The sequence below is a fragment of the Oncorhynchus gorbuscha genome, linkage group LG20, assembly GCF_021184085.1.
Source record: "Oncorhynchus gorbuscha isolate QuinsamMale2020 ecotype Even-year linkage group LG20, OgorEven_v1.0, whole genome shotgun sequence".
Taxonomy (NCBI): Eukaryota; Metazoa; Chordata; class Actinopteri; order Salmoniformes; family Salmonidae; genus Oncorhynchus; species Oncorhynchus gorbuscha.
Genome location: NC_060192.1, coordinates 19,931,757 through 19,992,385, shown reverse-complemented (window position 1 = coordinate 19,992,385; position 60,629 = coordinate 19,931,757). Strand labels below are relative to the sequence as shown.

Genomic DNA, 60,629 nt, shown 5'->3' with positions numbered 1-60,629 from the left:
ATGGTGTTAATACACAATCATTTTGGATGCCAGCCGCCGATAAACCCCACAGAAGAAGGGCGGGAGCCGTACACTGGTAGACACTGTCCTTTCCCGCAGTTCTGTTAACGACGGCAAGGGCAGATGGGAGCAAAGGACACGGCGTGCTAGCGTAGCCAGCTAGTCCGATACATAGCAGGCGGGAGGCAGGGGCGACATTGTGTTCTAGCTAGCTAAATAGCATTATAGCTAGCTAGCTAGCACACAGTGTCCCTAACTAGCAACCTAGTTAGTTAGCTAATGGCTCATGTACACTAGCACATGGTACCGTGCGGTGAAACACTGCTTCGCATTCATTTTCAATGGAAGGAAACCGGTGAGAAGCGGAGTGGTCGGTGGGTCATTAGGCAGCGCAAATGTGGTGTGGGAGACAGTGAAAAAGGTCAGCATTTCCCAACTGTATGCAAATCACCAGTAGCAGGGCGATGACCAATGATATCGAGTGGTTTCCACGACGAATTTGACGCTATGCTACCCAACCATGGAAACTTTCTTCAGAAAAGATGACTGACAGAAATGCTAGGATGGAAGCAAATGTAAGTAAATCTAATATCATAACAAATCACACAACAAATGTAAAGTTGAGAGGAATTTGTTAGTTAGTGTAGAGACAAAATGATTATGCATATTTTTTGTCATAAAGCAAGCTAGCTGACTAGCTAACATTAGCCAGCTAGCTAGCAAGCTTTATGGGCGTTGTGACATGAGTGTGAAAATGTACTTTGTGTTGTTTAATGTTTTAGGGACTCCTGAGAAAACCAGTCACCAGTCAGAGGTCACCAAACGTAACATAACTTCAGCGTGTAAATTAGCAATAAAGATATGTTGGCATCAATTAATTGTCTCTGGCCCCCTCCCAGTTAAGGGGAGTGATGAGTCTCCGTCACTCCGTCAACAGGACCGAGCCTGTTCTGCTGAGGAGTGACGGATTCCATCCTAGCTGGAGGGGTGCTCTCATCTTATCCATCAACATTGCCTAGCTCCACTGTCAGCCTGCCTGCCAGCTTAGTGGGGTCTGCCACCCATCCATTTTTCCTTTTTGTTTTTGTCTGTCTTATTGTTTACACCTGTGTCTTATGATTTCGGTGGGTATATTTACCTAAGTTCTGTTATACTGACAGACATGATTCAAACAGTTTTAGAAACTTCAGAGTGTTTTCTATCCAAATCTACTAATAATATGCATATTGTATATTCCTGGCATGAGTAGCAGGAAGTTGAAATTGGGCATGCTATTTATTCAAAAGTGAAAATGCTGCCCCCTATACCTTAACAAGTTAAACAAATCAAATGAAGCAGTTTTTCAGTAAGTAAAGCAGACGGACAGGAGGCGGAGGGCGGTGTTTTGTCAGGACTAGTCTTGGTTGCCCAAGTGTTGGGTTGGTTGCCCAAGCCTCTACTGTGGTTCAAGTCTGACAACACACCTTAGCTGTCCAATCCTACAAGTCTAATGCTCTTCACACAGCAATTCATTGTGAATCTGACATACTTCTATTCAAGGGGCCGAGATTAGGTCAATTGAGGTGAGTGGGTGGCATTAATTAAAGTCACAACCTGTCAAACAGACCCACTGATTCGTTAAATCAACTGTTTTGGTTATCTTGCAAGGTTTTCATCCTGCAGACATAGGATGATCACCCAAACGTCATCTAGCTAACTTGACACAACTGTGGGAAGCATTGGAGTCAACATGGGCCAGCATCCCTGTGGAACACTTTTGACACCTTGTAGAGTCCATGTCCTGACGAATTGAGGTTGTTCTGAGGGCGAAAGGGGGCGCAACTCAATTTTTTGTTGTTGTATGTAACCTTTATTTAACTAGGCAAGTCAATTGAGAACAAATTCTGATACAGCCTGGATACAAACCAGGGACTGTAGTGACTATGGGACTCCCAATCACAGCTGGATTTGATACAGCCTGAATACAAACCAGGGACTGTAGTGACTATGGGACTCCCAATCACAGCCAGATGTGATTCAGCCTGGATACAAACCAGGGACTGTAGTGACTATGGGACTCCCAATCACAGCTGGATTTGATACAGCCTGAATACAAACCAGGGACTGTAGTGACTATGGGACTCCCAATCACAGCTGGATTTGATACAGCCTGAATACAAACCAGGGACTGTAGTGACTATGGGACTCCCAATCACAGCCGGATGTGATTCAGCCTGAATACAAACCAGGGACTGTAGTGACTATGGGACTCCCAATCACAGCCGGATGTGATTCAGCCTGGATACAAACCAGGGTCTGTAGTGACTATGGGACTCCCAATCACAGCCGGATGTGATTCAGCCTGGATACAAACCAGGGACTGTAGTGACTATGGGACTCCCAATCACAGCCGGATGTGATTCAGCCTGGATACAAACCAGGGACTGTAGTGACTATGGGACTCTCAATCACAGCCGGATGTGATTCAGCCTGGATACAAACCAGGGACTGTAGTGACTATGGGACTCCCAATCACAGCCGGATGTGATTCAGCCTGGATACAAACCAGGGACTGTAGTGACTATGGGACTCCCAATCACAGCTGGATGTGATTCGGACTGAATACAAACCAGGGACTGTAGTGACTATGGGACTCCCAATCACAGCCGGATGTGATTCGGACTGAATACAAACCAGGGACTGTAGTGACTAGGAAGGTGTTCCTAATGTTTGGTATACACCGTGTAAACAAAGTTTAAAAGGAGATCAGTAATTGTTAAAGTTTTGGCCACACAGCTCCTTTAAAGAGAAAAAGACAACAAGATAGTCCTCCATTTTCTTTGTATTGACAGTGTATGTTGCCATACTTGACTCAAATCATGTCAGTGAAAGTTAGATAAATCTCCCCCTGTTACGGGATTAATCATTCTTCAGTTCTCCCCAGTACCACTAGCTTACAGGATATTTGGCATTTATATTGTCTAAAATGATCAATGCTCAGTTCTCACTGGCACAGACGTCATTTAAACATTTAGTTTTGATTTCCATTTGGTTGAGTTGTCAACTAATGTGAATTCAATGTGTAATCCCCCCCCAACCCCCCCCCCCCCAAAAAAATGACTGTCATTGGGTGAAAAGAATATGAAATTCCCTTACATTGATGACTTTTTGCATATCCAATCAGTTTTCCTTGTTGATTAATCTGTGCCAGTTATCCAGGCAACAGTAAGAGCCTGTCCCAGATTCTGCTGACCCAAACCAATGTTTGACATGTTCCGTTGTGGTCTATACATTTAGCCCTGAAATCTGTCAGTTTTATTCAGTACACAGTCAGTCTAGGACACTCTTCTCAATCTATCTCAGTCAACTTTTGCAGGCTGTCTAATTCTGTTCTGCAGCGAGTGTATTTACAGTCATGGTGTGCTCTAGTTAGTGTAGTCTAGAGCGATTTTCTAGGTTAGCTAGCCAGCTATTGTCGTTCTTTTAACGCAACGTAACGTAATCAACACTTCTAGCTAGCCAGCTAGCCCCCGAATAGCAGCACTGTAGAAACTATTACACTCAACGGAACGACTTGATTAGTGTAGTGTCAACAGCGCAGCCACTGCCAGCTAGCCTACAAAGTCAACAACGCAGCCACTGCCAGCTAGCCTACTTCAGCAGTACTGTATCATTTGAATCATTTTAGTCAATAAGATTCTTGCTACGTAAGCTTAACTTTCTGAACATTCGAGACGTGTAGTCCACTTGTCATTCCAATCTCCTTGCATTAGCGTAGCCTCTTCTGTAGCCTGTCAACTATGTGTCTGTCTATCCCTGTTCTCTCCTCTCTGCACAGACCATACAAACGCTCCACACCGCGTGGCCGCTGCCACCCTAATCTGGTGGTCCCAGCGCGCACGACCCACGTGGAGTTCCAGGTCTCCGGTAGCCTCTGGAACTGCCGATCTGCGGCCAACAAGGCAGAGTTCATCTCAGCCTATGCCTCCCTCCAGTCCCTCGACTTCTTGGCACTGACAGAAACATGGATCACCACAGATAACACTGCTACTCCTACTGCTCTCTCTTCATCCGCCCACGTGTTCTCGCACACCCCGAGAGCTTCTGGTCAGCGGGGTGGTGGCATCGGGATCCTTATCTCTCCCAAGTGGTCATTCTCTCTTTCTCCCCTTACCCATCTGTCTATCGCCTCCTTTGAATTTCATGCTGTCACAGTTACCAGCCCTTTCAAGCTTAACATCCTTATCATTTATCGCCCTCCAGGTCCCCTCGGAGAGTTCATCAATGAGCTTGATGCATTGATAAGCTCCTTTCCTGAGGACGGCTCACCTCTCACAGTTCTGGGCGACTTTAACCTCCCCACATCTACCTTTGACTCATTCCTCTCTGCCTCCTTCTTTCCACTCCTCTCCCCTTTTGACCTCACCCTCTCACCTTCCCCCCCTACTCACAAGGCAGGCAATACGCTCGACCTCATCTTTACTAGATGCTGTTCTTCCACTAACCTCATTGCAACTCCCCTCCAAGTCTCCGACCACTACCTTGTATCCTTTTCCCTCTCGCTCTCATCCAACACTTCCCACACTGCCCCTACTCGGATGGTATCGCGCCGTCCCAACCTTCGCTCTCTCTCCCCCGCTACTCTCTCCTCTTCCATCCTATCATCTCTTCCCTCTGCTCAAACCTTCTCCAACCTATCTCCTGATTCTGCCTCCTCAACGCTCCTCTCCTCCCTTTCTGCATCCTTTGACTCTCTATGTCCCCTATCTTCCAGGACGGCTCGGTCCTCCCCTCCCGCTCCGTGGCTTGACGACTCATTGCGAGCTCACAGAACAGGGCTCCGGGCAGCCGAGCGGAAATGGAGGAAAACTCGCCTCCCTGCGGACCTGGCATCCTTTCGCTCCCTCCTCTCTACATTTTCCTCCTCTGTCTCTGCTGCTAAAACCACTTTCTACCACTCTAAATTTCAAGCATCTGCCTCTAACCCTAGGAAGCTCTTTGCCACCTTCTCCTCTCTCCTGAATCCTCCTCCCCTACCCCCTCCTCCCTCTCTGCAGATGACTTCGTCAACCATTTTGAAAAGAAGGTCGACGACATCCGATCCTCGTTTGCTAAGTCAAACGACACTGCTGGTTCTGCTCACACTGCCCTACCCTGTGCTCTGACCTCTTTCTCCCTCTCTCTCCAGATGAAATCTCGCGTCTTGTGACGGCCGGCCGCCCAACAACCTGCCCGCTCGACCCTATCCCCTCCTCTCTTCTCCAGACCATTTCCGGAGACCTTCTCCCTTACCTCACCTCGCTCATCAACTTATCCCTGACCGCTGGCTACGTCCCTTCCGTCTTCAAGAGAGCGAGAGTTGCACCCTTCTGAAAAAACCTACACTCGATCCCTCCGATGTTAACAACTACAGACCAGTATCCCTTCTTTCTTTTCTCTCCAAAACTCTTGAACGTGCCGTCCTTGGTCAGCTCTCCCGCTATCTCTCTCAGAATGACCTTCTTGATCCAAATCAGTCAGGTTTCAAGACTAGTCATTCAACTGAGACTGCTCTTCTCTGTATCACGGAGGCGCTCCGCACCGCTAAAGCTAACTCTCTCTCCTCTGCTCTCATCCTTCTAGACCTATCGGCTGCCTTCGATACTGTGAACCATCAGATCCTCCTCTCCACCCTCTCCGAGTTGGGCATCTCTGGCGCGGCCCACGCTTGGATTGCGTCCTACCTGACAGGTCGCTCCTACCAGGTGGCGTGGCGAGAATCTGTCTCCTCACCACGCGCTCTCACCACTGGTGTCCCCCAGGGCTCTGTTCTAGGCCCTCTCCTATTCTCGCTATACACCAAGTCACTTGGCTCTGTCATAACCTCACATGGTCTCTCCTATCATTGCTATGCAGACGACACACAATTAATCTTCTCCTTTCCCCCTTCTGATGACCAGGTGGCGAATCGCATCTCTGCATGTCTGGCAGACATATCAGTGTGGATGACGGATCACCACCTCAAGCTGAACTTCGGCAAGACGGAGCTGCTCTACTCAGGTCTCTTCATCTAGATCTTGGCTCTACATGTAGTGCCTTGATAGACTCTGGGGGCTGAGGGTGTTTCATGGACGAAGGTGGGTTCTCCCGGGGAAGGACTGCCCGTTCCATGATCTCGCCATCACGGTTGACAACTCCATTGTGTCCTCCTCCCAGAGCGCTAAGAACCTTGGCGTGATCCTGGACAACAAACTGTCGTTCTCAACTAACATCAAGGCGGTGGCCCGTTCCTGTAGGTTCATGCTCTACAACATCCGCAGAGTACAGATGACCCTGCCTCACACAGGAAGCGGCGCAGGTCCTAATCCAGGCACTTGTCATCTCCCGTCTGGATTACTGCAACTCGCTGTTGGCTGGGCTCCCATGCCTGTGCCATTAAACCCCTACAACTCATCCAGAACGCCGCAGCCCGTCTAGTGTTCAACCTTCCCAAGTTCTCTCACGTCACCCCGCTCCTCCGCTCTCTCCACTGGCTTCCAGTTGAAGCTCGCATCCGCTACAAGACCATGGTGCTTGCCTACGGAGCTGTGAGGGGAACGGCACCTCAGTACCTCCAGGCTCTGATCAGGCCCTACACCCAAATAAGGGCACTGCGTTCATCCACCTCTGGCCTGCTCGCCTCCCTACCACTGAGGAAGTACAGTTCCCGCTCAGCTCAGTCAAAACTGTTCGCTGCTCTGGCTCCCCAATGGTGGAACAAACTCCCTCACGACGCCAGGACAGCGGAGTCAATCACCACCTTCCGGAGACACCTGAAACCCCACCTCTTTAAGGAATACCTAGGATAGGATAAAGTAATCCTTCTCACCCCCTTAAAATATTTAGATGCACTATTGTAAAGTGGTTGTTCCACTGGATGTCATAAGGTGAATGCACCAATTTGTAAGTCGCTCTGGATAAGAGCGTCTGCTAAATGACTTAAATGTAAATGTAAATGTAACTAACATCAAGGCGGTGGCCCGTTCCTGTAGGTTCATGCTCTACAACATCCGCAGAGTACGACCTTGCCTCACACAGGAAGCGGCGCAGGTCCTAATCCAGGCACTTGTCATCTCCCGTCTGGATTACTGCAACTCGCTGTTGGCTGGGCTCCCTGCCTGTGCCATTAAACCCCTACAACTCATCCAGAACGCCGCAGCCCGTCTAGTGTTCAACCTTCCCAAGTTCTCTCACGTCACCCCGCTCCTCCGCTCTCTCCACTGGCTTCCAGTTGAAGCTCGCATCCGCTACAAGACCATGGTGCTTGCCTACGGAGCTGTGAGGGGAACGGCACCTCAGTACCTCCAGGCTCTGATCAGGCCCTACACCCAAATAAGGGCACTGCGTTCATCCACCTCTGGCCTGCTCGTCTCCCTACCACTGAGGAAGTACAGTTCCCGCTCAGCCCAGTCAAAACTGTTCGCTGCTCTGGCTCCCCAATGGTGGAACAAACTCCCTCACGACGCCAGGACAGCGGAGTCAATCACCACCTTCCGGAGACACCTGAAACCCCACCTCTTTAAGGAATACTTAGGATAGATTAAAGTAATCCTTCTCACCCCCCCTCCCCCCCTTAAAATATTTAGATGCACTATTGTAAACTGGCTGTTCCACTGGATGTCATAAGGTGAATGCACCAATTTGTAAGTCGCTCTGGATAAGAGCGTCTGCTAAATGACTTAAATGTAAATGTTAAATGTAGTTAGCCGCTCTCCTTGGGGTGGCAGGGCATTAACCAGGAGTGCCTTCTCACTGCCAAGCATTCCCAGGGCCACTGTATCTTAACCTTAGTGATGGTCCGGTGGCTTTTTGAAATTAATTATTTATTTAAATCTGAAGGTAATCTTAGCTACCTGGGGGTCACAGTCGGGGTCTGAGCCAGATGGGTTGCAACTTGGCTTTTGGTTCTGTCTACAATCCTGCACTGTCTCAATCTGATTGCTCACTACGCAGGGCAGGGCAATGGCTTAATGTGGTATTGGTGCCTAACGCTTCCTGATCTGTTTACTGGTGACATCCTGTGGATTTAAAGAGAAATGCAGCCTTTTCACATATTTTGAGCTGTCCGTCAAAGAGGAAAACGCTGACTCAATAACTTAGGTGTCTGAACTGACTTCAAGAGGATATTTCAAGTATTTTATTGTAGTAGTCATTTCATTTGAAGACTCAACTCCTCACAGGTTACTTTGACCTCCTTTCCCAAATCTGTTTTCCTCCCAGATGAGCAGGTGGCAGTGTTCGGGGGCACAGAGGTGGATGCCTACTGCCCCCACGTGGGTGCCAATCTGGCAGTAGGGGGGCATGTGGTGGGACAGAGCATAGTGTGCCCGTTCCACAGCTGGCAGTGCCGGAGGGAAGACGGGAAGTGTGTGCGGATCCCTATGCAGAGAAAGGTGAGAAGCCATGACTAAATCAATGTAATTTAACTATGTTTATAATGTATCCAGCAAACAAAATGGGATTCGATGTCTGTCAACTATGTAATCTTTCGTGACAGCCTTAACATTATTAGTTGATTTGGATTTGCGCCAAGATGATAAACAGTGTAACGTCTTAAATGACGTTTTAAAATAGATTGATGTGTCATTAAGAGAAATATAATAATATATGTTTTCCCTCAGTTGATCCTTGTTGATCCAAGGTGCCCTGCTGTCCCAGTATGGAGACCAGAGGTCAGGTTCTGGTGTGGTTCCACTGTGACGGAGAGGAACCCGGCTGGACGGTACCACAGCTCACACAGGGGGAATAGGTCTACCGGGGATGCACTGAGCACTTCATCAACGCAAACATCGAGGTTTGTTTTCTGTTGTAGATGTGTGTTTGATAAGGAAAAAGTACTTATGTTATACTTGTTTTCTTTTTTTGTTTTACCATATGACTACTTTAGGTGTTTGCAGTGGCGACCCGTCATTCAGCGGGGCGGTTGCCTGTTTTGCATGTTATTTTGGCATTAATACGGGTCACATATTAGTTTGCAAACAATGTCAAAACAAATACAAAAGTCATTGAGTTAATTAAGCTGCATACAAACACGGTCTCTTTTTGCGTTCTTGAGTAAAGGGCAGCTCCGAAATGCAGGCGTTTTAGCCAGGCTCAGAGCTTTCTGTGGTGGCCGGGCAGACAGCGGACAATACGGAGCTTAGGGGTTGGTCATGTTCTCTGGTGACTGTGACTTCATCGTGCCATTGCTAGATATGTTCATGTATTTACTTATTTTGAACTGTTGTTTTGTTTTACCAAAATCTAATTTATTGTGTCAGGTTAAGAACTATTTTAGTTTCAAATATCAGTGTTATCACTCATGGGGAGTTACATTAGAAGTGCCCATCCAAGAAAGCTCAAGGTCATTGGCCACAGACAAAAATGACTTCAAATCACGTTGTATCGACAGTAGCTTTGATTGAACTGATCATGTCAACATCAGACTTTCTAAATCTTAGCTAGCGGTCATCCTCATGAATCAAGTTCGACAATCTCCTGACAAATCCTTTTCATGCATTGTCATCAAAAAAAACAGCCGTTAACTCAGAAGTGGGAAATCTGACTTCAGTGAGCTCAAGACAACTGGGAACTCTGAGAAAAAACATGCTCAGACTGGGAAAATACATTTTTTGAACGGTCATCCAACTCTGAATTGTAAGTCGGGAACTCTGAACTCTTCTAAAGCTTCGACCTGAAGATCACTGACATCATCATGATTTTTCTGCGAGCTCCCAGTTGTCTTCAAAGCACCATAAATCCAGAGAATGGCAGACTTTGATGCCAAATTTTTATGACAGAATGTGCCCACAAAGGACCACTGCGCCACCTTCCTGTTCAAGTGAGCCCAGCACAACAAGGTAGCTGTAGCTAAGAAAGTAATACTAAGTGTATGTTGTGAAGTAAGCTGATAGTAGACCATGTCCCTCACACTAATAATTTGGTATATTTTCCCCTCTTAATTTTGCCTACTGTTCTGATGTAGTGGTGCCCCCCCCCTGTCCTCTCTGTGACGGTCCGCTGTAGGAGATCCCTGAGAATGCAGTAGATTTTGCCCACCTGGCCCACCTGCACACACCAGGCATTGTGACTGTGGTTGACCTGTGCTACACCAACAGCAAGACCTTGGAGTTTGTAAGGTATGACTGGAAGCTGAGAGTTTCCTGACTATGTGAACTTACCACTCTGGGCCCTAGTTATACTGTATATACATGTAGAACCTCTTTAAATGGTTCCTTAATGGTGTGTCCTTACAAGTATTTGATGAAGTGTGTGTGTGTGTGTGTGTGTGTGTGTGTGTGTGTGTGTGTGTGTGTGTGTGTGTGTGTGTGTGTGTGTGTGTGTGTGTGTGTGTGTGTGTGTGTGTGTGTGTGTGTGTGTGTGTGTGTGTGTGTGTGTGTGTGTGTGTGTTCAAGGTGCAATGGGAATCTGAGTCTGAGCCCACTAAGCACTGCTCCCAGATGCTGGTGGAACATGCCCTTGCTGTGTTTGGACACCACTGGCCTCTACTGGACGTGGATGTAGTGGCTCGACAGGTACAGATAATCACTCACAGTGGTTGAAAAAGTACCCAATTTTCATACTTGAGTAAAAGTAAATATACCTTAATAGAAAATGACTCAAGTAAAAGTGAAAGTCACCTAGTAAAATCCTATTGAGTAAAAGTTCAAAACTATTTGGTTTTAAATATCCTTAAGTATCAAAAGTAAAAGTAAAAATACAAATAATTTCCAATTCCTTATATCAAGCAAACCAGACGGCACAATGTCCTTTACATTTTTGTTACGGATAGCCAGGGACACACTCCAACACTCATAATTTGCAAACAAAGCATTTGTATTTAGTGAGTCCGCCAGATCAGATGCAGTAGGGATGGCCAGGGATTGTCTCTTTAAGTGTGTGAATTAGAAAATGTTCCTGTCCTGCTAAGCATTCAAAATGTAATGAGTACTTTTGGGTGTCAGGGAAAATGTATGGAGTAGAAAGTACATTATTTTCTTTAGGAATGTAGTGGAGTAAAAGTAAAAATTGCAACAAAAAATAATAATATATAAATACTAATGTAAAGTACAGAAAACTACTGAAGTAGTACATTCAAGTATTTTTACTTAAGTACTTTACACCACTGCTCACAGACAGGCAGGCAGACAGACAGGAAGACAGACTGCCCCCAGGGCAGCACTAGATAGTGTTTAGAAAATGATGTCACTGGGGTGATCCATTCAGTCATAAAACACAGCTGAAGTGTGTCAGCCAAGGCCACCCAGTGCAAAGACTGCTCTTGGTTTTAGCCTCTCCGTCAGCTTAGATATATGTCACTGTCTCCAAGGAATAAACTGGCCATTCAGACAGCTTTTCCACCTCTTGTTTTCGCTTGACTGTGCTTTGGACCTGTGTACATGGCTGCTTCCAAACAAGCTGCCTCAGCCAGTATGATGATGCTGAACAAGCCCTTTGGCAGTGTGGAGATGACCTAGAACTCTGTCTTAGTTCATCTGGGGTTGGGTGCTGTAGAGACAGAACAAGGAATAGTATCCAAACACTCATCATAGAAAGCAATTAGCATTCACCTTAGTTTAGTATCAATAACAGTGTTTCAGTCTGATTTGCCCAGCAATATAAGCCAATTAAATGTGTTGATGAAAGGTCCATTTTAGCTCCACCCAGAATTGTGTACATTTGTGACGCCCGTGGAGCCTCTACTGCACTGCGTCCCACTCCATCTTCTACCAGAGCAGCCAATGGTCCAACCGTTCTCAATGTGATAAATCAAATTACAAACAAGACGAATATCATATGCATGCCAATTCATACACCTCATTAGTATCCTTAACCTCTCAGAGTCTAAGCCCTAAGCTATACGGAATTGTTTTAATGAATTCATATCGAGGATCATTTAGCTATTTGATTTAGAATTTTAATATCCCTTGAAGTATAAAAAAATATATATACTTTTTGGGGGGGCCTTACTTCTATTAGCCCATACATTGAATAACAGATTCACTACATAGTACAACAGATAGTCCCGAAATAATATCAAAAGGAAGTTGAAGTGAAGTGTCTCTCCTATATCTGAGAGATATAAAACAGATCAGGAAACATTTGTTTGTCTTTTACCTGCATATATTGGGCATTAATCATATTCAATTGGTCATAATTTGGTGAATATATGGTGGAAAATATGAAGATTTTATTTCCAAAACGCTATATCCACCAATTCTTCATTGTTGTGTTTTTTCATCAGAAAAAAGCTTATGGGTACCTTTATGTTTGTGTAAAATATTACTGTCCTCAGGTTTTTAATTAATTGATTTGGTTGAAAAACGCCACACCCGTTGTTTAGCTGAATGGAACGTTCGTACCCTGTATATTTAACATACTGTTTAAATTCAACACATCATAAATCTAGCCTCATGATATAGTGTTTCGTTAGAGTTAGGGTCTTGTCCCAAATGGCAACCTATTCCCTATATAGTGCACTACTTTTGACCAGAGCCCAGATCTCATATTGTAATGATTCATTTTTTTCTATCAATATTTTAAATATTGATGTCACAAATCATTTGTACGGTTCTTTATTTTAAATGTTATTATTTGTCACATTTGACTGTGTAATCCATTGCAATGATACTTTATTTTCTGAGAGTGATTGTCTCTGAAATGAAACCATCTAGTGAAAGGTTTCAAACGAATACATGTCTGTCATTTAACAACCCCGTGCCATGATGAGATGGGGGAACACACCAGTCTCTTCCATAAGTTCATTAAACTGTTGGATTCAAGCTTGAAATATACTTATTCATGTTACCATACCAGAACTTAGTGATTACTTTAATATGTATAAGGAATGTATATGTTGGGGGTCAAGGACGGGTAACGAGGAACTTTGTGTATGGAAGTGAGTGAGAAAAGAGGAAGTGCATAAAGTTAATATTCTGTATGTGATTGTTGAATGTGAATGTTCCTAAGGGGGAGACAAAGAGCAACAGTCTAGTTTAAATTCTTCACAAGGCAGGTCAGCTGCTGAGGAACTAGGACCATGAGGGATGTGGAACTCAACTCGAGATAAGGTCAACAGTTGAAGAGAGAAGACACTGCTGGGAGGGGTCCACTCTGAAGACCTTCTGATTACAGTCCTATCTCACACACACACACACATATTTCCATGCCCATAAGGGTACTAGATTTAGGCAGGGCCATGACAATACCAATAAGATGACCCTACTGTGTTTCTGCCTAACAACAGAGAAGCAGTGTTTTTCTTAGACATGCAAGGAGGTACAGGAACTCTGCCTAGTCGCAAGGTATAAATATGTGCTTGTGTGACTTGGGTTCGTAGCTGAAGCACCTAGTGGGTTGAATAAACTTCTTGGGTTTGAGCTTTTTCTAGTTGTCTGTTTGAGTTTTCACCCTGTTTGTTCAGAACCTAACAAAACAAAAAATAGAATTTACCAACATTTCTGAAAATGAATAAAAACTTAAAAAGTCACTAATTGGCAATTTTTTTTATTTTCAAATTCATCACTCTTTTATTGAAGGTTTTGTTGTGTAACTAACAGTTTTTTGTTCTGACTGTTTGTGTCCCAGTTTGAGTGGGACGTGATGATCTGGAACAATAAGAAAGACATCTCTAAACCCCTGCAGGTGGAAAACTCTACCATCCAGAAACACAGGTGCTGGTTCAGTCAGTTCTACAAAGACAACAGTCCTCGCCTGTGTAACAGTATAACTTTAAACCGTCCCCTTGCCCATACCTGGCGCGAACCAGGGACCCTCTGCACACATCAACAACAGTCACCCACAAAGCATCGTTACCCATCGCTCCACAAAAGCCGCAGCCCTTGTAGAGCAAGGGGAACCACTACTTCAAGGTCTCGAAGCAAGTGACGTCACTGATTGAAACGCTATTTAGCGCGCACCAGTTTCACATCCGTTACACCTGCACTACCAGCACAACACCCTGGACTTCTTATCTCACACACTGGAGGAAGCAGAAGAAATCCAACAGAGGTAATGGCCCAAAAAGATATTCAATCTCCAAAATACATTAAAACATCAAAAAGAAGAGGACACCCTTGGACTCGGAATGGGGGGAAAATTAACACCAGAAAATGTTTAGTCTTTTGCAGAAACCATTACTTTAATCCAGCCAGTTCCTTCATGGTTAATGAATTGTGGGGCCTTATGATTCAAAGCAGCATTAATAAAAAAAAAAACATTTGTTATTGTTTTGATAACTGAGCTGTAACCAAGTGCCCAAAGGGCCTGTTATTCTACCAAAGCCCAAAACTCATTCCCTGATCAATGTTCACTACATACTTCAGTGTGAGATTGCCATCATTAAATGAGTTTGTGGTGACCTGAAAATGAGGGGCGTTGTACTAAACAAAGTAATCAGCGGTTGGATCATCTCTAACCAATCAGAGTACCAAAGCAAATGACACATTTTTTTAAACGTTGCTTTGCCCACTTGTGTTCTGTCTCTGGCCTAAGCCATCCGATTCAGGGACCAATCAGAACGGTTAGAATGTGTTTGCGTTCTAGAAATCATTGGGGAGGTACTAAAGAGGTAGTCATGTGCGTAGAATAAACTAACGTCCGTGGGCGTGGCATAGAGTTTGGTCGGAGCAAAGCATTTGTGCTCCACATTTTCTCTTAATTGGACTTCCATAGCAAGACAAAGTGCTGGTGCGAGGTTTTTTCTTTTCCCTTTCTTGTTATTTTTCAAACGAAGCAAAACAATTCCCTCAAATCTCTCATCACCGCCGTACAGGTGTAAAATGTTACCAGACTATCTTTGGGCTGTTCAGTATAGGAAATGAAGACCGGTGGCTGTGATCTTGTAGGATTGAGGACTGTTCCCTTTTCACTTCTCTTTCTTCTGATTTCTTCTGATTGCTCCTGGTGTCTTAAATCCAGTTTATCCTCATCTCAGTCGTAGAGGATCCAGCCCATATTACCGGGAAAATCAATCAGATCCAAGCTATATGAATAGATATGCCAGAATGCCTAGCCTATATTGTAACTGATAGTAAGACTACATACTGTGTGAATGAACAAGAATGTATTGAAAAAATGTCTGCTGTCTGTACATTGTTATATGATTCCAGCAGGCTTCAGTTTGATCTTTGTATCTCCAGGAACCATGGACCTGTGAGTACCATACAAAATAGGCCAGTGTGAAAACACTCACTCCCTATAACTGAAACCACGTCATTTCTTTTCGGCCTAAGCTCTCAAGGAAGTCCCAAATCAAGCAGTCGTGGCTTGTGAGACACAACACTAAGTGTTCCAAAACGAGTGCTTAAAGCATTCATGTTAGAGTCGATGTCCGCGCCCCCGTGGAAATCTAGTTAGCGTAATAAAAAAATCCCCATAAAATCTGTCAGTTTAAGCTAGAGATATCAATTTCTTTGCATTGGATGCGTCTCAATCCACCGTATACGCCGATGTCACACTTTCACATCTGAAATGTGACAGAGCTGGAGCCGTGTCAGACCACGACACATCCTGAATATCGATCTTCTCATCTGTAGTGTCCGAACAGTTTGGCCTACAAACAATTATGACTCCTATATGGAAAGATGACACTCTGTTTTGCTCTGCGATCCCTACAAGCGTCTTGGGAATCGTTTGAAGTTGGCACAGCCGATCTGCCAGCTTCTGTCTGTAGCGTCCGAACAGTTTGACTAAACACTAATGTGACCCGTCTGTGGAAAGGTGAGAATCTCATGAACACGTACATGATGGTTGTTTTGAGGAAAGATGAGAGTCTCTCTAGGACGCGCATAGGCTTCACAAGACTCTGAAGGTCCCCCGGTACCAGTTGAAAAAATGGATGTATATAGAGTACCAGTCAAACGTTTGGACATTGTAGAATAATAGGGAAGACATCAAAACTAAGAAATAACACATATGGAATCATGCAGTTACCAAAAACGTGTCAAATAAATCAAAATATGTTTTATATTTTATGTTCTTCAAAGTAGCCACCCTTTGCCTTGATGACAGCGTTGCACACTCTTGGCATTTTCACAACCAGCTTTACCTGGAATGCTTTTCCAACAGTCTTGAAGGAGTTCCCACATATGCTGAGCACCTGTTGGCTGCTTTTCTTTCACTCTGCGGTCCAACTCATCCCAAACCATCTCAATTGGGTTGAGGTCAGGTGATTGTGGAGGCCAGGTCATCTGATGCACTCCATCACTCTCTTTCTTGGTCAATTAGTCCTTACACAGCCTGGAGGAGTGTTGGGTTATTGTCCTTTTGAAAAACAAATGAAAGTCCCACTAAGAGCCAACCAGATGGGATGGCGTATCACTGCAGAATGCATTGGTAGCCATGCTGGCTAAGTGTGCCTTGAATTCTAAATAAATCACTGACAGTGTCACCAGCAAAGCACCATCCCACTTCCTCCTCCTTGCTTCACGGTGGGAACCACACATGCAGAGATCATTCGTTCACCTACTCTGCGTTTCACAAAGACACGGTGGTTGGAACGAAAAATCTCAAATTTGGATTCATCAGATCAAAGGACAGATTTCCATCGGTCTAATGTCCATTGTGTGTGTTTCTTGGCCTAAGCAAGTCTGTTCTTATTGGTGTCCTTTAGTAGTGGTTTCTTTGCAGCAATTCGACCATGAAGGCCTGGTTCCCGCAGTCTCCTCTGAATAGTTCATGTTGAGATGTGTCTGCTACTTGAACTCTGTGAATCATTTATTTGGGCTGCAATTTCTGAGGCTGGTAATTCTAATGAACTTATCCTCTGCAGCAGAGGTAACTCTGGGTCTTCCTTTCCTGTGGCGGTCCTCAGAGCCAGTTTCATCATAGCGCTTGATGGTTTTTGAGACTGCACTTGAAGAAACGTTCAAAGTTCTTGAAATGTTCCGTATTGACTGACCTTCATGTCTTAAATTAACGATGGACTATAATTTCTCTTTTCTAATTTAAGATGTTTTGCCATAATATGGACTTGGTCTTTTACCAAATAGGGCGATCTTCTGTAAACCACCCCTATCTTGTCACAACACAACTGATTGGCTCAAACGTAGTAAGAAATAAAGCAATTCCACTAATTCACTTTTAACCAGGCACACCTATAATAATATAATAATAATAATACCTGTTAATTGAAATGCATTCCAGGTGACTACCTCATGAAGCTGGTTGAGAGAATGCAAAGCGTGTGCAAGGCTGTCATCAAGGCAAAGAGTGGTTACTTTGAAGTATATAAAACATAAAATATATATTTGATTTGTTCAACACTTTTTTGGTTACTACATGATTCCATATGTGTCATTTCATAGTTCTGAACTATTATTCTATAATGCTATAACCCTTGAATGAGCATGTGTGTCCAAACATTTGACTCGTACTGTCTATGCACTCAAATGTAGCAAATATTATGTGGCAAAATTGTTTGAGCTACTTCACTTCAGACTCTAAAACATGCTCTGTAATGAGAAAAGCTGTGAGAGTGCTAACATGGTGCTGATGATGCAGTACATTATTTACGTGTTAGGCCTACTGTATGTGACGGTGTAGGTCTATGTGTGCCAATGGTATGTACTTGCATTGTATGATGCTGTGTTACTTGCTGTACTCTAACAATCCTAAATACAGCCACATTCTGACTGCACTCTGTGACAACAATGCCTTTAGGTTGTACCAAATACATGTTTTTCTGTCTCATCTGTTCTGATGGAAATGTGAGCGTAATGACCTGTGGATGAGTGAATTGATAGTGCTGAATGTGCTTTGTGACTGCATTGATGCTCTGGGTCAGGCATAGTGTGACTGCCTTAACTTATCTCAGTTGGCCCACTATGGCCAACAGTCACATATTCCCCAAAATGGGGAGGTTCGTTTAAAAAAAAAACGATCAGCAAAGGTGGAATATCACAATAGAATAACCCACCTTTCTCACATGACATATGAGATTCAAAATATGATTTTGTAATTGAGTTCTCTAGAAATGCAGTGTTTATGTAAATCAGCAGAATAAAGCTACTCTGATCTAATGTGTTTGCTCATGCATTGTAACAGTTGAAGGCGAACTCTTCCAATGCATGATTTAAAATGTTAAATTGAGTGGAATGCTTAGTGTACTGCTTGGCCATCGGCATTTCTGGATTGTAGACACTTGTGCTTATCGCTCCTTATCTGTGAAAGTGCTTATTGGGACTGAGGTCACTGAGGAAGAGGCTTTCCTTCTCTGCAATAAACAATCATTACGTGAACACTTCTGCCTACTTTCACATTGAGCCAAGCTTTGTCCACGTAGAGAGTTGAGACTGACTTTCTTAGCAAATAGATCTGCTTTGTAGATGCCACTGCAATTCTGCACAGCCTAATCTTAAATGTGATACAGGATGCTGTTTAGTTTTATCTAACGAAATATGGATGGAGTGGTGGGTGACCATGAAACGGATTGATTTTGATTTTGATGATTGATTTTGCTGTTGTTGGAGCGAGATGTCCTGCAGTGTTAAGTACGGTTGAGGAAACTGAGAAGGTAGAGGGAGCAGGGAGAGGAGCGCTCGGTGAAAAAAGCCCCTGCTTCCACAACAGCATGTCCTGGGAGAGGTCAGGCAAATTCACTGATCAGTCACGCAAACAGGGCAAGCAGATGGGGATGACCAAAGTACATCTGTTCAACGAGAGCTCCATTCTGACAACACAGAGCAGCCTTAAAGCAAAGGGACAAGTGTCGGGAGTCAAAGCAATAGTGACAACCTAGGGGACAAAGAGCACTCCATCTGCAGTGAACTGTACGACTCAGGCACACCATCGGATGGCTTTGTTGAACTGTGACCACACGTTGTGCCATCGCTGTCTGGCCAGCATCTAAAGCGTGCAGCAGATCCTAGCCGGGTGCTGCGCCCCTTTATGTCGATAGAAAACTCCCCTACGTCACTAGGAGGTCAAGAGGATTCAGGAGGATACAATACACCACCAGGCCAGTAGCTCTAATCCTGGACTCATCACAGACCATCTGCCTGAGCCTGAGAACATGCCAGCTCCACGACTCTGCTTCGCCATGGAACCGAGGCTGCAGCCTTGCATGGACTCGACATTGCTGTGTGGATGATGCCTGTGTACCCTTCTCGTCTGAGTCATACGCAACGCCACTGTAGATGATGCTACCTGACATTCCTGGTGCTTCTCTTCCTGATGGAGATGAGCTGTCTGCTGGTTGTCTTCCTGATGGAGATGAGCTGTCTGCTGGTTGTCTTCCTGCCTGTTATTGTGCTTGTGTTGTTATTCACTCTAGTGAAGTAGATGGTTGGTTATTCTTTGCATATTCATCTCCTCTCACATCTACTGTATTTCATTATTAATAATAGCGTTGTCTGTCTTTGCAATGTGCCTTTAGTTATAAAAAAATCATAATTGAACCATGTGTTTCTCTCATATTGCTCACTAACGAAGGAATCCTCCATGGACCTTGGCTTAAAGTTAGACCGGGATTTAGTGTTTATCAAATGCCACCCATCTTTCACGCAGAAAGGAAGCAAATTAACAGCACACTTCTTGAAACATGGCGACACCGCCTCTAATATATTAGCCAAATATTTTGATGTCTCTTGCAGTGTCTGGGCCCTCAGCTTCTCCTCTGACCTACTTTAGCAGTTTGGATGTCTGCTATGTGCATTCCTCCTGTTTATTCCTAACTACTGTGGTCCCGCTTGTTCTATTTTCATGATATGCACTTGGATGTTTTCAATAAGCCTTAGTAGTAAACCCTGGTTTGAGATGCATGATTGATCAGACATTTAAATGGCCTCAATTACTCGAAACGTTACCATATTTGAATGTATTTATTTTGTAAGTAAGTAAGCCACCTCTTTTCCAGGATGTTTACACTGAGTGTACAAAACATTAGGAACAGCTTCCTAATATTGAGTGGCACCCACGTTTGCCCTCAGAACAGCCTCAATTCATCGGAGCATGAATTGAGGCGTATAAAGGTGTCATCGGAGTACAAGGTGTCAAAAACGTTCCACGCTGGCCCATGACTCCAATGCTCCCCACAGTGGTGTCAAGATGGCTGGTAGTGGATCTCTACTCCAAATAGCTAATTCCCTCTCATACCACAGATACTCAATTGGATTGAGATCTGGTGCCTGGGCAGGCCACTGCAGTAAGCTAAATTCATTGTCATGTTTGTGGAACCATTCCTGGACAATCCTAGCTTTGTAGCATTGGCACTATCCTGCTAGATGCACTGCTGCCACGAAGGGATGCACCTGTTTGACAATGAGATATTGTGATAGAAAAATCAAATACTTACCTGATATGTTTGATATTAATAGTAAACTATATATATTTAACTAAGAGTAAGACTGGCCTGCTACGGCTGAGTTTCATGGTGTCCACTCTAGCTTCCTGCAGCTAGTCTGGATGTCAAGGACCGGGGTTTTACTAGCTGACAATTGATTAAGGTCTCTGTTATAAAAATTTAAAAAACAGCCACATTCCAGTCGAACATTAGTGGTGAGACATGTCTCTGGTCTGATTGAGCCTGCATTCCATGGACAAAGATATGGTATATGTTTAGCCGGGATAAAGATAGCCTGGAGGATACAGAACAAAGGCATCCGTATTCCTAATTATCCTGGCATCTGGGAAACTAAGACAAGGTGGGGTTAGAAATAAGACCAGAGGCAGATGAAACTAAGGAGATGAACCCAGAGTGGCTTATGATGCCCCTAGTCTGCATGGGAAGTGTGGAGCCAGCCATGACAGCATTTTTAGGTCTAATTTATATACAACTCTGCATTTCTGTAAGAGTTAAGCACTCGGTCCGACAGTCAAGACTGTTTGATTGACGGCTTCATTATTGCAGTAACTAATCAATATTAAATAAAGATAATTGTTTGAAGAAATGACCAAGTCTCTCTCAGTACTGAATTTCTACGACGAGATCCTGTGGCATTCAAAAATTGCTCAAATTTTGTCAAGGGGCCTAATGTTTGCCATGAAAACACACCCCACACCATCACACCACCACCAGACTGCAATGTTGACACATGGCATAATGGATGAATGTACTCATGGGATTTTCTCCATACCCTAGTCTTCCCATCAACATGAAACAGCAGGATCCAGGATTCATCAGTCGAGGCAATGCTTTTTCAATTCTACATTGTCCAGTGTTTTCGTTCCTTAGCCCACTGCAACTGCAGTTTCTTGTTATTTGATGAAAGAAGTGGAACTCTGTAAGGTCGTTGGCTGCAATACCCCATTCGTTTCAAGGTACGATGAGTCGTGAATTATTTCATGTGTCTTCGGGCACCAATGTTGTTCATGGGTCCTTCGTCCTCTTTCTTCAATGACCCGTTTTCCACCACTGGTCTGCCGTTGGCTGGATGTCCTTCGTCCTCTTTCTTCAATGACCCGTTTTCCACCACTGGTCTACCGTTGGCTGGATGTCCTTCGTCCTCTTTCTTCAATGATCCGTTTTCCACCACTGGTCTACCGTTGGCTGGATGTCCTTCGTCCTCTTTCTTCAATGATCCGTTTTCCACCACTGGTCTGCCGTTGGCTGGATGTCCTTCGTCCTCTTTCTTCAATGACCCGTTTTCCACCACTGGTCTGCCGTTGGCTGGATGTCCTTCGTCCTCTTTCTTCAATGACCCGTTTTCCACCACTGGTCTACCGTTGGCTGGATGTCCTTCGTCCTCTTTCTTCAATAACCCATTTTCCACCACTGGTCTTCCGTTGGCTGGATGTCCTTCGTCCTCTTTCTTCAATGATCCGTTTTCCACCACTGGTCTACCATTGGCTGGATGTCCTTCGTCCTCTTCCTTCAATGACCCGTTTTCCACCACTGGTCTGCCGTTGGCTGGATGTTCTTCGTCCTCTTTCTTCAATGACCCGTTTTCCACCACTGGTCTACCGTTGGCTGGATGTCCTTCGTCCTCTTTCTTCAATGACCCGTTTTGCACCACTGGTCTGCCGTTGGCTGGATGTCCTTCGTCCTCTTTCTTCAATGACCCGTTTTCCACCACTGGTCTGCCGTTGGCTGGATGTCCTTCGTCCTCTTTCTTCAATGACCCGTTTTCCACCACTGGTCTGCCGTTGGCTGGATGTCCTTCGTCCTCTTTCTTCAATGACCCGTTTTCCACCACTGGCCTGCCGTTGGCTGGATGTCCTTCGTCCTCTTTCTTCAATGACCCGTTTTCCACCACTGGTCTGCCGTTGGCTGGAGGTCCTTCGTCCTCTTTCTTCAATGACCCGTTTTCCACCACTGGTCTGCCGTTGCCTGGATGTCCTTTGGGTGGTGGACCATTGATACAAACAAGAAACTGTTGAGGGTGAAAAACCCAGCAGAGTTGTTGTTCTTGACGCATTCAAACCGGTGCACCTGGTACCTTAAAGGCACTTAAATATTTTGTCTTGCCCATTCACCCTCTGAATAGCACACCTCCTCACTCCATGGTTCAATTGTCTCAAGGCTTAAAAATCCTTCTTTAACCTGTCTTCTCCCCTTCATCTACACTGAGTGAAGCGGACTTAAAAGGTGACATCAATCAGGGATCATAGTGTTCACCTGGATTCACCTGGTTAGTCTATGTCATGGAAAGAGCAGGTGTTCTTCATTTTTTGTACACTCTGTGTACATCTTAGCGAATGTTGGATACTGCAGCTGGCAATTTGGACATGGCCAAAGAAAACGAGGGAGAGCTGCTCATCCATAATTGATGCAAGGACCGCTTTCTACACAAGAAACGCATCATCTTTAGAAGGCACGGTTAGAAAACCTGCCTGTAGGAATAACAATACTCTATTTGTGCGAACATATTGACAGCAGAAGAATGCTTCACGCACACCTCTCAATCAACGAATGTGGCTAAACAGTCACAGCACTTGATGAATACATACGCATGTGGATGAAATTAGCAATGCAATGTGACGCTGGTGAAATACTGTGTTTTACTGGTTCCACTCCTAGAAGCGTACCTGTTTTCTGCTACTTTTAATTCACATTGCAACATGTAACTAAAGGTAATGGCTGGCGTATAAATAGATTGCTGCCAGGCTATGTGTTAGTGTGTAGGAGGGGAGGGAGAGATTGAGAGAGACATACACACACACACACACACACACACACACACACACACACACACACACACACACACACACACACACACACACACACACACACACACACACACACACACACACACACACACACACACACACACACACACACACACACACACACACACACACACACGCACATAGGTCCCTTAACCCTCTTACCTTCCACTGTGTAGGTGGTGTGTATGTATGTATGTACTTGTCTCTGTGTGGGTCGATGATTGTGTGTGTATGTGTGAACTTTAGAGCGAGTGTATGTGTGAACTCTAGAGCGTGTGTGTGTGTGTTTCATTGCTGTGCATGAGAATCTTGAGTCTTTGTTCTCTGCCAGTGCACATCGTTATATAATGTCTGCATTGCAGGCTGGCCGAGCTGTATTGATGTATGAGTGGAGGGAGGAGGGACACTAATGGCTACAGGAATCCAGCAAACAAGAGTCCTTGTCGCTGTTGGCCATCCCTCAGAGTGGCTCTCATTAGGCAGTGTTTAACACATACACACATAGTGCCACAGTCTTACAGCTGTCCCACAGCCATACAGTATATAGTAATACATCTCTATGGATCTGAGCTATCTGAAAACCAGTCATGCTGTTAAAATGTTCTATTCTCGACACCCGTGTTTTAAAATATTACTCTATATCACATACAGTAAAATATAGGTTATTTAAACCAATCGAGAAGCATGAGGGAGGTGTTTAAGATGTTGGCATTGATCTAAAGCGCGAACCACTGCTTTTAATCAGGGCAAGGTGTCTGGCAACATGACTGAATACAAACAGTGCAGCTATTCCCTCCGTAAGGCTATCAAACAAGCTAAGCGTCAGTACAGAGACAAAGTGGAATCTCAATTCAATGGCTCAGACACAAGAGGCATGTGGCAGGGTCTACAGTCAATCACGGACTACAAGATGAAATCCAGCCCAGTCACGGACCAGGATGTCTTGCTCCCAGGCAGATTAAATAACTTTTTTGCCCGCTTTGAGGACAATACAGTGCCACTGACACGGCCTGCAACGGAAACATGCGGTCTCTCCTTCACTGCAGCTGAGGTGAGTAAGACATTTAAACGTGTTAACCCTCGCAAGGCTGCAGGCCCAGACGGCATCCCCAGCCGCGCCCTCCGAGCATGCGCAGACCAGCTGGCCGGTGTGTTTACGGACATATTCAATCAATCCCTATACCAGTCTGCTGTTCCCACATGCTTCAAGAGGGCCACCATTGTTCCTGTTCCCAAGAAAGCTAAGGTAACTGAGCTAAACGACTACCGCCCCGTAGCACTCACTTCCGTCATCATGAAGTGCTTTGAGAGACTAGTCAAGGACCATATCACCTCCACCCTACCTGACACCCTAGACCCACTCCAATTTGCTTACCGCCCAAATAGGTCCACAGACGATGCAATCTCAACCACACTGCACACTGCCCTAACCCACCTGGACAAGAGGAATACCTATGTGAGAATGCTGTTCATCGACTACAGCTCGGCATTCAACACCATAGTACCCTCCAAGCTCGTCATCAAGCTCGAGACCCTGGGTCTCGACCCCGCCCTGTGCAACTGGGTACTGGACTTCCTGACGGGCCGCCCCCAGGTGGTGAGGGTAGGCAACAACATCTCCTCCCCGCTGATCCTCAACACGGGGCCCCACAAGGGTGCGTTCTGAGCCCTCTCCTGTACTCCCTGTTCACCCACGACTGCGTGGCCACGCACGCCTCCAACTCAATCATCAAGTTTGCGGACGACACAACAGTGGTAGGCTTGATTACCAACAACGACGAGACGGCCTACAGGGAGGAGGTGAGGGCCCTTGGAGTGTGGTGTCAGGAAAATAACCTCACACTCAACGTCAACAAAACTAAGGAGATGATTGTGGACTTCAGGAAACAGCAGAGGGAACACCCCCTATCCACATCGATGGAACAGTAGTGGAGAGGGTAGCTAGTTTTAAGTTCCTCGGCATACACATCACAGACAAACTGAATTGGTCCACTCACACTGACAGCATCGTGAAGAAGGCGCAGCAGCGCCTATTCAACCTCAGGAGGCTGAAGAAATTCGGCTTGTCACCAAAAGCACTCACAAACTTCTACAGATGCACAATCGAGAGCATCCTGGCGGGCTGTATCACCGCCTGGTACGGCAACTGCTCCGCCCTCAACCGTAAGGCTCTCCAGAGGGTAGTGAGGACTGCACAACGCATCACCGGGGGCAAACTACCTGCCCTCCAGGACACCTACACCACCCGTTGTTACAGGAAGGCCATAAAGATCATCAAGGACATCAACCACCCGAACCACTGCCTGTTCACCCCGCTATCATCCAGAAGGCGAGGTCAGTACAGGTGCATCAAAGCTGGGACCGAGAGACTGAAAAACAGCTTCTATCTCAAGGCCATCAGACTGTTAAACAGCCACCACTAACACTGAGTGGCTGCTGCCAACACACTGTCATTGACACTGACCCAACTCCAGCCATTTTAATAATGGGAATTGATGGGAAATGATGTAAATATATCACTAGCCACTTTAAACAATGCTACCTTATATAATGTTACTTACCCTACATTATTCATCTCATATGCATATGTATATACTGTACTCTACATCATCGACTGCATCCTTATGTAACACATGTATCACTAGCCACTTTAACTATGCCACTTTGTTTACTTTGTCTACACACTCATCTCATATGTATATACTGTACTCGATACCATCTACTGTATGCTGCTCTGTACCATCACTCATTCATATATCCTTATGTACATGTTCCTTATCCCCTTACACTGTGTATAAGACAGTAGTTTTGGAATTGTTAGTTAGATTACTTGTTGGTTATCACTGCATTGTCGGAACTAGAAGCACAAGCATTTCGCTACACTCGCATTAACATCTGCTAACCATGTGTATGTGACAAATAAAATTTGATTTGATTTGAAATATAATTCAATACTAAATAAATCTATTGAATAAATCTATAATAATACAAGTTTTTTTCCATTACTGCGGAAACCACACACTTCATAAGCGGGCTATATATTTCCTATGCCTACTAAAGATGTATCGTGTCCAGCCTATCTACATGTTTCCTATGACAGGTAGGACAGTCAGCATCTATGGATGACAGAATGACTGGTTTGCCAGTTTGAATCCTGGGTCCGACGGAAAATCTGGTGGGAGGTGAGCTTGCAACTGGAGGGTTGCTGGTATCAAATCCTAGATGCCAGTGCCTGTCATTGTTCCTTTGAGCAAGGAACTTAACCCCCCCCCATAACAACAGCTCCCCCCGGGCGCCCAGTGTGTCTTTTCAGGAGGGGTTGGGTTAAAAGCGGAAGTGAAATTTCGGTGGGACCTTGTGTGCAATTGACCAATCAAGTGATCTTAATATCTTATTCTATATGCCGACTAAAACTATAAAATCTCTATACGTGTGCCTCTCGTAGAGAGACATCTCTGCCATTCCCAAGCTGTAAGAGCCAGTTGCTTTTTACCATAATTGCATGGGATTTGTGCAAGCAGTTTGGCTGCTACGTAATACCATGTTTAGGTATTCTATATCACATGCACTTTTAGGGGCATTAACAAAACAGACCAAAGGACATGGCAAATTCTCAACCATTACAGTTTTGTGACTTACTGCCATTTCAATCTATCCCCTATACACATTTAATTGTTGGGGCACTACTACCACATATCAATGAAATTGGTACAGTACTCTCTATCACGGGTGGCATAAATGTTACCTCTTACAAGACACGCCTCAAAATATGTTAATGAGCCTGAAACAACAATACCATGCAACCACTAGCGGTCAAAATGACTCTTGCATTTGAAAATCTATGACATTTACATTGTAAACACACAACAGGGCTCACAGATTACTTCCTGCTAAATAAAATATTGATCAACTATTGATTAAAGGAGATAAAACGGATGAGATGTAACCATTAATCATCTGGTTTATAAACAAACCATCACTTTTACTGCCCTTGTTGACCTTGTAGCCTAACTTGCCTAGATGAAACATGATTTTACTTGGAAATGTGTGGGATTTAATGTGGGCAGAACAGTGTAAAAAAAAGTTGATTCAATGAACAATTCTAAGGCAACCAGCTACAATCAGATTGTGAGTTTGGGTAGCAAAAATGTTGTTGTGCAAACTCACATCAAACAGTTTGTGTGTGATTTTCTTTAAATAGCAAACTCACAATCATATTGCAGCTGATTGCCTTTCAACTGTACATTGAATTATCTTTTTATTTTTATGTTTTACTTTTTCTTTTACAGTGAACTAGGATAGGCTTTAGGCCTATCTTCCAATAGAGCCCCACAGTGGAAGTGTCATAATACCCATAAAACCTAGCGGTCAAACATGGAAATGGTTCCAATCATTTTTCCACCATTCCTTTTTCCCATAGAGAATTTTAGAAACACTTAAATAAGTGTTTCATGTAGACTTACCCTTGCATGACGTTTTGATAACCATGTAAATGTCTCTCGGACAAGGTGACATTTATTAATATATTCGGCTCTATTTACTTTCAGATTCGAAAATGCTAATTAGCATCAAAGAAGACATCATGCAAGACCACAAATCCCTGCAAGCTCCTGCACGTCATCTCTAGCTGACACCTTTGCTAACAGTTATTGTATCAATTTAAAACTTGCACAACACAGTTCCCAGAATTGTCCATTTAAGTATATTCAGCCAATTTATTCACTTCCAAATTTAGCAAACATTAGGTAGTTAATCCAGAGATTCTTACCCTAACCTCGATTCGACAGTCTCATCCAGATCATGGCATTTGTAGCTCTTTATGGTAGCCACATTAACATTTTGTCATGCAGGTGAATGAGGACCCAAAAGCGACTTGGCGAAAACAGAGTTTTTAATCCAGTAAGATACTTAACAAAACAAAAGGCATAATACTACTCGTAAAGATGAGAACAGACTGGAGACATGATCAAGAACTGCAGGTTGCCTCGGGAAGGCACTTGAACCTAGCAGACTCAGACACCTGCTCACCACGCAGCATCTGAGGGAAACACGACACGACAGGGCAAAACATAGACACAGCACGGTGAATATAGACAAGGATCCGACAGGGCAGGTACGGAAAACAAGGAGAGAAATAGGGACTCTAATCAGGGAAAAGGATCGGGAACAGGTGTGGGAAGACTAAATGATTGATTAGGGGAATAGGAACAGCTGGGAGCAGGAACGGAACGATAGAGAGAAGAGAGAGCGAGAGAGTGAGAGAGGGAGGGGGAGAGAGAGGGATAGAAAGAGGGAAAGAACCTAATAAGACCAGCAGAGGGAAACGAATAGAAGGGGAAGCACAGGGACAAGACATGATAATTAATGACAAAACATGACACATTTCATTTTTTTTGGGGGGGGGGGTAAATATCAGCAAATATATTAATAAAAGTCATCTTGTTATTAAAATGTTACCCTGTGGTAGGCCTACATGAAACACAGCCCTTATTTTAAGTGTTTCTAAAATCCCCTATGGGAAAAATGAATGGTGGAAAAACGATTGGAACCAATTCCTTGTTTGACCGTTAGGTTTTATGGGTATTATGACTCATACTGTGGTACTCTATTGCAATGACATTAAGTCTAAATAAACCTAGGCTACTCTGCTTTGTCAATACTCCAGTGTGATGTGCTTCAAAGTAATAGCTGTGCCATCATTTATTTGATGTTCAATAGCCTACATGTTATTTGATGTTAGGCATGATGACTGTTCAGAAACTTAACACTGTGGAGAGAGAGGCTTGTTTCCTAGGTAACCAGGATGGTTGAACATTTTCCCCCTGCTTAGCAAGATGGATGCTCTTGTGCCTCCTGTGGTTACTTGGACACCTTGCTCCCGTTCTCCATTCAGGGACATCTCAAATGACATTACCCGCCCCCACAATCAAACAAAACATCTAACCAGCACACATATGTGTCAATACAAATAAGGTGAAACGACACATTCATGTGACACTTTTGGAAGAAGTCGAGCTTCAATATTTCATTGTACACCAGGCTGGGCAATGCTTTAAGATGCAACTCTATAAATTATTCAGCCGTTTTTTATATTTGTATATCCCCATGTCAGTGCTCGCAGTGGCCTAGACAAGCAGCATACTGTGCTTACGTTGGAGGTTTTGCATGATTGAAGAGGTTGAAATATGGATGACATGGTTACATAATTGATTGGCTGTTTGAAAGTAAAGGAGAGGGAGGGGATGTAGCCTACAAGTAATTGGTGGTCCTGGTTGGTCTGAGTCTATGAAATGATGGGGATTTACAGCAGGAGCCAGTTCAACTGAGACCGGAGACACATCCCCAGCCAAATAAACAAGCAGGCTTCCAACTGGGCACAGACATCAATTCAACATCTATTGCACTTTGGTTCAATGTAATTTCATTGAGATGACGTGGAAACAACGTTGATTCAACCAGTGTGGCCAGTGGGTTGGGTCCATCTACTCCGTGCATTATAGGAGTACTGTTTGATCTCACATATTGGAATTGTTGGGTCACTGGATTATTGAGGTGTCAATTTTCATTGCAATGGCAGCAACCATCTGCAATATGTATTTATCCCACCTAAAGTAACCTACAATATTCACACTTTAAGAAATAATTCGTTTTTCATCACATATGATGCTTTTTTAATGAGATCAATTATTGTTGTTCTCACACACCAATTGTGTCTTGCTTTTCTTTGAGGCCCTATTCATAATCTAAACTGCCTACTACCATTCCTGTCATATAGTGAACAACATTGTTGTTGAGATGTTGAAAATACTTTTTGTTGATGATTAGCTTCCTTTCATTCATTTCCTGTGACATTCTAGAAGAAGAACGCCAACGCGAAATCATAGATAGATCGCGGAGGCGCGCACCCCTGCGCGTGCACAGCTGTCAGCACCAAGGACAGCCGCTCAGCCCCGAGCATAGCGTCAGTATTACCACCTCACAGAACAGCCCGCGCCGAGCCCACAGAGGACCGGTAGAGCAATAATACTGTGCACAAAGGGAGCCGCATACGCCGCGAAACATGCTCTAACTCGTTTATATCGACATTGGAAGAAAGACAATGGGGGAAATAGGCAAAAGAAGATAATAATCTTTGAAGAAATGCTTCTGAAACAGCGGAGATAGTCCAACAACGCATAAGGTCCTGACCATGCACATTCCTCCGCATTGCACTTAAATCAAATGTGCAGATTTTCCACACTGTCCAGCGGGACGGTGGTTCAAGTCGTGGTAACCGGGTGAACAGTGCAGTCCAGAATCCGGGAAAGCCCACCTGCCAACACGAGGGAGAGACGGATCTGGGGTCCACTGTGCGTTTTGGTCGTTTACACGATGCGTTTGTTTCTGCTGGCGGTGTTCCTCTCGTACTCCTGTGCGCGGGCTGGCTGCGAGCCGAAGATAGTGAACATCGGAGCCGTCCTGAGCCAGAAGAGGTACGAGCAAGTCTTTAAGGATGCAGTGACCCAGGCGAACCAGATATACGGGAGAGATAAATTCAAGTTGACCGCCATCTCCGTAACGCACAAACCCAACGCTATCCAGATGGCTCTCTCCGTCTGCGAGGACCTCATCTCCAACCAGGTATCTCAGGAGTGCGCCAGCGTGCCAGCATTGGTGTTAAATGATAATAGACTAATAACATGAGTCATTAGCACATATATAGCCCATCTATTCAATGTCAATCATATGAATCCAAATCATTTAGAGGGCTCAGAGAATTGTCCAACATTTGTATGAAGCCTATGGCCACTATTGGGGGGGAAATTAATCATCCTCTTTAGTGTGTTGCATCTTCCCGTTTCTGCTTCAAGGGAACTGACTGATGTGAGTAATTGTGCAGATGAGGTCGACATATTGTGACGATCACTTTATTTGCAATGAACAAACCAGTAAGCATCTCATTCTAGACTATAACCTCAGTGCCTGCGAAACAATGTGCCACCTGTTTCCTGCCTGATCTCATAGATCAAACATAACAGTAAATCCGGGACACTCAAATTAGTATGATATGTAACGTTTGGTATGTGTAACAGTGTTGCTTCCATCCATCTCTTTGCCCCAACCTGGGCTCGAACCAGGGACCTGTACGTATAAAAAAATATATATATCTAAAAAATTATTGGAATAAACATTTAATTTGGCCTTACTGCTATTAGCGCATAGAAACGCATTGAATAACATATTTATACATGGCAAAACAGGTAGTGAAAAAAAAAATGATTCAAAAGGAAGTATGTTTTAAAGTGAATCCTATATGAAAAAATGATTCAAAAGGAAGTATGTTTTAAAGTGAATCCTATATGAAAAAATGATTCAAAAGGAAGTATGTTTTAAAGTGAATCCTATATGAAAAAATGTTGGTTCCAATTTGATTAATCACAGGTGTAGACCTTCCAGTGAAATGCTTACTTACGAGCCACTAACCTACAGTGCAGTTTCAAAAAATGCAGATAAGAATAAGAGATAAAAGTAACAAGTAATTAAATACCAGCAGTAAAAAATAAGATAACAATATATTGTAACGACGTTCGTCTGTTGTAAGAAGAGAGTCAGACCGAAATGCAGCGTGTAGGTTACTCATGACTTTAATGAATGAAAACGGTGCATGAAATAACTGAAAAAAACAACAAACGAAACGTGAAACTAATTACAGCCTATCTGGTGTCTACTACACAGAGAAAGGTACAAACACCCACAAAATACAAAGCGAAAGTCAGGCTGTCTAAATACGGTTCTCAATCAGAGACAACGACAAGCACCTGACTCTGATTGAGAATCGCCTCAGGCAGCCAAGCCTAACTAGACACACCCCTAATCAGCCGCAATCCCAAATAATACAAACCCCAATACGAATACAACATATAAACCCATGTCACACCCTGGCCTACCCAAACATATAACAAAAACACAAAATACAATGACCAAGGCCTGACATATATACAGGGGGGTGCCTGTACAGAGTCAATGTGCGGGGGCACCGGTTAGTTGAGGTGGTATGTACATGTAGGTAGAGTTAATTAAAATGACTATGCATAGATGGAAACAGAGAGTGGCAGTGGTGTGTGTGTGGGGGGGGGGCAATGTGCATAGTCTGGGTAGCCATTTTACTAGATGTTCAGGAGTCTTATGGCTCAGGGTAGAAGCTGTTTAGAAGCCTCTTGGACCTAGACTTGGCGCTCCGGTACCTCTTGCAGTGTGGTAGCAGCGAGAACAGTCTATGACTAGGGTGGATGGAGTCTTTGATCATTTTTAGGGCCTTCCTCTGACACCGCCTGGTATAGAGGTCCTGGACGGCAGGAAGCTTGGCCCCCGTGATGTACTGGGCACTACCCTCTGTAGTGGCTTGCTGTCGGAGGCTGAGCGTTTGCCATATGATGCTCTCGATGGTGCAGCTGTAGAACCTTTGAGGATCTGAGGACCCATTCCAAATCTTTTCAGTCTCCTGAGGGGGAATAGGTTTTGTCCTGCCCGCTTCACACCTGTCATGGTGTGCTTGGACCATGTTGGTTTGTTGGTGATGTGGACACCAAGGAACTTGAAGCTCTCAACCTGCAGCATGTTAGCTAATCCTTCCCCTTTAACCTAACTCCTAACCTTAACCTTAACCCCAAACCTAACAGTTTATATGGTTAAAGATTGGACTGTATATTAGGGAAAAAGTCAGTTTCTTGCAAATATACACTGTGTTACTCTAATATAGAATATTTCTTCAAGCCTAGGCTATGATAACAATACAATGAAACTGCAGCCAAGCCTTTAAGAGATCCATCACACCTGGTAATACAGATGGGAGCTGAAGTTAAATTCTACCTATTTATGTTGGATATCCATATGTTGTTGTTACACAAACAGTAGCCAATATAATGAGGAACTACCAAACCAGAACTTGAGGCCAAACATTAAAAATAAAATGGGCATTGAGCCTGTGGCTAAATCTCTATCCCCATATCTGTAGTCTATTATCCAGACAAAGCTATGTGTTCAAGGGTTAATATAAATCTTATACAAAAGTTATTCTTTATCATTTAGAACTGGACAATCAATATATCCTTTAAAAGCCATGGCCGGATTGTTTTTTATCTAAGGGCCAAAAACACACAGATTTGTGGGGGATGAGAGGCCAACTCACTTCAGTGTACACAGCTGCAGATCCACTGAACTGCAAACAAACTAACTAACCAAGAGAGAAATGAGTGATGCATCCTTAAATGAGTTTTTACTGCAGTTTCTATTTTCACAGCTCGTGCCATGTGACGAAATGTTGCCTAAAAGGAGGCCAACATGGCCACGTACGCAATGGGCACGTCCATCAAAGCATCACAGGGGTAGCAGCTGGGGTGCATGCCTTGGTTCATTTGCCGTTATGTCACCGAGAAGGGCGTTTAGTTTGTATTATGGAAAATTGTATGATTTAATCATTAGAAATGGGTAGTTATAACTGGTTTATGTTATTACTAGATCAATAATGAGACACACAAGTGTATGGAAGGCAATTGTTTTTGGCTCTAGACTCGAAAAATTACTGTGTTTTTCACTTCAAGTGCGATTATTTTTTAGGTCACAATATCTTTTGTGTATACGACTGGTGCAATTTAAACCTAACAATGAAAACAACATTAATAAGTTATGCATTGCGATGTTACCCCTTTGAGATTTGTTTCAACACTGAAACACATTGCTAAAACCCTCGTCCATCCCATTCACATCAAGCATTACATTGCTTCTGAAAGCAGCAATATCATGTAGTGAAGAGAACTGAGGCGTGAACCACCCCTCCCCCATCCCTCTTTCTCTCTCTCTCTCTCTCTCTCTCTCACACACACACACACACACACACACACACACACACACACACACACACACACACACACACACACACACACACACACACACACACACACACACACACACACACACACACACACACACACACACACACACACACACACACACACACACACACACACACACACACACACACACACACACACACACACACACACACACAAAGGTCTCTCCCTAATTCCTCCACTCAATTCCAATGTCCCCGGTCCTCTTCATTGTAATGATTGTTGTAATTGATAGAGATGGTTATGTGCTGACATATCTTTGCTCCCTTACGTTCCACAATATCTGAGTCCCATCCTATCATCTCAGAGGGCTGCAGGGATGAGAAAGGTGCCAATGTTCTACATGTACCTTTACTTGTCAAATGCATGGAACAGTGCCTACTAACTGCCTAGATGGAGACCTAACCATGTGAGAGACTCAATGAGATGGTCTTGGCTTTGTGGTCATGTTAGTCACTCGAGAGAGGGTCCATGACAGATGGTATGGTAGATGCCTGGAAGAGCTCTTCGGATGAAAGAGGCCCGACCATACGGGCTGCACACACTAACCTTCATGCCTGCATATCATGCCAGTTTTGTCTTCCCCCTCAGTTGGATCAGTTTTCCATTTCTAAAGAATCCTATTAATCTAAGAATCGATATACAGTTATTAGAGCTGCATAGAGGAGCATCTATCTACTTCATCCAGGATAAGTGTCATTCAGCTTTGAGCCAAATGAATAACCATCTACCATGCAGCAATTAGGCTAATGAAAAGTGAGGATGGTTTAAAAGAGGAAAGAGCTGATTTGACATTTCCATGTCGCAGTGAGGAATCAATACTCCATACACTTTATTATCCTTTCACCTCTCTTTACAGGTGTGTGTTTTTCTTTAATCCCCGTACTTGTCCCTGCAGGTGTATGCCATCCTCGTGAGTCATCCTCCCCAGTCCAACGACCACCTCACCCCCACGCCTGTGTCCTACACCGCAGGCTTCTACCGCATCCCTGTTGTGGGCCTCACCACACGCATGTCCATCTACTCCGACAAGGTGAGAAATGACCGAGAGAAAGAGAGAGAGAGAGAGAGGGAGGGAGAGGGACAGAGGGAGAGGGACAGAGGGAGAGGGACAGAGGGAGGGAGAGGGACAGAGGGAGAGGGACAGAGGGAGAGGGAGGGAGAGGGACAGAGGGAGAGGGACAGAGGGAGAGGGAGGGAGAGGGACAGAGGGAGAGGGACAGAGGGAGAGGGACAGAGGGAGGGAGAGAGGGGGGGGCAGAGGGAGAGGGAGGGAGAGAGGGGGGGAGCTGAATGATGGAGCAGACCATGGGGATCTAAACAAATAAGAGAGACAAACATTCTACTCCACTTCTTCTCTAGCTACCAAAATAGCTGTGGACGAATTACATTCTGCTCCAAATGTCCTGCAAGGACAAGACATTTCTGTTTGATTGTGAACAACTGCAAAGGCCTCATGAATATGTAAGAAAGAACATAACAACCGTGGATAACAAGCAAATCATTTCCTCGCACTCCTTCTTCTTATTTTGCTTTCTCCCCAGAGTATCCACTTGTCTTTTCTGCGGACTGTCCCCCCGTACTCCCACCAGGCTCACGTGTGGTTCGACATGATGCGAGAGTTCCGATGGAACCACATCATCCTGATCGTCAGCGACGACCACGAGGGGCGGGCCGCGCAGAAAAGACTGGAGACCCTACTGGAGGAGAGGGAAACAAAGGTGAGACGCTCGGGCTCGCCGGACCCCCAGTGTGTGTGTGTGTGTGTGTGTGTGTGTGGACTCTCTGTTTAACTCTCAAAGGTCTTCTATGTATATAACTGTTTTCCTTTCTGTCGTGTGAACACATCTCTGACCATTGTGTAAACATTGGCTAACATCAAAATGCTGGAGACATCTACAGCGTCTAATGTGTTCTGATCTGAGTACATCTTTTACTCATCTCATGTTGCTTTTCACCATAGTCAAATTCTCCTGGGTCAATCCACAACGGGAGCCAAATAGCGGACTTTAACCTGGGGCTTTGCAAAATGTCAATGACTCCCAAACAGAATGATGGTCCATAGATCCTTGATGAATATTTGTGCTGTGGTACATGTATGCTGTTTGGAAGGGATGCAGTTCACAAATCCAGTGTAATGCTCACTTGGAGACTTGTAATGTGATGGATGGTTGACATACAGCAGTATATCAGATGGTCATCGTGTCCTGTGCTAAGACACTAAGACGGTGAAATACATACCGTTGGTTTTATTGTGTCCTTGTCAAATGTTGGACTGAGACCATACAAGTGAAATGACTGGCATGTGACAAACTGTCCATAAGCATTACTTTAGCCCAGAGTCACCTCTGAGGTTGTGTTGCTGGGGAGCTAGCTCATTAAATGTGCTGATCCACCTAAAGCCTAAAACACAGTAGGGATGAACACTTGTGTCAAACTCATTCCACGGAGGGAATGGGTTTTCGCTCCACCCCTGTACTTGATTGATTAATTAAGGTCAGTAATTAGTAAGGAACTCCCCTCACCTGGTTATTTTGTTCTTAATGTAAAAAAAAACCTGCAGACACTCAACCCCCGGGGAATGAGTTTGACACCCCTGCCCTAAAAGATCATGTTCCCTAAAGGAAAAGAGAAGGACCAAATGTACACATTGTTAAAAAGACAGGATGTGGTAAAGACTTTTTGACACTGCGCTGTTTGTTCCCCTCGGGGCTCCTTCCTGTAATTGTGTGACGGAGTGAAATGAGTCCTGATTTGAAGAGTAATTTAATCAGAGGCTGATGAAACGGTGCATGTGACAGACACATGCTCACGATAATCCACACCGAAGGGAGAGGTGAAATGTCAAACATGTTGTGGTTCATCAGTCACACTCAAACATGATCAAGATTGATTAGGAGTTACTAAGTATACTTTTTTGTCAATAAATCATCTCGTTATAAAGGATTTTGACTTTATTGGATTATACAATGACTTTACCTGTGTTGAAGTGGAGTTTTCTATAGTAAATACCTACATTAGATTATATAATAGTTGGTTAACCGCTAGCTACATGTGTCTTCCTTCTTGGAATCCATCTTGTCTGACCTTGGCTCTCTCTCTCTCTCTCTCTCTCTCTCTCTCTCTCTCTCTCTCTCTCTCTCTCTCTCTCTCTCTCTCTCTCTCTCTCTCTCTCTCTCTCTCTCTCTCTCTCTCTCTCTCTCTCTCTCTCTCTCTCTCTCTCTCTCTCTCTCTCTCTCTCTCTCTCTCTCTCTCTCTCTCTCTCCCTCTCTCTCCCTCACACTCTCGCTTTTAAATAATGCCATAAGCAACAATTGGATAGATTTACAGTTACCAGATTGAATTAATCTGTCGATGTCACAGAATCCTTGGGATGGTAGACAGTGTGATGTGATGCTGTAAGGAAGTATCTGTGTTCTTTATCAGTGGTTTTAAGAAATTACTCCGCCAGCCAGTTTGGCAAATGCTGAGTTTGCCACATTTGGGGAGTTTGTGTCATTTCCTCATTTAATATAAATATTCTATTTATTCACATTTCATCTTCCGTATCGGGCAGATTATTCACACTGTAATTGCAGATTTATGTGCTGTGCTGCTGTGACAAGTCACAGGGACAGTAGTTATATGGGGTTCTATACCACAGCCGGTAGCGAGAATCTTCTACCTGTAGTGGATTCAGTCAGAATACTGACATGAGCGACACAACATACAATATTCATGCTTGACTGAAGTAGCAAAAATAGAGCACCCAAAGAACTCTTTTGGGAAAACAAAGCCAGTCATCTAGACAGTTTTTTTTTAAACCAGTGCATTGCAGTGCCACACAGAGACAGCTGCAAGATGGTGGAGGGCTAGAGAAAGAAATGGACCAAAATAGATTTGGGTTTGGGGACTCAATACATGATTTGATTATTTATATTCTAAATGAAGACTGTAGTCCCATTCACTCCAGTTCGATTAATACTTGTTTTGTAATGCCATGATTTATGATTGTGCACTGACCGTGAAACACTACGACACAATAGCATGCAACATTTGGAAGGGGAGCAGTGTTTTGCAGAGCAGCAGTGACTACAATAACTTCAGATTACATTTGAGGCATAACAGATCTGTAATCCTTTCAATGGAGTGAGCGTGAATACAATTGAGGAGAATGGGATTTACTTTGGATTTGCTTGTCAGGCAGTATAATGAACGAATGCGGCAGAGTCACTGTAGCATTTGGGATGTGGAGGACGCAGATCCTGAGCGCTCTGCCTGCCTGCGGTCTGAGCTGAAAGGTCGGGCATCAGGGGAGGCAGGTCTGTCAAGCAGAAGATGCTGTGTTTCACTGCAAAATGGCTCCCTGACTAAGGCAAAGCAGGAGACTGCCTTGCGGCTCCTTTCACAATATACAGGAACTGAGTGGAATTCAAAATGGAGAGAGCCTGAGGGCCATTAGTTTGCAGAATCAGACTGTTTACCTGTTGGGATTGCTGACACACAGACATTTTAGCCCTCTCAATCTCACTGTTGTACAGAGTATATCTCACCGTTGTACAGAGAATATGACTGTTTCTGGACCAATGCTGGACAATGGTTTGAGGGTCTTGAGTAGTATTTGAAAGATTGTGAATGAGGTCATATGACATAGCATTAAATAGGATTGCTAGTTGTCAGTGGCTGTCTTTGATTTACTTTGCAAGCCCCAGTGTTAGGGATCCCAATTTGAAGCAGAAAAGTAAAGATTTGTTGGAATGCTTTACTGCGATCCATTTTCAACAGTTGTTTAATATTCTTCTGTGTCTGCATATTTTCTCTGTGCACATTACTCATCAGAATAAAAAAAGGAACTATGAAAACCTCGACCAACTGTCCTATGACAACAAGCGAGGACCAAAGGTATATTTGCATGGTCAAAGCACGCCGCCCACCAACTTTCCAAACGTAGCAACTAGAAACCAGCCCAAGCAGTCACCAGCCGACCCAGAAATGCCCCTATCTTGGTAGCACGTGTTTCTTTTTACTTTGAGACATGATCCCTATAATTTCACTGAACAATGATTTTGTTATGGAAAGACTATAAACATTAACAAATGAACAGCGCTCCGTTTCAACCATTTTCATTTTTTCATTCAAATAAAGGAATGCATGTTCTCAGAAGAAGAAAAAAAAGAGATTGCAAGTCTATTCCTTTGTGGAGATCCGGTAGTGTGGGACAAACCCTTTCCCAGATTACTACCCCCTCCTGTTTTGTAGCACCTCCCTAGTTTTCAATAGTCTTTTTGTTGGGGGGAAAAGTTTCTCCGTCATTCCTCTTTACCTGTTTTTAGTTACTGGTTGCATTGACCTTCTTCTCCCCCCTACCTAACATGCACGTCCTTCTCTGGAGCCTTGATAACCCTCAGTTTGCATGCGAAAAATGCAAACGTTTTCCCCCTCCAATTTTTTTTTTTAGTTGAGCCGATTTCCCTGGATCACTTTCCTTTTTTTTTCCTCTCTCCCTTTTTCAACAAAATCTGCCAAATTCGAGCACAACAGGTAAAGAGTCAGCATGGTTTCTGAGGTGGGGGTAAGTAGTTGGCTTGACTTATCTTGTGCCCCAATCACAGGCAGAGAAAGTCCTCCAGTTCAGCCAGGAGACTAACCTAACTGCGCTGCTTCTAGAGGCCAAAGAGCTGGAGGCTCGCGTCATCATCCTCTCCGCCAGGTGAGACCCTCTTACAGCACCTCCCACTTGTCCCATCAGGCCCCTCCCATCAAAAAGCCCCTCCCATAAGTACATTTTCACTATTCCTATTTAGACCACAACATGATTTACAATGACTTACACTTCAAAGTGGTATAGTTTACACCTCTATTGCTAAATGCTGGCATAATGTCACACAGTAGTGATTTACTGCCATGATTTCAATTAAAGATAAGTAACCATGTCTATGTCACTGAACATTTCTTTTTTCAGTGAAGAGGACGCTGCTGCAGTTTACAAGGCTGCCCGTTTCCTCAACATGACGGGCTCGGGTTACGTGTGGCTGGTGGGAGAGCGGGAGATGTCGGGTAAAGCCCTGAGTGAGGCACCAGATGGTACGTACCATACGCTGCTACCCAACAGCCACTTGGAAAACCCTTCAGAATGCTGGCCTTTTTCTGGGGTCACCTTTCATCTCACCTCTACGATTAGGGCGAAAACCCATAATAACGAGAATGCCTCGTTATTAACCATGTATCATGTATGATTATTTGTTGAGTGTTAAGCATTTAAACGTTTAAGCATTTTTTTTTATGTTTAAAGGTTTTAAATGAGTCACAGAAATGTACACTATAATCTCTTAAACAAATGTTAACACGGTGTTACGTCCTGTGTCTCCGAACCTATTTATTTATAGTCAGAACTATTGATAGGTTAACTCGTACATGTATGTTTCCTAAAAATATTTTGGGTTATCCAAAACTTCGCTTGCTGCCTTTATAATGCCATTCTGATATATTAATAGCTTGGTTATCATGAGTTTTATAAAGGGTGTTTTGCAACCCCCACATTGAAGTGTAACTGAAATAGAATGGTAAGCTACAACTGTCCTTCCTTATGTCCCGGAGTCTGCACAAGTCTCACGTAAATATGTCACTTTGTGGTCACAAACAAGCGTAAACCCCTAGGCACTCCAACACCCCTGACGCCCATTGTCTTACGTTAGGTCGCGTCACTCCCTACGTGACGCTCGTCCCTCAGTGCAGACGATTAGTAGCGCTATCTAACGTAAGGCAATGCCCCGATCCCTGCAGATAATTCTTTGTCAGTCATGTCCATGTCTCAGCATCTGTTGCTGTCTTAAACTCACCTCTGTGACTTCTTTCAGGAGTCTGCAAGACGACTGGACCAGTTGCAATAAGAAAACTTAAGCTGAAGTTGGATTGTTAATGTCATTTGTATATTAGTTCTCTAATCTAGTTGATGTATGTTTGTTTGGTCCCACACATACACTATAGCTTTCTGCTTGTGGTATTTTCCAACCTAACCCCTATAAAGTGGGTGATAGAATTGAATCGATCCAACTTCAAGGGACTCTTCCCCCCCCCCCATGCTGAGCAAAGTTCACTAACAACCTCAAAATATTGATCTAGCTATTACTCTCTGATCATGTTGCCTCTTCTTCTCGGAAAGGAATAAAAAATAACATCCGAAATCAATTTCCATCAAGATGAAGTTCATGCTTCAAAGACTTCCAGTGCTTGTTTATTCCAGTGCTGGATGATCCAAATTAAGTTCACAAATAGAGCAACAGGATGGTGCTGGATCAAAAACTTGCGGTTGGACCTTTCCTCGTGATGGCTGAACAAGAGGTTCCTATAAGTTTTTAGTGTGTGTATTGCAAAAGGATCCGGATGGTTGGTAGTCTAGCAGGTCACTGATTTACTTTGTTCTGCTGTTGGTGTGATGTGAGCAGGTCTCATTGGCCTCCAGCTCATCAACGGCAAGAACGAGTCAGCCCACATCAATGACGCAGTGGCCGTGGTGGCCCAGTCCATCCAGGAGCTCTTTGAGAAGGAGAACATTACTGAGCCGCCCAGAGGCTGCGTGGGAAACACCAACATCTGGAAGACCGGGCCCCTCTTCAAAAGGTACATTTGTATAATTTAGGAAGACACCAACACACAAACACTTTCTCACTCTGCCTATTCCCCTACACTCTCACACTCAGATCTACTTCAATTTCTCCTCTTGCTCAGGGTTCTGATGTCATCAAAGTACCCAGAAGGCCTCACTGGACGAGTGGAATTCAATGACGATGGCGACAGGAAGTACGCTCACTACAGCATTCTCAACTACCAGAAGAGTCGACTCATTCAAGTTGGGATTTACAATGGAACACAGGTAACTTCATGGCAACAGTGATTATTTCTGTTTTTACTGTGATCTTCCTGTCTATTGCTACTACACCTCTATGGAGAAGTAAGCATGGTAGTTAGAAAGCAGGTTTTATTAGCTAGATGCTGAGCTGTTGCTAAAGCAGCTGACTCTTCAGTATTGGACTCCCCTGTGCTTGGCGCTCATCAGGTCCACACACTATGTCAGCACTCCTCTAATCATGGTGTCATGACCATGTAGGTGGTGATGAATAATCAGAGGAAGATCATCTGGCCGGGAGGAGAGACAGAGAAACCGCGGGGCTTTCAGATGTCCACGAGACTAAAGGTATCACATTTTACCCTCTTCAAACAATGATATTCCGTATATACAGTGTATATATATATATACTGAACAAAAATCTTGGTCCCATTTTTCATGAGATGAAATGAAAGATCCCAGAAACTTTCCACACAAAAAGCTTATTTTTCAAAAATGTCGTGCATGAATTTGTTTACATCCTTGTTAGTGAGCATTTCTCCTTTGCCAAGATAATCCATCCACCTGACAGGTGTGGCATATCCAGAAGCTGATTAAACAGCATGATCATTACACAGGTGCACCTTGTGCTGGGGACAATACAAAGCCACTCTAAAATGTGCAGTTTTGTCACACAACACAATGCCACAGATGTCTCAAGTTTTGAGGGAGCGTGTAATAGGCATGCTGACTGCAGGAATGTCCACCAGAGCTGTTGCCAAAGAATGTAATGTTAATTCCTCTACCATAAGCCACCTCCAACGTAATTTTAGAGAATTTGACAGTACGTCCAACCGGCCTCACAACCGAAGACCAACTATGCCAGCCCAGGACCTCGACATTCTTCACCTGCAGGATCATCTGAGACCAGCCACCTGGACAGCTGATCAAACAGGAGTATTTCTGTCTGTAGTAAAGCCCTTTTGCAGGAAAAAACTCATTCTGATTGGCTGGGCCTGGCTCCCAAGTGGGTGTGCCTATGCCCTCCCAGGCCCACCCATGGTTGCGCTCCTTTCCAGTCATGTGAAATCCATAGATTAGGGCCTAATAAATTTATTTAAATTGACTGATTTGAACTGTAACTCAGTAAAATCGTTGAAATTGTAACATGGTGCATTATATATATTTTTTGTTCAGTGTATATATATATATTATAAATTAAACAACGCTTTATATCTTACAGAATCTTCAATGGAATGGGCCTGCAAAGGATTCTACTGTTCTTTCTCTCTCATTCTCTCTCATTTTCTCTCTCCATTTCTACCACGTGTGTGTGCGTGTGTGTTTTATGTGTTCCTTGTGGAGGGGTTGTTGTCTGGAGGGCTGGTGAAGTAGAGCTCCCTCAGGGTCAGTGTGAGCTAAAGCCCACTGTGTGATAAACAGCATTCTCTCCCGTCTGTTATAGATAGTGACCATACACCAGGAGCCCTTTGTGTATGTGAAACCCACTGAGCAGGATGGAACCTGCAAGGAGGAAAAAACCTTAAATGGAGTGGCAGATATTAAAAAGGTGATCTGCACTGGACCAAATGAGACCATCCCAGGTAACACAACAGGGACGTTTATGATATCACTGTGCTTTTACTACGCCCGCTAAGTACCAACTGGAGATGCATACATATATATGCAGTAGGTATCTATATATGTATGCATGTTGCTGATTGTGCCTTTGTGTGATTGTTGGCATGTGTGTGTGTGTGTGTGTGTGTGTGTGTGTGTGTGTGTGTGTGTGTGTGTGTGTGTGTGTGTGTGTGTGTGTGTGTGTGTGTGTGTGTGTACAGTGTGTACAGTGTGTACAGTGTGTACAGTGTGTACAGTGTGTACAGTGAGTGTACATTGTGAATACTGTATGCTAGAGTGTTTGCTTAAATGTTTGCAAACAGTGTGGGCATGTTCCAGCCTGTTTTAAGCAAAGAGTGTAAGTGTGTGAAGTCTGGTTGCAGTGAACATATGTGCAGTGTGTTACTGTATTATTAAGTGAATGGGTGATTTTGGTTGAATAGTGTGTGGGCAAGTGATGTCTGGTGTTATAAGAAAAGATTTTTAAAATGTTGATTGATTGATTGTAACATGCAACCCTCTGCTGGTTTGGTTACAGGACGTCCAATTGTACCTCAATGTTGTTATGGATTCTGTATTGACCTACTTATCAAGTTGGCTGGAACCATGAACTTTACCTATGAAGTACACCTGGTGGCTGATGGGAAATTTGGAACACAGGAGCGGGTCAGTTCCTATAAAAACTCAGACTTCTTACTGGCCAAAAACGATTTGACCAACAATTGTCTATTTGCATATATTTATTTTACATTCTATTAAGTAAGTTATGAAGCAAATTACACAAATCTTATCTCTGAGATGTGCTTTTTGCAGTTGTAACGTTTTGAAAATTACACCGAATCCTCTTATGTTACTGCACTCACAAAAACTGTTTTCACTAACTAAATCACAAACTAAAATAAGTCCTTTAGCCGAGAGAGCCATGGAAACCTAGGGTCCCACCACATTGCAGACTTTAGTTCCGTGTTGGAGGGACAAGGTGGTGGTGAGACCCATGCTGATCTGTCAGGATTTACTGAACAAGCAAGATGGTCTGAATGGAGCTTCTCTGGAGAGCCACGCTCAGTTACCACATCTCTGAGCCAGAGAATACCATTCAGACCATACTGCTCATTTTCATTTGGGTTAAAGGCACCCAGGTTTTCGCCTTTGGCTACTCACCAGAGTCAAGAGAGGGCTTACTTGTTGTTTCTGATATAGGACAATTCATTCTGAAATTCATTGTCAGGTTGGTTTGGTTATTAACATTTTACATCCATCTACCACAGGTGAACAACAGCAACAAGAAAGAGTGGAATGGCATGATGGGAGAGCTCCTGGGGGGTCTGGCAGATATGATCGTTGCCCCGCTGACGATAAACAACGAACGAGCCCAGTACATCGAATTCTCCAAACCTTTTAAGTACCAAGGCCTAACCATCCTTGTTAAAAAGGTTTGTCCCCGAATTCCTCCCAAAACCTATGAGACAAATTGAAAGTACATACAGACTATACCTGATTTAGTCCTCATTGCAGATGGGATGGTTGTAGACTGTAAGTGGTCTGTGAATGACTGTCGGTGCTGTGTGTTACAGGAAATCCCTCGCAGTACACTGGACTCGTTCATGCAGCCGTTTCAGAGCACACTGTGGCTGCTGGTGGGTCTTTCGGTGCATGTGGTGGCGGTGATGCTTTACCTACTAGACCGGTTCAGGTACAAGGGGATCCATGTGTCCGTCTGTCTATATGCGTGTATATGTGTGTGTGTGGGTGGGTGCGTACTTGTGGGTGCATTCGTGCACACGTGTTTTTGTGTGTGTGTGTGACATACTCTACCTCTGCTTATGCTCCAGACCTCTCCAGATGCTTCACAGTGGATGAGGGGACAGAGGTGAAGACTGGCTCCAATCATTCCACTGCTCTGCTCATCTGGCCTTCTCTTTCTGTTTTCTTTCTGTGCTCTCGCTCGCTCTTACGTGGCCACTTACACATACTTCCTCCCTGTCTGGTGTTGCCAGGGTTTTCTCCTCTGTCTTCTCGTGTATGTCTCACTTCATATCCTGCTCTCTCTCTAGCCCGTTTGGGAGGTTTAAAGTAAACAGTGAAGAAGAAGAAGAAGACGCCCTCACCTTGTCGTCAGCCATGTGGTTCTCCTGGGGAGTGTTGCTTAACTCCGGTATTGGAGAAGGTAGGAGAATTACTATCACTAAATAACCGCTAAAGATCAGTACAGTTGTTAGTATACTAGCTAGTTGGTGTACTATTTCTGCAAATACTACCAGTTTGTGATACTGATATTAACTGTGGAAATATTAGTGTTGCATGTCGATAAATAATGTCATATTTGGGAGATGCTACACATACATCAATATATTGAGCCACATTTGATGTCCCATAGAGTGAACATAATGTCATGTTTTATGGGCATTTCTTATCTAGGCGCGCCGCGCAGCTTCTCAGCGAGAATCTTGGGCATGGTGTGGGCCGGCTTTGCCATGATCATAGTGGCATCGTATACTGCCAACCTGGCTGCCTTCCTGGTGCTGGACCGGCCTGAGGAGCGCATCACCGGCATCAACGACCCGAGGGTGGGCATCAAGAAACTGTCCTGCTTTAAATACATACAGAGAATCTTAGAGTACACCTCAACCTCCATAACTTGTGGATAGTAGGTTACATACTACCAAAAAATGTACATGTTTAGCGAGGTGCGAAAATGATTGGGGTTTAAATGCTGTAAAGTAAGTGGTTGTGTAGCGTCAAAAGTTTTCATTTTTACAGAATTCCAGAATTGGTCAACTCTGTGAATGCTGAATGTAATGTTCCCTCCAACCATTCCTATCCTTCAACAGCTGAGGAACCCATCAGACAAGTTCATCTACGCCACAGTGAAGCAGAGCTCTGTGGACATCTACTTCCGGCGGCAGGTGGAGCTTAGCACCATGTACCGCCACATGGAGAAGCACAACTACGAGAGTGCCGCTGAGGCTATCCAGGCCGTGCGCGACAAGTGAGTCCCGGCCGGGCCGGCCTGGCCTGGGCGTGTCGGCCGGAGCTGGTCAGATAGTCAGGTTAGGGAGAGAGAGAGAGAGAGAGGGTCAGTCAGTCAGACCTGGGGGTTGTGGACCTCTGGAACAGTGAGACCCAGCAGGTCTTACTGCAGCGCTCCTTCTGGTCCAGGCCCATCATCCAGCCAAGACAGATCCAGGCTCAGACTTAGAACAGGGCTGCATGAACTGTGTCAGTAGCACTGACACCAGTCTATAGTTGAGCTAACGTTGAGTTGAGGAGCACCCTTTTTCAGGTTTTATCCAAGACGAGCGTCTTTGAGGTGGGGAATCCAATGGGGGACGCGCCGTCGTCCGTCCGGCATTGGATTTCATTTTTCAAGCGGCGGTAGACATGGCTGGTAACGCTGACTCACACGCTTTGTGTGGCCAAAGGGGAGCCGTAAATGTGTGTTGTGACAATCACTGTACTGTTGCACCGTAACCCCCTCCTCCCCCCTGCCTCCCTCCGCCAACAGCAAGCTGCATGCTTTCATCTGGGACTCTGCGGTGCTGGAGTTTGAAGCCTCGCAGAAGTGCGACCTGGTGACCACGGGAGAGCTGTTTTTCCGTTCGGGCTTTGGCATAGGCATGCGCAAGGACAGCCCCTGGAAACAGAATGTGTCCCTGGCCATTCTCAGGTCTGTCCCAGCTCAAGCAGCATTGTGTGTATGTTGTTGTTTTTATTTTCCTTTTTTGACCATCCGACACACCGCTGTGTCAGCTCTCTTCTCTCTCTGTATCTCCTCATTCCTGCCCTTTGTCTGTCTTTTAGTCTGTCAGTCAGTCTGTGTTTGTTTGTGTCGTCTGTGTTAGTGACATTCTGGGATTTCTCTTCTGGAGTGTATGGCTTGGCTTTTTGTTAACTGTCTTACCTCTCTGCCCACTCCCCCCCCACCCCTGCAGTTCCCATGAGAATGGCTTCATGGAAGATCTAGATAAAACCTGGGTGAGATACCAGGAGTGTGACTCACGGAGCAATGCCCCAGCCACACTCACCTTTGAGAACATGGCAGGTAGGGTTCCTCTTTTGGGTTTTAAGAAACCTAAAAGTGATTGGACAAAAACTACAGTTGTAAGGTACTGTAGCCTTTTTTTTTGTCCAATACTTTCTTTCCTTTTGTTACGTGAAGTGTGTACTGTTAAAGTAATTTGTTGTGGGTTACTGTAGTTCTAGTTGTTATAGTTGTGATCCTAATATCAACTTGCAAGGTTTGCAGCGGACGGCGTGAAGTGGAAGCAGGTCGACGAAAGGACAGCAACCGTTGACCTATTAGACTAGATTCACACAGACACAGTCATGGTCAGTGGGTTGCGGTCAGTGTCAGACGGCGACTCACCACCCATCCCTGTGTCTGTCTGTCTCTGTCTGACAGGAGTGTTCATGCTGGTGGCTGGAGGCATAGCAGCAGGGATCTTCCTCATCTTTATTGAGATCGCCTACAAGCGACACAAAGACGCCCGAAGGAAGCAGATGCAGCTGGCCTTTGCGGCCGTCAACGTCTGGAGGAAGAACCTGCAGGTATGGCATCTCTTTCCCCCCGTAAGCACTGGCACCCGGGGGGGGAAGGGCAGAGATGGGCTGAGACACGCCCAGCATAGCCCTTCCTGCAGGTTCCTCCAATACAGGTGTACGACCAATCTTTTTTTTTTTTGTGTCACTATTAGCATCCTGTCTGACCTTGTTGCCAACTGGTGACAGTCACTCACGGATTGCTGTGTCACAATCAGTGATGAAGTTGTTCCCAAGGCATTACCATGAGCCACCGTGGGTCCATCCTCCAGTCCCTTAGACCAATGGCCCCTATGTCTCCTCTCTGTGCTGCAGGACAGTAAGGAGGCCTCTGGGAGCCAAGCTGTGGGCGCATCGATGACCCCATCGTTAGTATGTAACATAGACAAGAGCCATCTCCACCCCACGTCACCCTTCGCTTTTAGAATAAGAGTTAAGCTAAACCAAAAGTAGCTCTAACATGAGAACATTTGGAACTAAAATATGCATTCCACGTTCATGGCATGAGCCAGTTAAGCCTTAACACTTACTTTAGCACGTATGCAACGCAAGAACACAATTAGCTACGCAAAATGGCCCTTCTGCGTACTTGCTTTGTAAAAATATGTGTGCAGCCCAAAATGTACAATGCATTGCAACTACGCAGAACGGCCATTTTGCGTAGCTAATTGCGTTGTTGCATTGCATACCTGCATAGGGTATAAATTTGACTTTGTATGCTGCTGCTATAATGCTTTTAGGCTTTGTAAGGTCAGATGATGAGGACATGCAGGGGAATAAGGTAGTCGATGAAAGTAATTTAAATAAGGAGAATCTCACATAACTATGAGACTCATAGATACATCTCATGCTTTTTAATAGCTGTAACAGTGTGTTGTTACACTGTCATTTCTGACGCCGACTCTCCTATGCTTGACGTCTATACTTGTCCAGTATTTACATCACTCCATCCCCCAGTATCCCCACCCCCTACAGTGTTTATGGACCCTAAACATGAGAGTCCTCTCAGAGAAAGCCTGCGTGTCAGTGACTTATGGGGCACCTAAAGATAATCAGGCAAAAACGATTCCAGCTACAGCTGAGTTATGTGCTCGCTCCTCAGTGCGTCTAGTCACTGAAGAACATGATTTGCCCTTAACTCCAATATCTTCCGCTGTGAAGCGTTGGTACCCCCCCCCCCCAACTCCCTCATTCGCCTTTCCGCATCATCCCGCCCCACCCCTACCTACGCTACCTCCCACCCTGCGCTGACCTACCATCCTCAGCAGGAGGAGCGTGGTGTGGGGGTACATGGGAGGGAGGTGACGGGGGCACGCGAGCTGAGACGGGCAGTGGACACTGTGAGCCTGTGATGTGGCTCTGGCAGCCAGCCTGCCCCCATGCTGGCTCTTTGTTAAGCACTCACAAAAGGTCAGTGGTGCACCGGTTGTATTGACAGCAGGGCTGGAGGAAGGTACGGTAAGATCACAGTCTCCAGTGCGTGTCAGCAAATCAATGTCCTTCCGAGACTGTCTGTCATCTACCTTACTACCAGATGTAACTGTTGTCCATGTCTTCATGTCTGTGTACATGTATAGGCACATACAGTAGACAAATGCATGCAGGCGCCCGCTGAGAAAGGAAAAGGTCTGTGTAAGATCTGTGTTAAAGACAAGGTTATGTTGACACAGTTTATTAATCATTCCAGCACTACTGAACAAAGATGTCTTCATCCATGCAAATTGTACACAGCATTATTCTCAATAGGGCCTAGAGCTAATATGGGGTTCACATGCTTTAAACAAATGACAGTTTTCTGCTCTTATTCCTTAACCGGGGTATCGTGCTTGGAGTAGCAGAAGCGAGCAAATCATTGAATCTAATACAGTATGAAATGAACATGATTCAAATGAATTGTCTCTCGATGCCATCAATGTGATTACTTACAGAGGAAGTATAATTCATACTGTATTTCACACTATTTAGTATACACTATTATCATAACAACAGGGTTCGGTGACAGTTTATGTGAACTTTTCCTTTCTTTGTGGGTATTTCCAGCTAGGTGTCCAGCATCATTTTTACTGCTTGTGTGTTTGTATTTTTATATTTTTGTTTGTTTTTATACTTCTGTGCATAATGCAACATGTTTGTATATCTATGCCTTCCAACACAGGTACCTCCAGAGGACGTGCAATTCTGAATAACCTGTTTGAGTCCCTCTTATCGTTCACTATGTTGCTGCTCTGAACTGCTTACACCTTGGTATCGTCTCCAGTAACTAACCGACCCATTCCAGCTCGGGCTAAATTCCAATTCACTTCCTGAATTGATTCAACTGAATTATAATTTACCCCAACTCTCAGCACCTTTGTTTGCTTGTATCTGCTGAAAAAGCATTGTGAACTGAATCTGTCTCCCTCCCTAGTTTAAGAGAAGCTACGGTATCTAGCCGTTAGTTTTCTCTGTTGTAGCAGGTCTTATTCAGAAGTGCACTGCCTAAAAGTGGAGGAGATATTAGGAGTGAGATCAACGAAATGTCAACGAGAACTAATGCACTCTAGTGGCTGTTGTTTCCTATCGGAGACAGGAAGCTGCGGCACATGCGTCCAGTGGGAAGCTTCCTCCATTGGACCAGCATGCTTTGCATGACCGGAACTTTGCAAACACAGCACTTCACAAGCGGTCGGTGTCGATTGATGTCACGTGAGACCTGGATATTCTACGCTGAAAAGTACAACAAGAAAAAACCATTTTGACGAGAAACAGAAAAATACAAAAGAATATAAAAAAAACAATGCTTTGAGTTGCTTGGGCAATGAGCATTATTTTTTCAATCTAATTGTCTCTATGCCTCATCTTTACCTCACTGATGGAGTTTTAACATGAGGTGACTTTGACCATTGACTAACGTCTAGATGTCATCTTCCAACAGGAAATCCATTTTATTTACTTTTTTCTCACTGGTGACTTGTCCATCACTCCTCAGCCAATCAGCTCCACCCATCTTCCACACCACCCAATAGAACATCACCTCTTAATGCTGTGGCATTAAGATAATGGGGATGGTTTGGGTGGTGATGGGTGGCTCAAACAGAGGCCCAGTCATGTGATCTGATGACAGGGGATGTTCTGTGGGTCCAGTGCTGGCCTGGGTTGACTGTCATGCTTTATGTTTTTTTGTCTCCTTCTCTACCCCATCCCTTACCGTCCCTGCCAAGCTCTTCCCATCCTTCCGTACCCCTTTCTGCATGTTCTCAGATTAAATTCACACCACACTGCCCCCAAAGTGCCTTCTCAACTCCTAACTCACCTTACTCTCTAAATCTCTTACCCATCCACTCCTAGGGCCTCCCCATTCCCTATGACTAATTCACCTTACTCTACATCTCTCTCACCATTTATCTAGGCCTAGGACCTCCCTAACTCCTACATCTCTTAACATGTATCTAGGCCTAGGACCTCCCTAACTCCTACTCTCTACATCTCTTACCATTTATCTAGGCCTAGGACCTCCCTAACTCCTACTCTCTACATCTCTTACCATTTCTCTAGGCCTAGGACCTCCCTAACTCCTACTCTCTACATCTCTTACCATTTATCTAGGCCTAGGACCTCCCTAACTCCTACTCTCTACATCTCTTACCATTTCTCTAGGCCTAGGACCTCCCTAACTCCTACTCTCTACATCTCTTACCATTTCTCTAGGCCTAGGACCTCCCTAACTCCTACTCTCTACATCTCTTACCATTTCTCTAGGCCTAGGACCTCCCTAACTCCTACTCTCTACATCTCTTACCATTTCTCTAGGCCTAGGACCTCCCTAACTCCTACTCTCTACATCTCTTACCATTTCTCTAGGCCTAGGACCTCCCTAACTCCTACTCTCTACATCTCTTACCATTTCTCTAGGCCTAGGACCTCCCTAACTCCTACTCTCTACATCTCTTACCATTTCTCTAGGCCTAGGACCTCCCTAACTCCTACTCTCTACATCTCTTACCATTTCTCTAGGCCTAGGACCTCCCTAACTCCTACTCTCTACATCTCTTACCATTTCTCTAGGCCTAGGACCTCCCTAACTCCTACTCTCTACATCTCTTACCATTTCTCTAGGCCTAGGACCTCCCTAACTCCTACTCTCTACATCTCTTACCATTTATCTAGGCCTAGGACCTCCCTAACTACTACTTTCTACATCTCTTACCATTTATCTAGGTCTATTATCTAGGCCTAGGACCTCCCTAACTCCTACATCTCTTACCATTTCACCTAGCTAACCATCCCCATCCAGACCTCACAACAACTTGGCCAAAACCTCTCATGCCACCTATCACCAAAACCTTCCCACACCCCTAACCAGCTCGCCAAAATCTCTCATATTTCTAAATTCCACCCCCAATACCTGCTCTAACTCCAGTCAGTAGTATACGGTATATAGTACATATATTATTCCATATACTACCACCCCAACACCATCTATTTCACTCCCTAGGGAATTTCCATTATACCCAGCCACAGGTATAATGACTCAAGGAGCTTAATTATATACTATTATTTCTTGTTGTTTATCTTATGTTGGTATGCATTTTAGTGGCTCCCTTTGCCTTATAGAGCACCTTTTTAAGACTGCTTGGCTTGCGATGTGGTTGTTTCCTTTGCTAGCTTTTCTATTGGCTCGTTTGGTTCCCTTGGCTTTGCTTCTGGATCTTAAAGTAATAACTATCTAATAGCAAGAAGATGGATGTTTATTTATTTTTCTTTTCTCCCCCCCTCTCCCCCCCCCCATGCAGCCCTCTTCCTCTCTAGAGACTCAGGATGTAAGAATACCTTAATATGAGCTTTTGCACATGAACACTGCCACGCACCTATATAGAGTAGCTGTGGGGCACTTTGATGGCATGAGGGAGGGAAGAAACACAGTTGATGTGTGAACATGTTGTAAGGATATGGTTAAACATGGGTTTGGGAAGAACCTCCAATGAATACAGTTGATTCTGTTGACTGTGACATTTCATAGTCATAGTATACTGCCCATTTAGTTGTTCCTCAGTCCTGGCTAATGTTTATTTTCTCTCTGAAAGGTTGAGTGTCTTGGGGTGAAGGGGGTGGAGGTAGGGTGGAAGTGATTATTTGATGTGTGGGTGTGTGTGTGTGGGTAAGAGTGAGTGTGTGAGTAGGATGTGGTAAATGATTAAAGCAGCATATCACAGGTGTCACCTACACATGCTCCTCAAACCATTCCAATACATTTCTAGGGGCATGGGGGTGTTTGGATGTGTCAATGCTTGGCTAGGTATTTTCCATCATGTCCAGTCCCACTATGATGAAATGGCTGCTAGTGTAAAAACATTCTGGGATGTTTGGACACATGGGATTGGCCAGACTACAGTGTCAGACAGTCCCACCACTAAAAGAGGTGCAAAACTCCTGTTGCCTCCAATGTCCAATGGAGACAACTTTGTGTCGGGAAACTCACTCTCATACCACTTCAGATAGTGAAATTGAAGAGGGAGGGAGGGTGTGGAGAGAGGGTGAGTGGGTGAATGGGTGAGACTGAGACCAAGGTATCACTCCACCCCAAGAATATGAATAATTGTTCTACATATATTTATTTTAGGATAGGAAAAGTGGTAGAGCAGAGCCCCCCGACCCCAAAAAGAAAGCCTCTTTTAGGTCCATCAGTACCTCCCTGGCCTCCAGCATCAAGAGACGTAGGTCATCCAAAGACACGGTAAGGAGATGAAGAAGGGAACAACATCTTCCCTTACTCTTCCTACTCTTCTCTCTCTTTTCTTTTTCTCTACCTCTGTCTCCTCTTCTCTCTCAATCTTCCTCTTTTTCCTCTGTCTTTTCTACCGCCATTCCCATCTCTTAATTGTGAGAGAGACCCATTTTCTCACCCATCCTACATGGCTCAGCAGCCATGGCCACATGTCTGTCAGTCCACCATCGATCAGCCATCCAACCAGATGCCATTTGTAAGCCGATGCCCCCTACAGGATGCTAGGCAGCAGTGCAGGGCAGAGCAGGGCAGGGACTTGAGCTGGTGTGCTGGCAGTGGGGAGAGCAAATGCAGGGCCAGGCTGGGCTGGCTTCATGGGATTAGTGGGTGTAGTACTGGAAGAGAGGGCAATTCAGCAGTCTGTCTTGCTTGTTTGGGCTGCTCTTCCTCCCTGCCAATGATCTGGATGTGGTTTTGACCAATTTGTCTCTTGGTGACTTTGTAGTATGTGTATGTATGTGTGTGTATGTGTGTGTATGTGTGTGTATGTGTGTGTATTTGTGTGTATGTGTGTGTATGTGTGTGTATGTGTGTTAGTCTCCTGTTTCTTTGATTGCCTGATCCTGTTCCATCCATCTTTTATACACTTAAATCCTGCACTTCCGTTTAGTTTGTTTGTTGGCTTTGATTTCAAAGCATGTGCCAACGTTATGCCATTTGCCAAAGTCAGTCAACCGTCCTGAAAACAAACTAACATATATTTATTTTTTACCCACAGACCATCTATTTCAGGATTTTCTTCGTGGAGTTATATTATTAGATCTACTGTCTACTTTTGATTTGTCATGTTTACTTTGTGATGTTTGCAATCATATTGTCTGACAAAAGGATTTTCTGTGTCAATTTTGCATGCCTTTTAAGGTCTATTTCTAGGTTGTTAACGCAGGTGGTTCTATTGTGTCTTCCTCTGTTTGTTGCCTTTCTCGGCTTGAGATTCTTTGAAACATCACGCTTCTATTGTGTCCGCAGCTTAGACCCGCTATAAAAGGAACTCAGGCCTTATTCACCTCTGTTTCTATTGGAGCCTTGCTGCAGCACATTTTCTCCACAGTCCTGTTGGAAGGGCCTGCTCTTTGCTGGTGGGGAGGCTCCTTCACAGTGGTCTGACAATCCAGTGAATTGCAACGTTCTCTGTTCTGCTGTTCACCCTAACATAGCTGGCTGATGTCCAAAATCTGAGTTAACCAGCTATGCTCAATCCGGATTTAGCTGAGAGTTGCACAGTAGATATCAAAGCTTTTTGGTTTTCCTGAATTACGTATTGGCCAAATCGAACATGGAAAAAAGGTCTCTGTTGGTCTGTCTTTGTTTGATTTTCTCTTTTTTTCTTGATCTTATATCTATTGTCTCTGACATTTAGAGTGATGTTATTCCTTTGATCCAAATCAAAACTACAAATCTGCCATCCGCCACCTACTATCACCTGGAGGTGTTTCTGTAGAATTGGTCAACTATTGGAGTGGAGAAGATGGAATGACTGTTGCTGTTGTAGGAGGTTTTTGGGATGGTGGTTTGGGAGTTATCGTGCTCTTACGCAAATCTATGGTGACCACACAAGTTACAACTAGATTATAATCAAATATGTACCATCCTCAATCTTTGACCATTATTTTGATTTTATATAAGTGTTCTTCTTTTATATTAATGGTTATCAATGGACTTTTGAGTGTCAGTGTCCCTCACCCACATGCCACACTGCTCCTCTCTCCCTCTACAAGCATGTGAATTACTGTTATTGTTGTCAGTAGTGGTACTAGCAGTAATACTAGTAGTTGAGGTAGATGTAGTAGTATCAGTAAGAGATAGTATTTTAGTACTAGTAATTGTAATAATACAGAAGTCATCGTGGTAGTGAAGTATTGACGTGTTGAAGGGTCTCTCTTTCGCTGGTCCACCTTCGGCTAGTAGGGGGTGCTCTAAGTGATATCACTAACAGCAGGCCCCTGAAGTAGGCCCACGTGGTTGTAGCCCTGTGGTGATGTAACGTTTAGATCTAAGTGTTAGGTCTTTTGTAATTATTAGTCAAACTTCTGTGTTTTTTTTATATATCTGTAATACCCTATGATGATGTTGACCCTGGACTTAGCATGGTAGTTGCATCATAAGTTATAAAACGCAATATGGGTCAATGCTTGAAGAAAAACATTCAACACAGCTTAAAATGAGACAATCATCAACATCTGAAATAATAATAATAATTTGCGGATTTGCGAAATTGACACACGAAATAGATTTCATCGGGAATTAAAAAATGTTTTTTTTCTGAAGATAGAATGGATGGAGGTACACGGTGGATTATGATTGGCTTGTACAGAAGTGACCCTGTTCATCAAGCCATTTTCTTTAAGTCTTTTCACAGTGTGAAAAGGTGATGTTAATCAGGTTTTTCCAACTTTTACACTGTAAATCGGAATCAATGGCAAAGTAAGTTGGATTTCGATTTGACATGTTGGAAACAACGCTGATGAAAACAGTATGTCTTGTAGACAGCATGATTCAGCACAGCGGTATGGTATGGAATTATAGGAAGGCAACAAACTTTACAAAAACACTCCCTTATATTTTGCAAGATCAGTTCATGGCCATATTTGCAATGCATAAGGAACAATCCACAGCAATTGCAGTGGTTAGTGATATTGCTACTGCGTCAATTGCTAAAGGAACCATCCTTACCGTTGTCAAGTATGTTCCCTGACATTAAGCCCAAGGCAGATTACACAATCAATGACACTAAATTACGCAATCCCAAAGTCACAGTTGCCATAGTAACTGAGCACCTGCATGGAGCTGGGTATGTTGCTACCCAGCACTGTAGATACCCATTAAAATCAACAACTCTGCTCCTCTGGAGTACAGTGAAATATGGCCTGGAAGTAAGTCCAACTGCACAGCACTTTGAACCAGCCGAGAGGCTCAAGCACAAACCATATTTTTCTCTCAGCTTAGCTGCGGAAAATTAAACAATGTCTTCATACAAATGAGTGGTCTTATTTTTTGGCTGATTCAACTGTGTTCTACGCTCTGGGCATTACCTCCACACCACTGTAGTAATATGATAACCCTCCTCAGGCAGAGCAACCAACACATCTATTCCCATGGTTGTATTGTACTAATCTGAGAAACCCACAATGGAACCAAAATGTTCCCACCTTTCCTAGCTACACTGCCTTTGGGGGGGGGGGTTATAAAACACCTTTGCTTCGACGATTTCGACTGAAATGGAGCATAGATGTTCTTTTCTATAACAGACTTCTGTTTAGGGCTTTTGTAGGGGACTGACCGTGGCTCAGTTTTTCTCATGTTCTCTCAATCTCTGCAGCAGTACCCACCCACCGACCTCACGGGCCAGCTCAACCTGTCCGACCCGTCTGTCAGCACGGTGGTGTGAGAGGGACAGAAGGAGAGAGAAACATTCACTCCTTGGAGAGAGAGAGAGAGAGAGAGAGAGAGAGAGAGAGAGAGAGAGAGAGAGAGAGAGAGAGAGAGAGGGTGGGTGGACAAAGAGAGGCTTCCCCCAGCTCGCTGCATTATTGGATCCATCACTGCTGAAGCTTTTTGTCCCATTGGCTTTACAATGGAGCCATGGAGATAACCCTACATTGAAGAAAGGACTGATCTGATCGTGGCACTTGTTACAGCTGGATCTAGCCTGGCATTAGTCAGCTCTTAGGGTTCTGAGCTTACTTACACATACCTTGTTTTTTTTCTGTTTTCTCTAATCACGCTCAATTTATGCTTAAAAACAGTCCTATCTTTGTCTAATTTTACTTACTGCAGTGCAGACATTGTGGTGTTGGATACAACTACTATTTAATATATCTACATGGTCAATGTTGCTGTTTGAAAAGTCCTGTTTAGTTATATGACTTAAGTAGAAAAACAAGTGGACTTAAGCACTGTACATATCATTTAACTGACGAGAACTGACTGTAACACACATTACTATTTCACAGTATGAAAGGTACACTGCTTAAATATCAACGTTTAAGAAATACCTGTCTTTTAACTCCACATATTTAAATAATATGTGTCTTTGATAAGTTGGACATGTTTTAATAGTGAGAACATAAACCTCTGTGCCAATATAATATTTTGAAGCAACGATACTAGAGATGGAAGCATGCATGCATTGTAAATGCATACCCACTGGGCACAGACATCAGTTCAACGTCTAGTTTGAACTTACATTTTGTTGAGTTTTCAACTCATGTAAATTTAACGTAAAATCTACAAAACATTTCACCATGTCATTGGATATAGATAAACATTTGGGTGGAAATAAACAGTGCCCTTACGTTGATGACTTTTTTACAAGTCCAATCAGTTTTCCACATTGATTCAACGTCATCGCATAGATTTTTGGCATTGAAATGACATGGAAATAACGTTGATCCAACCAGTTTTTTCCTAATGGGTAGATGCAAATGAGTATTTATTTAATGAATGATGTGTCCCCATGGTGTTAATACTTATACTGCTATTCTAATCACGTACGTTCTCTGAGATACAAAAATTGTGATCTTTGTTTAGATTTGATTCTTTGCCCCTAAATAATGGATTGAATAACTGTCCAGCCAGTATTATCCTTTGGTGCCCCTTGGAAACGTTCTGCCTTTGACGTAATGTTCACATTTACCTGTATTTGGTCCAATGAGGTCTTTACACCTTTGGTATTGAGAAAGTGGCACTACTATATTCTTATTTGAAGGGGATTTTCAGTCACTAATCCAGGTCGAAACTATAGGAAATATGTTATTTGTTATCACTCTCTGAAAGTACACTATCAATGTTTCTTAATCCTGGTCATTGGGACCCAAATGGGTGCACTTTTTTATTTTTGCCCTAGCACTACACACCTGATTCTAATAATCAAAGGTTTGATAATTAGTTGATTAGTAGAATCAGGGTAATGCTAGGGCAAATTCTAAAATGCCCACCCATTGGTTGTATTCCCCTGCTCAGATGTTGCTGACACATGCGAGATCTTACACAGCCTGGATAGGTATTTGACATATTAGCTTATCACATCATATGTAATAGCAATCTGGTACCAGACTCCACAGTCGATGACATTGACACGCAACCATTGGTTGATGCATGCAATGTCTGGGAAGGGGAACATGACCTTTGTTATCGGCAATATATTTGGGAACACCCTCTCCCTTGCTTTCATTAGTCTTTCTCATCTCCAGTTTCAAGGGGTTGCATCAAAGAGCCAGGTTTTTCACCCAACCAGCACTTGGTATTTCATGCAAAAACCTCCTACCTGTGCACAACAGTCTATCTTCCATTTGCACTTTGGTATGTCTTACATGGAAGGAACCAGAGTGAATTGATAATTCAGCTTAACTTGCAGTCTTTCCCAGGCTCTGGAGTTGAGAAACAACTGTGGCATGTTGAAAGAAAGACTATTGCACAGTTCTGGCATGGCACTGCACAGCACTTTAAAGGGATACTTCAGGATTTTGGTAAGGAGGCCCTTTATATACTTCACCAGAGTTATCTACTTTACCAAGTCATGGATACCATTTTTATGTCTCTAGTATGAAGCAAGTTAGAGGTAGTTTCACAAGTCAATGCTAACTAGCGTGCTAGAAGATACCCATAGACTTCCAGTCATTGCACTAACACTAGTTAGCAATTGCGCTACCGGTAGTTAGCAACTTCATTCAAATTGCACGCAGTGACATACACATTTTATCTACGAGTTCATCTGACTGGGGAAGTAGATAAAGGGCCTCATTGCCAAAATCCCAAATTATCCCGTTAACCTGAGGGCTTCCCCATACTGTTCCCATCAACAAGGCTGATTGAGATATTATTATGCCTTCAGCAGGCAAGTACATAAAAATGTATACGAATAGTAGTAGAAAAAGGCTCACAACAGAGATTATGGTCTAATTGTTATAATATGAGTATCTCATACAACACACATTTCTTTATTTGTTTGGTGGCCAAGTTTTTTATGAAACATGTAGATTGTAGTACTTCGCTGGAGAAAAAACACATATTTGTCTATTTAAAGCGCTAAAACAGCATTTAGTTTCTGAATGTGAAATTTGATCATTTAAAAAGTTACTTCTGGTCATGTTCTCATTCTGGCCTATGCATGCTTATGTGTGTTTAGCAGTATTCTTGTTTGGTTCTTGAATGCCTACTGATTATTGGCCATGCAGATCTTGTTTCGTTTTCTGAAACGCATACTATGAATGCAATGTAAATAGAATATTGCACTTGTCGTAATACTGCTGAAGAGAATGTCATTTTCACACACACACACACACACACAATCACCCTCAATGACACACACAATCACCCTCAATGACACATACACATGCACTGTACACATTTTTAAGTTTTATCTCCTCAATTATAAAGATGATATAGAAAATGATTTTCAATCAAATAATATTGTTTGTATAGATGCACTTGTAAATAAAAATGTACCTATTGCCAAATGTAATTATAGATGCTTTCATTTATGCACATATACAACGTAGCCTACACACATTGCAATCTAGCTTGGGACACAACATCTGAAGTCTGTATTGGTTGGACTCCCTGAGTTTGTCACGCCTTGGTCTTAGTATTTTGTGTTTTCTTTCTTTATTTGGTCAGGCCAGGGTGTGACATGGGTTATTGTGGTGTGTTTTTTGTCTTGGGGTTTTGTGGGGTGTCTATGTAGTCTATGGCTGCCTGGGGCGGTTCTCAATCAGAGTCAGGTGATTATCGTTGTCTCTGATTGGGAGCCATATTTAGGCAGCCATATTCTGTGAGTGTTTCGTGGGTGATTGTTCCTGTCTTTGTGTTTGCACCAGATAGGGCTGTTTCGGTTTTCGTTATTTCATTTTTGTTATTTTTGTAGTTTCTGTATGTATAGTGTTCCTTCATTAAAATATCATGAATCATCATCACGCTGCATTTTGGTCCG

At 43.9% G+C, this 60,629-nt stretch overlaps 1 protein-coding gene across 9 annotated transcripts; it reads left to right on the top strand.

Annotated features, from left to right (window-relative positions):
• The first annotated feature begins 30,018 nt into the window (after window positions 1-30,018).
• LOC124007311 (glutamate receptor ionotropic, NMDA 1) lies at window positions 30,019-60,389 on the top strand. 9 transcript variants are annotated; one of them, XM_046317782.1, is made up of 22 exons: window positions 30,019-30,702; window positions 34,870-35,004; window positions 35,516-35,692; window positions 38,790-38,852; window positions 39,563-39,660; window positions 39,913-40,034; window positions 41,396-41,570; window positions 41,679-41,823; window positions 42,058-42,144; window positions 43,241-43,379; window positions 43,934-44,061; window positions 44,664-44,828; window positions 44,970-45,088; window positions 45,450-45,562; window positions 45,814-45,962; window positions 46,227-46,384; window positions 46,901-47,062; window positions 47,328-47,437; window positions 47,798-47,943; window positions 52,707-52,733; window positions 53,534-53,647; window positions 57,018-60,389. In XM_046317782.1, exons 1-22 carry the CDS (start codon window positions 30,454-30,456, stop codon window positions 57,084-57,086), a joined length of 2,850 nt encoding a protein of 949 aa, XP_046173738.1. In that variant the 5' UTR covers window positions 30,019-30,453; the 3' UTR covers window positions 57,087-60,389. The 9 variants fall into 9 exon arrangements, with proteins under 9 accessions (XP_046173738.1, XP_046173737.1, XP_046173741.1 ...); XM_046317781.1 differs by having other exon boundaries at window positions 43,241-43,391; XM_046317785.1 differs by lacking the exon at window positions 38,790-38,852.
• Window positions 60,390-60,629: the final 240 nt, after the last annotated feature.

Coding starts and splice junctions, on each gene's coding strand:
- LOC124007311 (XM_046317781.1), top strand. CDS start 30,454: ATGCGTTTGTTTCTGCTGGCGGTGTTCCTCTCGTACTCCTGTGCGCGG. Junction 39,661..39,912: donor GTCATCATCCTCTCCGCCAG/GTGAGACCCTCT, acceptor TTCTTTTTTCAG/TGAAGAGGACGCTGCTGCAG. Junction 53,648..57,017: donor GTAGGTCATCCAAAGACACG/GTAAGGAGATGA, acceptor CAATCTCTGCAG/CAGTACCCACCCACCGACCT.